At 39.5% G+C, this 68,989-nt stretch overlaps 1 pseudogene; it reads right to left on the minus strand.

Moving 5' to 3' along the window:
* Window positions 1–32,788: 32,788 nt before the first annotated feature.
* LOC129656468 (bridging integrator 3-like) lies at window positions 32,789–37,007 on the minus strand (annotated as a pseudogene).
* Window positions 37,008–68,989: the final 31,982 nt, after the last annotated feature.

Below are 68,989 nucleotides of genomic sequence, written 5' to 3' on the forward strand. Positions count from 1 at the left end.
GTTTTTCATGTTGAAGCTGGAGTATAAGAGCTCATCGTATTACTTTTTTTACTCTATAAAAATGTTATAAAAGATTTTTAAAAGTTATTTCTAATTCAAAGACCAAAAACAGTTCTGCATCATTGCTAACAATCTTCTAAGTGGGCTTCTTTTTCCAATCTTCTTTCCTACAATCTATTCTAAATATGACAACCAGGGTGATCTTTTAAAATGTTGGCAATTTAGCTTCCTATTTGACCCAAAGACCTTCAGCAGCCTGCAAGGCTCTAGGTGATCAATATACCTCTGTCACTTTTTACTGTTCTGATGTCACTGCTGCTCTTCCCCTTTGCTAACTCTCCAGTCATAATGTCCTCCTTGCCATTATATGAACAAGTCAAGCACATTCCCACCTCAGGGCCTTTCCACCTGCTTTCCCTCTGTTGCTCCAGATTCATTCATGTGAATTCTATTTCCTCCAGCTGTTATTCAAATATTCCCTTATCAGTGACACTCTCTCTGAATACTCTACTGAAATTAACATCTCTCCCATGTCTCTATCCTCTTCCCCTTCTTTTACTTCATATCCCCAGCCTTAACATGTAGCTATTTATTTATTATCTATCTTTCAGAATCTAAACTCCTTATGGGTCCCTCTCAGTTTTCATTTTTACCATATTTCCAGTGCCCGGAACCATGCTGAAAGAAGTCGTTTTTAAATAAAGACTGAATAAATGAATGCTATTCAGACATTAAGGAAATGTTTAAGAACTATAGTGTATTTATGATGGAATATAAACTAGTCAAAACCAAGATGATTTTTAATAATATACAGAGATGTTCAGGCTATAATGTTAAGTGGAAAAAAGCAGGACACAAAATTTTTACCTTTGGAAAAAATTATAAGTTAAAAATATCAGGGAGAAAATTCAGGTCCCTCTGACTGGCAGCATTTGGGTGATTATTTTGTATACTTTCCAAGTTTTTGTCAAAGACTTCTATAATAAGTACATGAACTTTAAGAAAATAAAGTAGCAAATAAATTATAGATCTACGTTTTCACTTCTGGGGCAATATCTTATATGATCATATATTCTATAAAAATATTCATGATATATGTCACTAGATTCTCCTGGACAACATGAAGACAAGGACAATAATTTTGTACTAAGATGGTTAGCTAATGTCACTGGAAAGAACAAATACACACAGAGTACTTGATAGGCTCCAGGTCCTAAGGTAGATAACTTGGGAGTTTAAAGTATAGGCAGGGATGATGCCCATCTTATTTACTGTGAAATATCTAGAACACACACAGCAAATTGCACAAAGTGTGTGCTAGATAGATAATTATTAAATACATGAGGAAAAATGACTTGGGGCTACCACGTTCAAGTAACTTAGACCAGCAGTCCTCAATCTTTTTGGCACCAGGGACTAGTTTCATGGAAGACAATTTTTTCACAGATTGTGGGTGAGGATGGTTTGGGGATGATTCAAGCACAATATGTTTTTTGTGTTCTTTATTTCGATTATTATTATATCAGCTCTACCTCAGACCATCAGGCATTAGATCTTGGAGTTTGGGGACCCCTAATTTAGATCAAATGAAAATTAAAATTCATAGCACTAAACTTTGCTTCTTTTTTACAAAATATATCACACTGACAATTACTTGTTTATGCATGCCTTTCTTCCTATTCTGTGGAGAAGGAAATGGCAACCCACTCCAGTGTTCTTGCCTGGAGAATCCCAGGGACGGGGGAGCCTGGTGGGCTGCCGTCTATGGGATCGCACAGAGTCAGACACGACTGCAGCGACTTAGCAGCAGCAGCTTCCTATTCTGTAAAGCTTGTGGTGGCAGAGGCCGTATCTATTTCGTTGAAATCTATTCTCATTTCCTAGCCCAGGGCCTGCTACATAATTGGGGCCCCAATAAATATTTGTGGCACTATTGAGAGATGGTTAGGCCCAAAATTCCCAGCTAAGTAGGATGTATTAAAAGGCATAAAAGATACAAAGAGGTTTAGAGAATTTAAGGAAAAAGAATTTATATCTTGTTTAAAGGAATCTGCATAATACAAGGAAAAGAACTGGCATTGAGCATGACCTTAAAGAACAGATCAAAAATTTAAAGGTGCGATGAGAAAACAGGCAAGTCTCATTTTAAGCAAAAGAGAATGATCAGATGTGCTACTGTGAGTTTTTGCTATTTGATGCCTTTTAAAAAGTTAATCCTATTTAAAGAAAAGTTTAACTGTGGCGACCCACAGCTGGTACCTTAAGTACCAGATGCTGGTTTTGTTTTATAGTTAACAGTGGCAACACCACTTAATTGTATATTTACAAGCAAACACATGTTGTTTCATGAAAACTACTTGATAATTACACAGCGACTACTGGAACCCCTGATAATTACACAGTTACATGTGTTACTGCTACCAAGTTATCTCCTGATCGCTGAGTAATTAACTTGTCAACTCAGCAAATGGGGCTGGAGGCATCTGAAACACTTGTTCCTTTTCCTACAGATGTGTGTGGGCTCATTCAGCACTTGTTGAATTTGATACCATCCTCCTCTCAGTCACTTGACAGTTAGCGTAGTGGCTGAAACAATCTTTGCCTCCCTAACCTACCTAAACCTTTTCAGACTTCCAGTGATTTCAACACATTTTCCCTTGCTGCTAATTTTGGGCATATTCATCCATCAGTCCAGTCATTTATCCATCCATTAATCCATCCAGCCAGCCATCAGCCCCTCCATCCATTCATGCATGCATGCATCCATCTATCAGCCCATCCATCCAACATTCCAGAAACGCATATTGAGCCTGCCCTATGTATTAGGTCTTGTCTGGGAGTCATTGTTACTGCTTCAGAAACAGCGTGATAGCCCAAAGAGCATGAATCAGGTTTCAAATTCAGGAACTGTTATTCTTCATGGCTGTGATATTGTGCCACTTTCCTAATCTATAAAATGGGTCTAAGAATGCTTAATAGGGTGGTTATTAGCATGACAGATAATGAAAAGGACTGGCATAAAATAAGCACTCAATAAACTTTAACATCCAACCATGGCCCATTTCTTACTATCAAGCCCCAGTTAGTGTTAACTATTTCAAGTCTTCATCAAAATAGATCCCATAATAGCCTCTACCTGGGATTATGAATATGGTGAAAATTAAAATAGCTACATTAAATTTCTTTAATTCTCAAAATTCAGATTATTCACTAAATCAAAATGCCTTTATCAAAATATATTGCAATTAATTTTTCTAAGTGGCATCCCAAATACCTGAAATGATAGAGACAAGTAAGAAACACAAGTCTTATTTACTATTTTAGTAAAAACCAATGACCAAATCAAAAACATGAGCCATAATCACACAAAGCATATCCACTTAGAAGGTAGAATTCAGGGGTCCTCAGGGGTGGGGTCCTGGTTATTTGAGACTTCTTAGGGCCCTCACTTCTGTTCCCTGCTTTAGAATTCCCTGTCTCAAAGCTTCAATTCACAAGGAAGTGGCTCTCTATCTGGAGAACAGGGCCTCAGAACATGCAGAGACACAGATAAAATAGAAGGTGAAAATACCACCTACTTCTGGGATTAAATATTACTGAGGCTGAGGCAGATTAATGACTTGTCCGTGTTAATGAAAGTAGGAGGTAGCAGCACTGTAGTTCACACTCATCATTCTGACTTCTATGCTATGCTAAGTCACTTCAGTCGTGTCCGACTCTGTGTGACCCCATAGACGGTAGCCCACCAGGCTCCCCTGTCCCTGGGATTCTCCAGGCAAGAACACTGGAGTGGGTTGCCATTTCCTTCTCCAATGCATGAAGTGAAAAGTGAAAGTGAAGTCGCTCAGTCTTGTCCGACTCTTAGCAACCCCATGGACTGCAGCCTAACAGGCTCCTCTGTCCATGGGATTTTCCAGGCAAGAGTACTGGAGTGGGGTGCCATTGCCTTCTCCGCAGAACATGCAGAGACACAGATAAAATAGAAGGTGAAAATACCACCTACTTCTGGGATTAAATATTACTGAGGCTGAGACAGCTTAATGACTTGTCCATGTTAATGAAAGTAGGAGGTAGCACTGTAGTTCACACTCATCATTCTGACTCCTAACCCATGTTTTTTGTAGAACTTCACCCTGCCTAAAGTCAATATGTACGGTGCCTTGAAAAACTTTTATCCACTGCTTCATTATTTGCTTACATTTATTAAATGCCTACTACATGCTGATAAAATGGCATGCCCTGAGAAAGAAAATTATGAATAACTAGCCTCTAGTCATTGCCTGCTAGGCAGCAGACACAGATTTTCCATACATAGCTCATTGGATCATCTTGACAAAATTGTAGGAAAGATACTTCTTATCCTCACTAGATGCAGGAAGAAACGAAGGTATAGAATGCCTGTATAACCTGCCTGAGGTCACGTGCCATTAAGTGGTACAAGTGAGATCTGAAGCAAAGCTGACTCTCTCTGAAGTCCACCCCAATAGCCTCCAGGCCAGGTCCACTTTGTTTTGCTGAGATAGCTACAAGGCCCAGCACAGGACTGGAACAAGGGCATGTGCTTAGACCCTGCACATGAAAAGCTCACAGTCTAACACTGAAGAGATACAGAAAAAAATACCATTCAATGTACTAGGTGTTACACTGTGTGCTTGTGATGGAGCCAGGATCCCAAATGCCTGCTTAGTCACTTCAAGCTCCTGAGAAAATACAACATAAAAGATGCCAACCATATGCATCCTGGTTATTCCTTGCCATGGCTTTCATCTGAATCCTCACCTACTCTAGGGAGCTGGAATAGGTTCCATATGGAATAAGGGAATCAAATGTAAATTTCAGGGAGGAACTCTAAGACAGAGCCCAGATAAAGCCCAAGTAATTAGAACTTAGTTTCCCATTTTCAGTCTCTCGTGGTAGCCACCTGGTCCCTCCTAGCCCTCTTGGAAACTCCCTAGGAAAAGATCTATCCAGCCTAAATTTTACATTCCAGCCACAGAGGAGGCTTCCCTGGTGGCTCAACTGGTAAAGAATCTACCTCCAGTGTGGGAGACCTGGGTTCAATCCCTTGGTTGGGAAGATCCCCTGGAGAAGGGAAAGGTTACCCACTCCAGTATTCTGGCCTGGAGAATTCCATGGACTGTTTAAGCTCATGGAGTTGCAAAGAGTCGGACATGACTAAGCAACTTTCACAGAGGAGGAGAGAGTGTCACCAGGCAAGTAATTATTTTGACCCTTTTGTTCCTCCAACAGAAGGTCCTTCACACATGACCGAACTCTCCTTCTGGCTATAGAAAGGGCGAAAACTCTGTGTCAGTACAACACAGAAGGGGTTCCCTGGTAGCTCAGTGGTAAAGAATCCACCTGCCAAAGGAGGAGACACGAGTTCAATCCCTGGTCCTGGATGATCCCACATGCTGCAGAGCGGCTAAGCCCATGTGCCACAATTATTGAGCCTGTGCTCTCGAGCCCAGGAACCACAACTACTGAGTCCATGCAGCACAGCTACCGAAGACTGTGCCTAGAGTTTGTGCTCTGCAACAAGAGAATCCACAGTAATTAGAAGCCCGCACACCACAACAAGAGAATAGCCCCCACTCGCCTCAACTAGAGAAAGCCTGTGTAACAAAGACCCAGCACAGCCAGAAATAAATAAGCATTTTTTTAAAAACACACAACAGACTGCTGGCAAAGGGCAGTAGAATCTCAGAGGAACAGTATGCACACTTGTTTGAGGAGAAAGAGCAGCTTCACAGAGGAGGGAATGTTTGGGGTATGACTAGGAAATGCCAAACACATGGGATAAAAGAGAATTCCTAGGAGTGGAAATGCATGGAGGCTCAGGATGGGAATGGTTAAGAAATCGAATGTGCAACTGGGCACCTGAACAGGGAGAAGGAGGCAAGTGATAAGAGCGATGACTTGAGGAGTCACTGGAATAGATAAGGAATTTAGCCTACTGAGTCAAGTAGTTCTCATGTTTCATGGGAGATCTTGAAACATGGAACTGGTGTGATTTATTTAACAAGACCAGGGTCAGAAAGACAAGTCAAGAGCCTATTTCAATTTTTCAGATTGTGGGTTTATGAAGAAGCCAGAGATGAATGTGGGGGCTATTCAAATAGTAACATTCAAGGCTTATGTCAGATATAGGGAGAGAGGAGGTGAGGGTTGAAGAGCATGCCTCAAAGCCTTCAACAGAAGGGAAAGAGACACAGAGACACAAACACTAAAACTCCATAACCCTATTCTTAAAGAATTGTGGTCACAAACTTGACAAATAAATGAGTAAGCTTAAGCTTCATTCTCCTGTTCTCCTGATGGGTAGATAGTGCTAGTCACAAGTAGTAAGGCTGGAAAAGAGGGAAATTTAACTTGATTTCCAAGCATAGCTCTTCTGTCCAAGTCCTAATGATACCCCCAGTGTGGGTATAGTGTTCATTATTGGTTTGCAACCCGCCTATCTACACAGCTGAAACTCCAATACATTGGCCACTTGATGCAAAGAGCTGACTCATTTGAAAAGACCCTGATGCTGGGAAAGATTGAGGGCAGGAGGAGAAGAGGACAACAGAGGATGAGATGGCTGGATGGCATCACCGACTCAATGGACATGGATTTGGGTGGACTCTGGGAGTTGGTGATGGACAGGGAGGCCTGGCGTGCTGTGGTTCGTGGGGTTGCAAAGAGTCGGACACGACTGAGCGACTAAACTGAACTGATCTACACTGAATTTCCTACTAGTGGCTTTTGACTTAAATATCTGCTCTGAGCACCAGAAGCTTAACTTTCAGACTGAATCTACATGGCCAAGATAGTTATCAAGAAAAATGCAGGAATATAATTTGTAACTCAAAGCATGAAATAAAAATATTATTGATAATGACTGAACCTATCCTCTGAAACTGCAATAGTTTAAATCATAGCTTATATTTGCTTAGAGCTTTCTTTGTTCTTTGCTCTGTACTAAGGGATTTATACACAGAATGCTAATGTGACCTGTGATATAGCATAAATTTCTATTCTCCTTCCAAATTTTCTCCCTATATTTCTCCACAGCATTACCAAATACCATGGGAACAAAAATAGGTCCATTGCTTATTTGGCCCAAAATGCAATAGAACTTTTAAAGTTGGAATGGGAGGCAGTGAGGTATAATGGAAAATGTTTGGGGCTTTGAAGTTAGAGAGAATTGGCTTTGGTTCAGTTCAGTTCAATTCAGTGCAACAGAGAGATACTGAATCTCTACCATAGGAGTTTTCATAAATGTGTGTGACTTTAAAGAAAGCACTGAGCTTGGAAGTGGGTATACAATAAAGAGGGAAGACATAGCACCTGCTCTTAAGAAGCTTACAAGTTACTGGGAAGAAGAGTCACATAAACAGATACTTTCAAAATAAAGTGGACAATATTAAGATCAAGGAAAAGAGAAAACTATGGGAACAACACAAGGAAGAAACACTTAGCACAGCTGAAGTGTTTCCTAATGTAGGTCTTAAAAGATAGGGAAGACATCCCAGCCAGAAATGGTGAGAGTCCAAATCTAGGCATTGATTACATTATGAGTGAAGACATGGGAAGGTAACATATATTAAAAATTATAAACAAAATAAAGTGAAAAGCAGGGCATATTGACTGTGTGAAACTGGCAAATTCCTTTACCTTTCTGAGCTCCAGTTTTCTCATCATAAAAAGATTATCAACAATGTCTGTCACTGTTGCTGCTGCTGCTGCTAAGTCACTTCAGTCGTGTCCGACTCTATGACTCCATAGACAACAGCCCACCAGGCTCCTCTGTCCCTGGGATTCTCCAGGCAAGAATACTGGAGTGGACTGCCATTTCCTTCTCCAATGCATGCATGCATGCTACATCACTTCAGTCGTGTCCGACTCTGTGCGACCCTATGGACAGCAGCCCACCAGGCTCCTCTGTCCGCAGGATTCTCTAGTCCAGAATACTGTAGTGGGTTGCCATTTCCTTCTCCAATGCATGTATGCATGCTATGTCACTTCAGTCGTGTCCGACTCTGTGAGACCTTATGGACAGCAGCCCACCAGGCTCCTCTGTCTGCAGGATTCTCTAGTCAAGAATACTGGAATGGGTTGCCCATCTCCTTCTCCAGTCTCTGTCTCTAGCTGGTTGCAAAGATTAAAATGAAAACCAATAAAGTACTCAGAACACTGTTCATGTCAGAATTTCAAAGAAAGATAATTCATAAAACATTTCTTCTATAGGATGTTAATAGTTTTCTGTTAAGTTCCATAGTCGGTTATGATTTGGAAATATGGAGTGGACTAAGAACAAACTTAGAGCAGATTTCTTTAGAACTGGAGGCTTTAATATGCTAATTTTCATTGTGGACCTTTAAGGAAATGGGAAAATATACTCTAAAAGCCTTTCCAAAACTTTCTTTTTTTGTAACTAGGCATCCTAAAGATTCATGTTTCAAAATCACACTTGGAAATACTGGCCAAGACTTGCAGAACACACAGGATGCCCTGCACAGCTTCAATCCATCCTACCTTTAGGGAAACTGTGTTTCATTAGTTCATCACTACATTTGAAAGCCAGAATCTTTGTATCCTATGACAAGCCGAAGTCTGTGTCACAATGACCCACAGTAATGAGGGGTTCTATGTGAGTAAAAACATTGAAGAGTTTCAGCCTGAGTACAGCTGGTTTGTGAGAAGAGCTGGGCTTTAATCTTTGGTCTCTTAAATATTTGAACTACTATATGAATGATAACCTTTTTCTTTATAAGCAAGCAGTCAGCCTGATACGGTAACTCTAAGCTCTACAGTGATGGGGAAAATCACTTTGATTCTCTGGGCCCATTTCCAATGCTGAAAAATAAAATATGTTACGTTACTGACCAGATTGAGTATTCTCTAGGTTGATATAACATATGATATCAGTCCTTCTCTGAGATTCTACAATGGTATCATATCTTATATCAATCTAGAGAATACTTAGTCTCAAACCACTAAATTTGGTAAGGCAGAAAGCCATGGCTTATTGAACAGAATTCCATACTTCTAGGTAGATTCCACACTCAATGATACCTGTTCAGTAACATAATGGTTCCCAGAAAGAATGAATGTGCCAAGAGAAAAGAGAATAGGATCTCCATCTAGGTGAAGGCTTCTTGGCAGAAAGCAAAGGCCTCCCAGGTGGCACTAGTGGTACAGACCTAGCAGGTGGGTGCAGGAGATGTAAGATGTGAGTTCACTCCCTGGGTTGGGAAGATCCCCTGGAGGAGGGCATGGCAACCCACTCCAGTATCCTTGCCTGGAGAATCACTTGGACAGAAGAGCCTGGTGGGCTATAGTCCATAGGGTTGCAAGGGGTAGGACACAACTGAAGTGACTTAGCATGCATGCATGCACCCAACATCTCCATTCTTACAAATGATGAAAATGTGAAACTCTGAAGGAGTCAATAATTACTCGAGGCCACACACATAATAAGTCCAGGAGTTGGACTTCTTGCCTATACTTGACTCCAAAGCCATGTTCCTTTGACTAAGATGTTTCCAGTCTGAGGACATCAGAGAGTTGCTACAGATGACACTAGAGCCCAGGGGTGTTAAGCTCTGGTCCTGGTGAGAGGCTGCTCCTTGTTCCACGTTGTGCTCTCTGTCACGAGTGAGCATCTCAGAAGTGCTGACTACTACTGGAAGGAAGTTATAAACTGTCAAGCAGGGAAAAAGATGTTAGGATATGGGTTTCTCAACTCTTTCATGAGATATATTGTGAACACTGTGCTTCCTATGCATGTCACCTGAGAGCGTCTCTCTTTTTCTCTCTCGCATACACACAGCTCATCCCACCTCCTGCCCTGTCTCACTCTCTTCTCCCTCCCTTCTCTGTCCCTCCCTCTCTGTCTATATCTCTCATGCATGCACTGAAACACACACCTTCTGCTTGCTTTCTGGGGACACTGGAAAACCTTTGCTAAATATATTTTGCGTGACCACACAGTTCAGCTTAGCTTACATTTTATCCACATTCGCTCTCATTTGTTGAACACCTATCATGATTTTCTGCTCTGCACGCCCAATCAAATGTAACTGTCACAACCCTCCTCTGAAACATGTTTATAAATTGCATTTTGGAGATGAGGAAACTGCAGCACAGCAAGTTTCAAAATTAGTGGTCGCATAGCTAGTTAGGATAAAGGGCTGGAGGAAAGACTACTCCCAGATGCAGATCCAGGTCTTCCGAGTGCAAAGCCCAGGATCTGGTCAAGGTGATTGGCTATCTCAGTGGGCTCTGTTGGTGTGGTGCTGGGTAGGCAATTCTATCAAGACAGCTTTCTGGTGAAGAAAGGTAATTAAAAAAAAATTACTGATGGCTCATTAAAGTGTTAGTTGTTCAGTCGTGTCTGACTCTTCATGACCCCATGGACTTCGGCCCACGAGGCTCCTCTATCCATGGAACTTTCTAGGCATGAATACTGGAGTGGGTTGCCATTCCCTTCTCCAGGAATCTTCCCAGCCCAGGGATCGAAACCAGGCCTCCTGGATCGCAGGTGGATTCATTACCATCAGAGACACCAGGGATCCCCCATTGCCTTAAACTTAACACTCCCGGCAGTTGGGAAAGTGTATAGCAAAGAGAGTTCTCATTCCTTCTTTTTGGAGCAGAAGAAAGAGATCTAATGAATGTCATTTCATTCTTATTCACCTGAATTATGTGAGGAAAACAGGAGGCATTTCTTGCTGCCAAAGACAAGGTCCAGAGGCCTCCCTCCAGTGCAGCAACACTGACACCCAGTGGCCAAGCCAGCCCTGCCCAGGCCCTCCCTGCATCTCTGCCCTTGGTGGCAGGTCCACTAGCTCTCTCACAACTCTGGAAGGCGGTGCCATGGAGAACAGAATGGTGGCGAGAGAACCAACCACTGGGTTAGGACAGCTGCCAGTAGAGTCCGTTTTTGCTCTCATCAGAAGGCATATACTGCTGCAGGTAACCAACTGCGAAGCTAGTTTGTGGCATGGGAGAATAGAAAATTAGACTTTTTCCACCTACTTTCTGTATTTCACTATTTAACTGTTTATATATCCCTTAACTGTGCTCCAAATAGAGGCAACTTAAAAAGATGCATTGATGTTTAGTTAGGTAATCCATTTTATAATTTGGTGAGCATGATGAAGCAAAGGTAAACAACAAGAAAAACAAACACACAGGTCTAGAAATGAAAACTATACAACGTGCATTGAAAAAAAAAATGCAGTTGTGGGGTATGAATGGACCATATCATCTGGGTGTTCTGAAAATCAGTGGAAGGATGAAGGCCTCACTGGTTATAGTCTATGAGATAAAAACAAACCATAAGTCAAAGACACAACTATTTATTCCTAAAACAGACAGCAAGGGGGAAAAAAAAAAGACAACTCTCCTGATATCCTTACAGAGAGGGCAATAAGTAAAGGGCATGAAAAAGGTCAGTCCACAGATGAGCATTACTGGGCCAGATGATCTTTTCTGTGGCTCAGCAACTCAGAAAATACTAACTCTCTCACTCATCCCTCCACTTTTGCATCCTTAAAATAACATAAGACTTTTGTTTTTCATTATTGGGTTTGATCGTGTATGTGTGTTTAGAATACTTTGTGCTTCCCCTTTAAATGATTGCTGCCAATTAGTTTTGTTTGTCTAAAATGCAATAAGATTCCATTTTAAGAAGTCAATGCAGGGCTTTTACTGAGAACACAATAAATTAATCATTAAATCAATTGTAGTGATTGGACGTTGCAAGACATGAAAAATTGCAGTGCAAGAAATGTTTCCACCGAGGGGTAGGAAGAGACTTCAGCATCCTAGGGGAAGGTGGGTCAGTACTCTGATAGTCCTGCCTCATTCCTTCCCTGGGATCTTAGCTTCATTTATCAACTCTAAAATGAATGTGGAAACCATTTCATCTCAAATGTCTACCCTAAATAATAGCTTCCATTTATTAAGTACTCACTAGGCACTCCACACTACACTGAGGGCTTGTCTGCATTATGTCACACAATCCTAAGTAAACGTGAGAAAGGCATTCCTATCCCCTATTTGTGGACGTGAAAACTGAGGCTAATAGACACAGACCCTTGCTCCAGGTGACCCACTTAATGAGAAGCAATGCTAGGATTTGAACCCAGTTCTAAGTAAACCCAAAGTCTGTGCTCTTAGCACTCAATCACACCTTAAATTAACAAAGAATATCAAGGCAGGATGGGAGCTACACTGTGTTTTTCTACATATTGCTTGGGCTCCTTGTCTTCCTGAGAGTGTATCAACAAAGGTATGGGGAGATGGAATGTTGGTGCCAAGGCAGGTTTTATTTGGAGGAAATAGTATTGGTTACCAATGGCAAGACTATGAGCAGAGGTCCAGGTGAAGTATTGAGGTGCCCAGCAGACCCCAGTGTGGCGCACCAGGATGAAAGCTGCTAGAGACAACCACCAGGGAAGGGAAGGGCAGGGCAGAACTGTCCACTCAGAGTGCTACAAAGAGCCCTGGGCACTTACCACCATGACTGGGGGTGGGGGAGATGTGGGGCGGAGTATACAGACATCATTTCCAACCTTAAAGTTTACATCGTGCACCATGAGCATGCACCTTGAAATCTCTAAGCCTCAGTTTCCTCAGCTATAAAATGGAACAGTCAGACTTCCATCATAAATGTTGTCATGAGATTTAAATGTGATGTATCTGTTAAGTCCTAAAGAGTTCATCTGGTAACAAATAAGTGGCTAGAAAAGGATTCCCCTTTTCCCCTTCCCTTAATCTCCCATAGCAGAGCCCCTATAAGGAACCTATGAACTAGATTTAGCAGCACAGTGTTTTTCTCCCAGACTCTTCCAATAGTTCCAGTCAATTTATCTCTTTATGCTCTAAATAGTAGGGACTATCCTGGTGGTCCAGTGGCTAAGACTCCATGCTCCCAATGCAGGGGGCCTGGGTTTGATGCCTGCTCAGGGATCTAGTGACTGATGGTGAAAGTAAAGTCCAATGCTATAAAGAACAATAATAGGATCCTGGAATGTTAGGTCCATGAATCAAGGTAAATTGGAAGTGATCAAACAGGAGATGGCAAGAGTGAATATTGACATTTTAGCAATCAGTGAAGTAAAATGGACAGAAATGGATGAATTTAATTCAGAGGACAGTTATATCTACTACATCTACTATTGACCATTTTATCTAATATTGTGATCATTATATCTACTATTATATCTACTTCCATTAGAAGAAATGGATTAGCCTTCATAGTCAACAAAAGAGTCCAAAATGCAGACTTGGATGCACTCTCAAAAATGACAGAATGATCTCAGTTAATTTCCAAGGCAAACCATTCAAAATCACAGTAATCTAAGTCTATGCCCCAACCACTAATGCTAAAGAAGCTGAAGTTGAGCAATTCTATGACCTACAAGATATTCTAGAACTAACACCAAAAAAAAAAAAAAAAAATGTCCTTTTCATCGTAGGGGATTGGAATGCAAAGGTAGGAAGTCAATAGATACCTGGAGTAACAGGCAAATTTGGCCTTGGAGTACAAAATGAAGTAGGGCAAAGCTAACAGAGTTTTGCCAAGAGAATGCACTAGTTATAGCAAACACCCTCTCCCAACAACCCAAGAGATGACGCCACAAACGGACATCATCAGATGGTCAATACCAATATCAGATTGATTATATTCTTTGTAGCTGAAGATGGAGAAGTTCTATATAGTCAGCAAAAACAAGACCAGGAGCTGACTGTGGCTAAGATCATGAACTCATTATTGCAAAATTCAGACTTAAATTGAAGAAAGTAGGAACCACTAGGCTATTTGGGTATGACCTGAATCAAATCTCTTATGATTACACAGTGGAAGTGACAAATAGTTTCAAGGGATTATATCTGACAGATAAGTGCCTGAAGAACTATGGACAGGTTCATGACATTGTACAAGAAGCAGTGATCAAAAATATGGGCTGGTGCACTGGGACGACCCAGAGGGATGGAATGGGGAGGGAGGAGGGAGGAGGGTTCGGGATGGGGAACACATGTGTAACTGTGGCGGATTCATTTTGATGTTTGGCAAAACTAATACAATTATGTAAAGTTTAAAAATAAAATAAAATAAAAAAATATCCCCAAGAAAAAGAAATGCAAAAGGCAAAATGGTTGTCTGAGGAGGCCTTACACAGCTGAGAAAGGAAGAGAAGCTAAAGGCGAAGGAGAAAAGGAAAGATATACCCATTTGCATACAGAGTTCCAAAGAATAGCAAGGGGAGATAAGAAAGTCTTTCTGTGAGATCAATACAAAGAAATAGAGGAAAACAATAGAATAAGAAAGATTAGAGATCTCTCCAAGAAAACTAGAGATACAAAGGGAACACTTCATGCAAAGATGGGCACAATAAAGGATAGAAATGGAATGGACTTAACAGAATCAGAAGATATTAAGAAGAGTTGGCAAGAATATACAGAAGAACTAAACAAAAAAAGATCTTAATGACCTGGATAACCACAATGCTGTGATCACTCACATAGAGTCAGACATCTTGGGGTTCAAAGTCAAGTGGGCCTTAGGAAGCATCACTAGGAACATAGTGAAGGTGATGGAATTCCAGCTGAGCTATTTCAAATCCTAAAAGATGATGTTATGAAAGTGATGCACTCAATAGGCCAGCAAATTTGGAGAACTCAGCAGTGGCCACAGGATTAGAAAAAGTCATTTTCATTCCAATCCCAAAGAAAGGCAATTGCAAAGAATGTTGAAACTACCACATAATGGCATTCATTTCACATACTAGCAAGGTAATACTCAAAATCCCCTAAGCTAGGCTTAAACAACACGTGAACTGAGAACTTCCAGATGTACAAGCTGAATTTAGAAGAGGCAGAGGAACCAGAGATCAAATTGCCAACATCTGCTGGATCATAAGCAAAGCAAAAGAATTCTAGAAAAACATCTACTTCTGCTTCATTGACTACACTGAAGCCTTTGACTGTGTGGATCACAACAAACTGGGAAATTCTTCAAGAGATGGGAATACCAGGTCATCTTACCTGCCTCCTGCAAAACCTGTGTGCAGGTCAAGAAGCAACAGTTAGAACAAGACATGGAACAATGGACTGGTTCCAAATTGGGAAAGGAGTACTTCAAGGCTGTATATTGTCACCCTGCTTATTTAACTTATATGCAGAGGACATCATGCGAAATGCCAGGCTGGATGAAGCACAAGCTGGAATCAAGATTGCTGGGAGAAATATCAATAACCTCAGATATGCAGACACCACCCTTATGGCAGAAAGTGAAGAAGAACTAAAGAGCCTCTTGATGAAAGTGAAAGAGGATAGTGAAAAAGTGGCTTAAAACTCAGCATTCAAAAAGATCAAAAGCAACTCAGCAATCAAAAAGATTGAAGATCATGGCATCTGATCACATCACTTCATGGCAAATAGATGGGGAAACAATGGAAACAGTGCCCAGCTTTATTTTGGGGGCTCCAAAATCACTGCAGATGGTGACTGCAGCCATGAAATTAAAAGACACTTGCTCCCTGGAGCAGGGGGTGGGGGTGGGGTGGCGGGAGCAGAAACTATGACAACCTATACAGTGTATTAAAAAGCAGAGACATTAGTTTGTCTGTGAAGGAAGGTCCATCTATGGTTTTTCCAGTAGTCATGTATGGATGGGAGAGTTGGACCATAAAGAAGGCTGAGTGCTGAACAATTGATGCTTTCAAAGTGTGGTGTTGGAAAAGATTCTTTAGAGTCCCTTGGCTGCAAGGAGATCAAACCAGTCAATCCTAAAGGAAATCAGTCCTGAATATTCATTGGAAGGACTGATGCTGAAGCTGAAGCTACAGTACTGCAGCCACCTTATGTGAGAACCGACTCATTGCTGAGAAAGATAGAAGGCAGGAGGAAAAGGAGACGACAGAGGACAAGACGATTGGATGGCATCATCAACTCAACGGACTTTAGCTTGAGCAAGCTCCGGGAGATGGTGAAGGACTGGCATGCTGGGAGGCCTGGAGTGCGGCAGTCCTCAGGGTCGCGAAGAGTTGGACAAGACAGAGCGACTGAACAACAACACAGAGAACTAGATCCTGTAGGCTAAGCCCTGGCGCAGCCAAATACATTTTTTTTTTAATATCATGCCATCAATCTATAATCCGGCTTCACCCCTCTACCCTCAAGGAAACCTACTACCCTTTGCCCATGACTCAGTGACCAGGTTATGGAAGGCTAATCTGCAAACAATCCTCACAAGTATGAGTAGGGCTGGTGATGGAGTGATCCTTATGACAGAGGTGTCCAGTTTGTTGCCTGACTCTGCTTATGTTCAAGAGATAAAGCCATCTGGTCTCAGAAAACTTGCTTTTCAAGGAAGCAAAGACAGAAAGAAACCTGTACTCATCTTTCCCACTACCTTCTCTCCTAGAAGTAGAAGCTTGCCTAGGTTTAGTGCCAGAGGTAACCTTTTCAGGACAATTCACTCAGAAAGACTGATATGAAAGGCAAAAGAGGCACTACTGCTTGACAAAATACCAGCTACAAAAAAAAAAAAAAAAAAAAAAAAAAACTCAAGTGACTTTTTATTTTGCTGAGCAAATTATTTCGACTGATACCTATTGGCCAGTTAAAAATAAAGGTGGTTATTTATTCATGCCATCACTTCTTGAAGAGGTTACAGCAACAAGGATAAAAAGAAAAGCCTTTATTATTGTTATAGTAATATTTAGAGACTGGCTGAGTATTCAGCTGAGATTTGAGCTTGAAATTCTGGTACCTGATACAGTTTAGGATTCTAGGGAGGAACAGGAAATGGCCTAACTCAGAGTATTCCTTTTGACTTCTTGAGTCCATTTATTTTATGGGTCTGACCATATGCCAAAGCCATTTGGAGTCTTCGAGAGTTTAAATAGCAATGTCCAATTAATAAGGCATAAAACCCTACAGCTTCCTCACCCCCATGCATTTAGCCAGCCCCTCTCTGATCTGACTGTCTAATGGATAGGAGACACTTGCAGGCCTGTGTCTCTGTATCCAGGCCAAGGATGGAAGTAGTCAGCATGGTCTCCAGCGTGGGTTTGTGTGTTTGGAACCATTTAAGCAGTCACGTCAAGACAAATTACAATTCCTCATGAACATGGTGTCTATGATTGGAATAGGATGAAAGTTCTGGTAGTTTTATTTCTTTCTGAGACATTTTGGAACATTTTACCAATGAATTTGTTTCCTGGCTTTTTTGGACTGCAAACTCCCCACATATTATTTTAATAATGAGGCATTCTGCTGAGGGATTAATGAGATAGCTTTGCGGTGTTCAAAGTGACAATTAAAGCCGTTGTTTTTTCTCAGCGATGCATTCATCTCTTTTGAAATGATTATTAAAAAAAAAATAGCTCATGTTTAGATTTTAGATCTCACCTCTGCTTGAACAGAGTCAAACTGGAAAGTATATAGGAAACAACTTGGTTCCAGGAATATTCGATCATATTAATGGAAGAGTCTATTAAATCTTTCCTCTTCTGTGTTTTTTTAAATTGGTTTTATGCTATTGAAGGTACTCACTACCCAATTTAGAAAGGATAAAAAACTCTTTTTTTGGCTAAAGCTCTTAGTTTTGGGGAGGGGGGATGCAGAGAGGATCTTCAATCTCTTCCCTCCATAATTTGTAGATTACACACACCCTTCTGCTTTTTAATAGATAGTTCCTCGTTAGAGGACACAACAGAATAAAATAATCATCCTCTATTATCCTTGGGAGGCAGGGCCAAGTTTCCCCCCAAAGACATTATCATATCAAACAACCACTTTAAACGCAATGCGGAATACAGGCTTTATGGGAAAGCTTTGGATTTCTCCCCCCTGCCATAGGAGTTCTAAAAGATGAGTCCTTTTGTTATGGATGGCTCTGGAGTTTCTCTAATAGGTGTACCAGATGAAAGATGACTAAAGACTTCCCAGATGGGAGAGTTGGCTAACAGCAGCACCATAAATACCTGATGGATATACAAGCCTCTTGGCATGAAATATAGTCTTTGCTCTGATTTACACTTTTAGGGGATATTTTTAAAAATGCCATATTTGCTGGTGGGGGGTATTCATAAAAAGTGTTTTAGATTTGTGGGAAGATGGGAAGAGACCCTCTATTCCTTGACATTATTGCTTTTCTTCTCCAGAATCCTTTCTTTGTCTCTAAGGACATTTTTCCTTTTCTGAACAAGTTTTTCTGTTTGTTTGTTGATTGTTTTTTTTGTTTTTGTCAGAGTGGGCAATCTCTGTTCTTCTAGATTGATTCTCAGGAGTTTGCTGAAATAAAAAGCTGTGATGTTATGGAAATAGAGATCATCTTTGAGTCCAGATATAGGATTCTTTGTATGTGTGTGTAATATATATATATATATACACACACATATATATATATATATTCTTTTTGTATAACTCTGTGCTTACTTTTGTCCCACTGTTGGCTACAGTGCTGTGTCTGGTGCTTTGTGGGCTCTTAATAAATATTTATTGTTTACCTGAGCCTCAAATTTCCCATCTGCAAAATGGGAACTAGCAATATCTATACCACAAGGATTCACCCCATATTTAACAAGAGCCTCTGTATGCCATATTCTTTGCTGAGCACTTCGTTAAAGAAACCTACTTGTACAAGAACAGGATGGAAAGGAAATGAATAAAAAACACACCATCATGTAAGAAGGTCATAACATAACAAAATCAAACAAATCTGCATTCAAATCCCAACTCAGCCACTTACTAGCTTAGTTACTTTGGGAAAATTACTTAGCCCACCTTGGCTTCCAATCATCAGTTTGTAAAATGGAATATTAATAGTTCCTACCTCATAGGGTTATTGAAAAGATTAAATAAGTTGATGCATTAAAACTCTTAAGAAATTGCCTGCATATAATAAGTACTCCATAAATCTCAATCAGCAATTTGGCTGGACTTAATGAAACTGAGTACCTAGAATGGACTCTTCAAAACTTTTCCCTGTCAAACCATTGCTCAGGTGATATTTTTATTTTAGTACACCACACTTTAAATGGATATTTGTATATCCAAAAAAATAATCCCTGAGACAGTGAAAGGTTTTGAAACCATTTCATATGAAAAATGGTTGAATAGCCTATTATCCTGGTTTAAGGGGGAAGAGTCCATCACTGCCCACATATTTGAAGAGGGATTCAAGTCCTGAGGGATTTTTAAGAGCAAAACTGGAACCATCTGGTGGGGAGGTTGATACCACTTCTATTCAAAATATCACCTCCTGATATTTAAGGATTTCTGAAAGTAGAATTTTCTCTTTCATGTAGACATTAATCTGCCAATACAGTTAAACAAATAAGCCTACCCTTGGTCTGACATGGATCTGAATATAAGGCAGAGGACAGGACCTCCTTCCACCTTAAATGTTCTGTGACTCTACGTAATGATTAGCATGCTGACTCTTCTAATATTATAAATAGAATGGCAAAAATCCAGAGAGATCTTGTCTCTCCAGCTATTTAGTGGTAAATGTGTGCTACAAATTCATTCTGCTAATTCCATTCCATTTATAGAAAGTCATCACTTTACTGTAATGTGTCCTTCCTCAGGTACAAGGCCAAGCCCTTCACATTTCTTCTTGATTCTGTTCTCCCCCATAGGCTCTCAGTGTAGCTCTTAAGCCTCTTCCTCTCAAATCTTTTGTGTCCTGCAAAAAGGAGCCAAATCTCAACCTGAAAATATGCTCTGAGATTTTCTATGTTCTTCTCTATCTAACACTTCATTTTTCATCTTTTATCTAAGTTGATAAGGTGCTCTTGCTGTGTCTGGGTACTCAACCCCCACTTACTCCTCAATCCACCAACACCCCCAACCTGGAACTGAAACAATTCCAGCAGTTTTCTCAAAGCTTTTCTATCACCAACCCCAGCAGACATCTTTCAAACCTTTGCATACTCTCCTCTTACTTTTTAAAAATCCTTCCAAAGTTTGTTTATTTTCACAATCTTTTGCAATTATGTTTTCAAATAAATCAAACAGAAAAGGAAAAAAATATGTAATGGTGTATATTTGGAAATCTCTGTAATATTCAACTGTGTTTTTTTCTTTTTCAAAATGTATCATTTTATTGTCCTCATAAGACAGTTATAAACTTATCATGTGACAGTCACATGATTTCTTTAGTTAACCTCAAAATTTCCACGAGCAATCCAGGAGCTTACAGCTGGAGTAGTCCTGAGGTTCCAAATATTAAAACTTTCTTCATAGCCACAAGTTCCTTTGATGTTTGGGTTACTGAACACAAAATCACTGGACTTCCCAGGTGGTTCAGTGGTTAAGAATCCATCTTCCAATGCAAGGGACAACACTGGTTCGATACCTCATCTGGAAAGATTCCACATGCCATGGGGCAACGAAGCCCATGAAGTACAACTGCTGAAGCCTGTGCTCTAGAGCCTGTCCTCTGCAAAAAGAGAAGTCACTGTCATGGAAAACTCATACAGCAAAACTGGAGAGTAGCCCCTGCTTGCCACAACTTAGAGAAAGCCCATGTGCAACAACAAAGACCATGAAGCCAAAAATAAATAAATAAATAAATATAAATAAATAAATATATATATATATATATATATATATATATTTTTTTTTTTTTAAAGAATCCACCCGTCAATGTAGGAAACATGAGTTCATCCCTGGTCTGGGAAGATCCCACATGCCCCGGAGCAACTAAGGCTATGCACCACAACTAGTAAGCCCATACTCTACAGCCCATGAGCTGCAACCACTGAGCCCATGTTCCCCTAGAGCCCATACTCTGCAACTAGAAAAACCACCACAATGAGAAGCCAGTGCACCGTAACTAGAGAGTAGCCCCCACTTGCTGCAACTAAAAAAAGCCCATGTGCAGCAGTGAAAACCCAGCATAGCCAAAAATAAATAAATATATTTTTTTAAAAAATCACTGATAATTGGACTTCAACCTTGTCCATTTTCTGTTCCTGAAAGTGGCAGCTATTTTTTTTTTCCTCCCAATGAGCACTTCTGATTCCATTTAGCACAACTTTTTCTTTTTCATCAGATTTAGGTGAAAGAACAGTTTGGGATGAATTTATTAATACTAGGGATTCTATCCAACAATTGAACAACAATAACAAAAAAGCAAACAACCAAATTAAAAATGACCTTCTCTTACTCTTATCTTTCCAGGGCTGTCTCTCTCTGCCCCCCACCCCTACAATTACCCATGTAGATACACTATGAGAACTGAGAGAAGAATAGATTAGCAATAGTACGGTGGCAGGACATTTTGAAGACATATAAGAGACATGATGAGTGGTTCATTTTGACTTACTTTGGGCTGAGTACAATGCTAGTGGTGGGGCCTAACAGAATTTTACAAGATCTTGAATTCCAAGATAAGAAATTGAGAATTACTTATATCTGAAACCAGAAATCTCTTCATTTTCCTTAGTAGAAAATTGTGATGGTCTTCATGACATATTAGATGACTAACTAAAGGTAGGAAAACGGCTTGGGAGGATCTAGATATTTTCTGCATCCTTCTCTGTTTCTTATCTAGTAACTTGTATTGTTTCATTTGGGGAAAGGATATTCAAAGTGAGCACTTGCTTGATTTCAGGACAGGACCTTATAAGATTGCCATGATCATGTTGAACTTGCCAAAGTACAGACATGGGATATTGATGGCCCAGGAAATGGTATGTGGTGGGTTAGAGAAAGGGCATTAAATAGCCTTGAAACACATGACAAGAATTTCAATTCTCTTTCAATCCATTGAATGATACCAATGAGGAAAGCATCACTTTGGTGCTCTGCACCTTTAGAATCTAACACTTCACTAATCTTCATTTTTACAAACAAAATATGCCTTAGGCACAGAGTCTTCTAGACCTAAGACTTTACAGCAGAAATTTAATAACACTATTTTGTTTTCATTTATTCATTTTTGTTATTACTATCTATTTAGGTCAAGTGAAATTGCTTTCCATTTATGTTGGCATTATGCATCTCCCCTTTAAAATGCATTCATCTAACTAAAATTTAAGAAGGAATGGAGTTGATTTATAGAAAAATGTCAGATAAAAATATAGGGCTATGCAGTTATGGTGAAAATGCAAGAAGGGACACCAGTGAATAGAATTTAGAAAACCATAATTAGGTAGAAAAATGTGGAATTCAGAGTCAAACAAGATTGGCTTAATAGCCAATGCACGCTGAATAATGTAAGACAATTTCGCTAAAAGCCTTAGTGTCTTCATTTGGAAAAATGAAGAAAATAATACCTTCTTAATAGGACTGTTGAGAGGAATTAAAAGAGGAAATATTTTTAAAGTGCTGAGTACAACACAGTGCATAAGACACACAATACATTTCAGCCCTCTCTTCCTTTCCTTTCCCTGCTGACCGCTGGGATTGGCTACTATTCCCTGCTCCTAGGGTCCTTCTTTTCACAGAATACCCTGTGGGCAGGCTGTTGTGCCCAACAGCCTCTGAGTGAATTCTCTCCTTGCCAGTTTCTCTACTGACAGGCTGGCATGGGGGTGTCTATCTGGCTTCTAGGAGGTGGAAACGCCAGGTGGCAGGAATTCCCAGACAAGCTCTCTTCACAGGCATCCTCCTTCCTCCTCTTGGTCAAGGAGTAGAGTCATTTGTTTCTCCTCCTCTCCCCTTCTATGTGCAAAGCAGTCAACAACCTGCCTTTCCATTGGTTCCCCTACGGAGGAACTCATGAACCCAAACTGGTGCAGTCAAAGCAGCAAGAACCAGCTGATCTCTGACTTCTTAAAGCTCCTTCACCAGACAGAAAGTCAGACCCTACTGCACCTCTTTCAAGCATGTGAAAAACACCTAGTTTCCCTTTCCAAGACACAATTTTCTTATCTGCAAGATGAAATTATTAAGGCCTTCTTTTTAGGGTCATTGTGAGCAGGTATGGCAACCCACTCGAGTACTCTTGCCTGGAAAATCTCATGGGCAGAGGATCCTGGTGGGCTGCCATCCATGGGGTCGCGAAGAGTCAGACACGACTGAGCGACTTCATTTTCACTTTTCACTGTCATGCATTGGAGAAGGAAATGGCAACCCATTCCAGTGTTCATGCCTGGAGAATCCCAGGGACGGCGGAGCCTGGAGGGCTGCCAACTATGAGGTCACACAGAGTCGGACACGACTGAAGCAACTTAGCAGCAGTAGCAGCAGCAGCAGTGCTTAGTGTCTGGTACCTGATATATTGGCCAATCCACAGTACTAGTTCTCACCAAGTGTTACCACCTTCCTGGATAGAATAATCATGTCAGAGCTGAAAAGAATTTGAAGGTTATTAAGTTCTTTCTCTCATTAGAAACAAGAATCTTCTCCAGCTTTAAAACTTCCCACTCTCCAGCTGAAGGCTCCCTTCCTTGAAAGGAAGTTAGTTTCATTGTTTGATAGGTTACAAACTTGACTCAAATACTGAATTTAAATCTGCCTTCATTTAATCTGTTGTCCTTTCTGGAGCAAGACAGGATAAAACTAAGATTTAATGACTTATCCATCAGTATGAATCTGTTTACAGGTGGCTTCTAATCTTGTTATTTCTCAAACCTCTCTGTTTCCTGGGAAGGATTTTCCCATGCTAGTGTTCTTGCCTGGAGAATCCCAGGGACGGGGGAGCCTGATGGGCTGCCATCTATGGGGTGGCACAGAGTCGAACACAACTGAAGTGACTTAACCTTGGGTTCTCAGTACCAGATAGCTTTTCTGTAACCTTCAGTTAGTCTCAGGAGACTCATTATGGTTATTCTGATGCAAAAAGAACCCTAAGACATCCAAACTACTTGCATTATTCTGGAATTTCTATCCAGCAAACAAGAGTGCTTAACAAAGTAGCATCTAAATGGGAAGATGACATCACTTGTCTTCAAAATCTAGAGTCACAGAAAGACTGAGGGAGGAGAGTACCCACATAGTGAGCAGGCGAACAACCACTGCACAGAACAGTGAATTCAGCAGAGCACACCCGACAGGATGAGAAAGGGCCAAAATCATACAAGGTAGGAGTGGGAGAGCCCTTCATCTTGCTAGCTATTTCTTTCTTACATTACTGGTGAGAAGCTGGAAGCTGTCATGGAGGAATAATATGTGCAGCCACACAACACGTGAGTGAGGTCTCCCAGTTCTTTGATGCCTAATCTACTCTTTCCCTGACACTACATCATCTCCTGCCTACCCACTAAACTCTCCTTCTCCTTTCTGATGACTGTCCTCAGCTTCAAAGTCACATTAGACCACAATCAATGGATCCCTTTTCAACTCTAAGAGTTTGCACAGGATTAGACCTCCAGCAAGGCTCCTGAAGACTTTAATCCTCAGAATCAAAGGATATAAAATCTTGAATCTGGGAAGTAGAATTTAGATAGTCTAATACAAGTTTTCATTTACAGAAGGAAAAGCAGAAAAGAGAAAAGAAAATAAGGCCTGATTTACTTTCTCAATATTACACCCCTTGTTACTGACAGAGTTGGAATGTAAGTAATCACAATAACTAAGTTTATTGAATGGTTATTGTCTGTCAGATAGAGTGTTATGATACTTACAAGCATTGCTTTATTTATTGCTCTCAACAACTGTCCAGTTTTGCCTGCATATTTCAGATGAGGACGCCAAAGCAGGTAGCACTAACCTATCTCCTGAGAGAAATGCAGTTAGTTATGCGCAAGACATTGGGGATACAGAGGTGACTAAAACCCACTAACATCCACTTGGAGTACACAGTTTGGTCATAAAGACATAAACATAAACAAGTGAGGCTCGGGCACTGTGATGAGTGCAACAGTAAGAAATAAGGATAGAGGCTGCTCAGAAAACAAAATAGTGAATTTCCCTCTTGCTGACTTTACATACAAATTTGAATCCCATTACTCTCATTCCTAGCGTTAGAATAAAGGCATTTTCCATGTGTAAGAACTGATTTTTAAATAAGATCCTCATAATGTTTTATGAAATAAACTATCAATTACTTAAACAGAAAGTAGTATTAGTTGCCCTGTGTGTCCACCTCTGCAACCCCATGGGTGGTAGCCTGCCACGATCCTCTCTCCATGGAATTCTCCATGCAAGAATATTGGAGTGGGTAGCCGTTCCCTTCCCCAGGGGATCTTCCTGACCCAGGGGATCGAATCTGGGTCTGCTGCATGCAGGCACATTCTTTACCACCTGAGCCAGAATGGGGAGATTTATATAGAATTGTCTTATACTATTCTCTATTATAAATAACGCTTCAAAAAAAAAATCTTTGAATACTAAATGTTTTCCCCCTTTTCCTTTGACCATAAAATTTAACTAGTGGCTCGATATGTTTCGGTTTCCCCAAAACCACTTCCCTCATTTTTACATACAAGCAGTGAAGTGCATGTCCAAAAGCACTGAACTGTTTGACTATGTTAAAATAATTAATAAGTAGTTGATCTGACCCTGGAACACAGGTTCATATAGTTTCCAAAGAGATGCCTGAAGTCTGTAAGAGAAGGGTTTCTCAGCCTATTGATGATACTATTGATATTTGAGCCAGATAATTCTTTCTTGTGGAAGAGGTTCCTGTAATTGTAGGATGCTTAACAGCATCCTTTGTCTCTACCAGATAAATGCCAATGACACTTCCACACATACACCAGTTACAAAAAGCAAAACTCTCTGCAGACAAATGTTTCTGGGAGGGGGGCTGGCAAAACTGCTCTCAGTTGAGAACCACTGCCCTAAGATCCTCACTGACAGCAGTGACAGTAAGAAGAACCTTTTCAATATTGAATAGACTTTGATTCACAACTATATGTGGACAAATGAATCAAGTGTAACCTACTTAGTAAGCCTCAGCAAATTCATGATAAGATACTTAAAGAGTTCTGAAGTAGGTTATCCCTCCACCCCAAAAAGAAGAAATATATTATTCTGAAAGGTTTTTAGGATTCCTGCTGGTGTCCAACAGAATATATGATGCACACAGACCATAAAATGAAGGAAAAGAACATCGAAACAGACATCATCTCTACAGTTATAAGGACTTCCAAGCTGTTAATCTCCTAGGATTTCTCTGAAAAAACAAACCATATAGAGAGCTTGTTACCTGGCACTTGTGTTTATGAGTCCTTGGGTAGTGATACAGAATCTTGGGAAGACCTGGCAGTCAATAAGAAACACGGTAAGGGAATACCTTTCAGCTAATGCATAGTTATCTAGTTTCTTAGAACAGAGAATTAAGGGGGTCAAAATATTGTAACAAGTCTACATATGTGGCCACTGATTGCATCCCTTACCATTCTGATTTCCAAAGACCATGGTTAGAGGGTGCTACTAGATCTCTCCACTCATTCATCATAAAGTAAGCAAAATTTGGCATAATGTAAGCTTCACTTGAATTGGTGTCATATGAGTATTAAAAAAGCCATAACTGGGTAGAAAAGTGGCCTGGCAGTTTTCAAGATAAACCACCACCCTATGCATAGAGTCAAGGGTTTTACTAAAGGAGGATTGAGACATTATTCTTCCTCATGCATCTGTACATCCTGTGTCTTCAGTTTGATGACTTAAATGCCTGACCGATAACACACAGACTCTTAGGTGTAGCCGGGAGGAAAGTGGCTCCAATAGTTACTAGCTGAGAGCTTACAGGCAGCTTTCTTCACTTCTCTGAGTCACAGTTTAATTAATTGAATATACATTCCCAGATCTGGGGGAATTCAACAAGATATTATATAACTCATCTTGCATAGCATCTACTACATGATAAACAATACATGTTGATTCTGTTTCCCTTTATTACTCTTCAATAGTCAGACTGTGGGCTAGCAAACATTCTTATCTTAAAGGTCATTTTGCTAAATAAACTCTTCAATTAAAATCCAGGATAGAGTTGGATTACCCTCCATGTGGGAAAGGAACACATCTCTTTTTCTGCTATATGAATGATACCTTAGTACATGGCATATATTAAGTGTTCAATAAATCTTTGCTGGAGGAGAGTATATAAAAAAATAAACTGATCAGACAATAAAGCTTTATTGTTGAGAAAGAAAAAAGTAGCATTCTTTAGCACCTACCCTGTGCTAATCATCTTTTGATATACACTCTCTAGCCATTAATTTAATTTTCTCAAATTTTATTCCTATTTTTGGAAGATGAGACCATGGCTTAAGTAACTTGGCTAAGGTCACTTTATTACTAAGTGGGTTTGGCTGAACTTCAAAGTCTTAACCCCTAGTACAGAATATGAACTTATTTGGAGATAGAGTCATTGGAGATGTAATTAGTTAAGATAAGGTCACACAGCAGTAGGGGGGGACCTTAAGCCAATGTGACTGATGTCCTTATAAGAAGAGAGGAAATTCATGCAGGATGAATATGGCCATGTGATGATAAATGCAGAGACTGGAATATCTATGATCCCAGGATTGCCAAGGATGGCTAGCAAATCCTTGGAACTGAAGCTTAGAAGTCTTCAGGATACTAGACTGCTCAAAACTCCATTCTGAGTATGCTGTACACATGATTTGCATCTTGAATTGGCATTTTTAAAAAGTGGACTTTTATTTACCTTGATATAGTAATAGTGCCTGCCACCATCATTGGACACATGTGGTGCTCAATGCCAAGTTACACAGGAGGTAATCTCTGGCATGTCTTCATTGGCACCATAAAATGTGGCCAAGAAGACAGCCTCTCAGAGCAAGAAATTCACATTAGTGACAGGAAATTCAGGTTGGGAGTACTTTTGTCACCAGTACTAGTTATTTAGTATATGGCTCTCCAGTGAGACTTGTCTGTGTTTTTTGGGCATGTTGATACACTTTGTTTTATCTGCTAAATGCCATTGGGCACAGAATAAGCCCTGGAGAAGCCACCTATTGCAAACACTATTAAATGTTGCAAAACATAGTGTGTGTGCGTGCTAAGTGGCTTCTGTCATGTCCAACTCATTGAGACCCTATGGACTGTAGCCCACCAGGCTCCTCCGTCCATGGGATTCTCCAGGCAAGAATACTGGAGTGGGTTGCTGTGCCCTCCTTCAGGGGATCTTCCTGACCCAGGGACCAAACCCAAGTTTCCTGCGTATCCTGCATTGGCAGGCAGGTTCTTTACCGCTAGCGTCACCTGAGTAGCTAAAATTAAATGCCACTTTTTCAGAGGTGAATTAATCAACAACCTGATCAAATTCAAAGCTTTTTGGTTTATAAAACTTCATAAATGGAACTAGTCCATCAATAGGCAAAGTATATTGAAAACCTGTCTAGATATTTTTATGGGGTGCATGTTATCCTGAGTGTTTTATTTGCTCCTCAAATTAATAATCTTGGTAGAGGCACACAAAGACCACCCAAATGAGAACAGTTCAGTTCAGTTCAGTCGATCAGTCGTGTCTCACTCTTTGCGACCCCATGCAGCACAGCCAGGCCTCCCTGTCCATCACCAACTCCTGGAGTACTCAAACTCATGTCTACTGAGTCAGTGATGCCATCTAACCATCTCATTTTCTGTCATCCCCTTCTCCTCCTGCCTTCAATCTTTCCCAATATCAGGGTCTTTTCAAATGCGTCATTTCTTCGCATCAGGTGGCCAAAGTATGGGAGTTCCAGCTTCAGCATCAGTCCTCCCAATGAATATTCAGGGCTGATTTCCTTTAGGATGGACTGCTTGGATCTTTTTGCAGTCCAAGGGACTCTGAAGAGTCTTCTCCAACACCACAGTTCAAAAGCATCTATCTTCGGTGCTCAGCTTTTGTTATAGTCCAACTCTCACATCCATACATGACTACTGGAAAAACCATAGCCTTGACTAGAAGGACCTTTGTGGGCAAAGTAATGTCTCTGCTGTCTAGGTTGGTTATAACTTTCCTGCCAAGGAGTAAGTGTCTTTTAATTTCATGGCTGCAATCACAATCTGCAGTGATTTTGGAGCCCCCAAAAATAAAGTCTCTTGCTGTTTCCACTGTTTCCTCATCTATTTGCCATGAAATGATGGGACCAGATGCCATGATCTTAGTTTTCTGAATGTTGAGCTTTAAGCCAACTTTTTCACTCTCCTCTTTCACTTTCATCAAGAGGCTCTTTAGTTCTTCTTCACTTTCTGCCATAAGAGTGGTGTCATCTGCATATCTGAGGTTATTGATATTTCTCCTGGCAAATTTGATTCCAGCTTCTGCTTCATCCACTCAAGCATTTCTCATGATGTACTCTGCATAGAAGTTAAATAAGCAGGGTGACAATATACAGCCTTGATGTACTCCTTTTCCTATTTGGAACCAGTTTGTTGTTCCATGTCCAGTTCTAACTGTTGCTTCCTGACCTGCATACAGATTTCTCAAGAGGCAGGTTAGGTGGTCTGGTATTCCATCTCTTTCAGAACTTTTCACATTTTTTGGTGAGCCACACAGTCAAAGGCTTTGGCATAGTCAATAAAGCAGAAATAGATGTTTTTCTGTGACTCTCTTGCTTTTTCGATGATCCAGTGGATGTTGGCACTTTGATCTCTGGTTCCTCTGTCCTTTCTGAAACCAGTTTGAACATCTGGAAGTTCATAGTTCATGTACTGTTGAAGCCTGGCTTGGAGAATTTTGAGCATTACTTTACTAGCATGTGAGATGAGTGCAATTGTGCAGTAGTTTGAGCCTTCTTTGGTATTGCCTTTCTTTGGGATTGGAATGAAAATTGACATTTTCCAGTCCTGTGGCCACTACTGAGTTTTCCAAATTTGCTGACATATTGAGTGCAACACTTTCACAGCATCATCTTTCAGGATTTGAAATAGCTCACCTGGAATTCCATCACCTCCACTAGCTTTGTTCATAGTGAAGCTTCCTAAGGCCTACTTGACTTTGCATTCCAGGATATCTGGCTCTAGGTGAGTGATCATACCATCATGATTATCTGGGTCATGAAAATGTTTTTTGTCGAGTTCTTCTGTATATTCTTGCCACCTCTTCTTAATATATTCTGCTTCTATTATGTCCATACAATTTCTGTCCTTAATTGTGCCCATCTTTGCATTAAATGTTCCCTTGGTATTTCTAATTTTCTTGAAGTGATCTCTAATCTTTCCCATTCTATTGTTTTCCTCTATTTCTTTGCACTGATCACTGAGGAAGGCTTTATCTCTCCTTGTTGTTCTTTGGAACTCTGCATTCAAATGGATATATCTTTCTTTTCTCCTTTACCTTTTGCTTCTCTTCCTTTCACAGCTATTTGTAAGGCCTCCTCAGACAACCATTTTGCTTTTTTGCATTTATTTTTCTTGGGGATGGTCTTGATCCCTTTACATCCTGTACAATGTCACAAACCTCCATCCATAGCTTATCAGACACTCTGTCTATGAGATCTAATCCCTTGAATCTATTTTTCACTTCCACTGTATAATTGTAAGGGATTTGACTTAAGTCATACCTGAATGGTATAGTGGTTTTCCCTACTTTCTTCAATTTAAGTCTCAATTTGGCAATAAGGAGTTCATGATCTGAGCCACAGTCAGCTCCTGGTCTTGTTTTTGCTGACTGTATAGAGCTTTTCCATCTTTGGCTGCAAAGAATATAATCAATCTGATTCTGGTATTGACCATCTGGTGATGCCCATGTGTAGAGTCTTCTCTTGTGTTGTGGAAGAGGGTGTTTGCTATGACCAGTGCATTCTCTTGGCAAAACTCTATTAGCGTTTGCCATGCTTCATTCTGTATTCCAAGGCCAAATTTGCCTGTTATGAGAACAAACACTGCTTATTGACAGCAAGAGAGGCTGCCACTGCCATAGCTTGTATTTTGCAGAGACCAAAACCACGGTAGGCAGAGAAGTTAAAAAGCTTTATGGTGGCAAAGCGGGAAGGTCCATCCTGATGGGAGGTTGTGAGAGTAGGGAAGGTGGAGGCAAATTGATGAGGAGATGGGCATCCTATGAATTGCTGAGCGGGAGCATATTTGGTGTTTCCCCATTGGTCCTAAGTGGGGGTTGTGGGCAAAAATGGTATGCTTTCATTTTAAGTCTAACTACTTGGAACCAACTTCTGCAAAGGTGTAGTTTGTCTTTCTGAACTGAACCCCTCCTTTGTTGTCTTCAGTCAACTCCACACAGGACGCAATGCCCCAGAGCAGATACATTAGCTTCTGGCAGGAACCCTGGGAACCCAGTTCCACGTCTGCTGTCATCCACAGCTGCACTAACCAAATGCATCTTTCATTGAACATCCTCAGACAGTTGTTCTTCCTGGCAGCTGTGAGGTGTCTAGACTTTATCCCAAAAGACCATAGCTGCCTGTTCCTTGTGCCTTTTCCCTGAAGATCAACCTCAGGACACTGCCTTCTCTTTCTGGCCCAGCCTAAAGCCAGCACAAAACCTACTCTTCTTACTCTGAGGCTGTGAATCCATCCAAGATATTTTGCATGATAGGATACTTCCATGAGGTGAATCCCAGTTACCCAGGGAAACTACCAGACTTGGGGCACTTTCTTTTTTTTTTCCAAGTCTCATTCTTGTCTTTTATTTATTTTTTTTTAATTTTATTTTATTTTTAAACTTTACGTAATTGTATTAGTTTTGCCAAATATCAAAATGAATCTGCCACAGGTATACATGTGTTCCCCATCCTGAACCCTCCTCCCTCCTCCCTCCCCATACCATCCCTCTGGGTCATCCCAGTGCACCAGCCCCAAGCATCCAGTATCGTGCATCGAACCTGGACTGGCAACTCATTTCATACATGATATTTTACATGTTTCAATGCCATTCTCCCAAATCTTTCCTCCCTCTCCCTCTCCCACAGAGTCCATAAGACTGTTCTATACATCAGTGTCTCTTTTGCTGTCTCGTACACAGGGTTATTGTTACCATCTTTCTAAATTCCATATATATGCGTTAGTTACTGTATTGGTGTTTTTTTTTTTTTTTTTTTAATTTTATTTTATTTTTAAACTTTACATAACTGTATTAGATTTGCCAAATATCAAAATGAATCCGCCACAGGTTTACATGTGTTCCCCATCCTGAAGGTGTTTTTCTTTCTGGTTTACTTCACTCTGTATAATAGGCTCCAGTTTCATCCACCTCATTAGAACTGATTCAAATGTATTCTTTTTAATGGCTGAGTAATACTCGGGCACTTTCTAACACTTGACTAAAGGCATGGGAGTGAGCTAAGCCAGCCTTTGTCATGTTAGGAGGTTGGAGGGAGGAGCTTGTTAAAGCTGGAGGACCACAGCTCTGAGAAGGAAGACTGAATTCCCAGATACATGCATTCTTGGAGAATAGGACTCTCCCAGTGGGGAAAAAGAATCTGAAGTGGAAAGGAGGCAAGGATAGGTGGACTTCCAGTATGGTTCTTTTGGAGGCAAATGTCATCTCAACCACTCAAGTGAGATGACAATGCCCATGCCCTCCGAAAGCTAGAAGCTTGCTCTGGCTCTAGGCCAGGATGTACTCTGGACAGTTTGGAAATAAGAAAGCCCTTGGAGGTTTGCTGTACTGCTTATCCATGTCTCCTGGATCTTGCTATTGGGTGGGGAGAGAGCAGCCTGCTTGAGTTTCCTGGTGCCAAATTTTTGTTCCAAAGGGCTGGTGAGGCAGAGTAGAAGCTGCTTCTGTTTCCAACCTGGCAAATGGGTTGGAGGGCCAAGGGCAGGGCCTTCCACTGTGCTGACATCTGAGCCTAAACTTGAAAAAGTCAAAAGCTCAAGAGACTGACTTGTGTCTCAGGACTCTTCTGAGGGGAACAGGGATTTAGTTATCAGCCACAACAGAGACAGAGTGCAACTGGGTTCTCTCAGTTTGGTCTCAGTCTCCCACTCCTGCTGCCCAAACTTCATCCAGGTGGCCAGGCTGGTCAAGATGTTACGTCAAGTCTCCAAAGGTCTTATGCATTTCCTGTCTGCTCTTGGATCAGGGACTCAAAGCTGGGCTAGAAGGAGTGGAATCAGCTGTTGTAGAACCTCAGTAGCTCATCCAGGAGCTGTTTGATCTTGGTTTCAAGGTCATCCCATGCAGGCTGAAGCTCTTCTGGGGCCTTGTGGAGTTTGGGGAGCACTGATCTTGTCTTCTCCTTTGGCTGATACTTCTCCACCTTGTCCTGAAGTCACCTATAGTCCTACTCTATAGGAAGCCTTCTTCCCACCACCATGTTGAGGTTCTGGGAGAGACTGTCAAACTTTTTCAGGGGTCAACCATGGTCTTTCAGATCTGATTCAACTTTCCCCACTAAAGGGATCCATCCACTTCATGACCATGTCCAGGATGGCCACCACATTCAGAAAGTCCTGGTCTTACTGGAAAGGGGATTAGAGAGTAAGTCTAAGAACACCTTCACAGCCGATTTGATAGCCAAGTCAGCACTGGGGCATCTCTTCATGTCCTTTTGCAGCCTCCTGGTCTGCTCTTCCAGTTGCTGGAACTTTCCATACATTGTTTCAAAGTCTCTCTCCACTGCTGGCCAATCTTGGAAGGAATTCACTTCAGAGTCATAAACATGGCCCTGCTGCCAGGGCCCTCAGCTGCAATTCAGTCCTCCTTTTATTTTCAAGGAGACTTGCTTTACTTAAAATGAAAAATTCTGCTAGGGATAAAGTCAACACAAACATATGTATGGTACACAAATATATGTATGGAATATTACATATACAAAGAAAGCTTGTAGGGGGTTGTATCAATGCAGAAATAAGAAGTTAGGAGCAAGGAAAAATTCTGCCCTACAAGTTTCAGAAGGAGCATGGCTCTGCCAGTGACTGGATTTCAAGCTTCTGGCCTTCAGAACTGTGACACAATAAACTTCAGTGGTTTTTTTGCTGCTGCTGCTGCTGCTAAGTTGCTTCAGTCGTGTCCGACTCTGTGCGACCCCATAGACAGCAGCCCACCAGGCTCCCCCCTCCCTGGGATTCTCCAGGCAAGAACACTGGAGTGGGTTGCCATTTCCGTCTCCAATGCATGAAAGTGAAGTCGCTCAGTCATTTCTGACTCTTAGTGACCCCGTGGACTGCAGCCTACCAGGTTCCTCCGTCCATTGGTTTTAAGCCACCTAATTTGTGGTACTTTGTGATGGCAGCACTGGAAATGAATATATATTCTCTACACAAATGATTGCCTAGCATGCTATAGCTTATCTCAAAAGGATGTTCCTCTCTGTTGCTGGAGGTGCTCAAATACAAGTAGGAAGACTACTCAGTGGTGATGTTGTTGAGGAATTTAAATTATCACTTTAAGAGCCCCATCTAGCTCAGATTTTATGATCTTAAGATATGAAGAGCTTCAGTTCAATTCAGTCACTCAGTCATGTCTGACTCTTTGTGACCCCATGGACTGCAGCACACCAGGCTTCCCTGTCCATCACCAACTCCCAGAGCTTGCTCAAACTCATGTCCATCAAGTCAGTGATGCCATCCAACCATCTCATCCTCTGTCATTCCCTTCTCCTCCTGCCTTCAATCCTTCTCAGGATCAGGGTCTTCTCCAATGAGTCAGTTCTTCTCATCAGGTGGCCAAAGTATTGAAGTTTCAGCTTCAGCATCAGTCCTTCCAATGAATATTCAGAACTAATTTCCTTTAGGATGGACTGGTTGGATCTTTTTGCAGTCCAAGGGACTCTCAAGAGTCTTCTCCAACACCACAGTTCAAAAGCATCAAGTCTTTGGTGCTCAGCTTTCTTTATAGTCCTATTCTCACATCCATACAAGACTACTGGAAAAACCATGGCTTTGACTAGACAGATCTTTGTTGGCAAAATAATGTCTCTGCTCTTTAGTATGCTGTCTAGTTTGGTCATAGCTTTTCTTCCAAAGAGCAAGAGTCTTTTAATTTCATGACTGTGGTCACCATCTGCAGTGATTTTGGAGACCAAGAAAATAGTCTGTCACTGTTTCAGTTGTTTCCCCATCTATTTGCCATGAAGTGATGGGACCAGATGTCATGATCTTCATTTTTTGAATGTTGATGTTTTAAGCCAACTTTTTCACTCTCCTCTTCACTTTCATGAAGAGGCTCTTTAAATCCTCTTTGCTTAGAGGATGATATTGGAGCTTGGAGGGGAATGATTCTGGGATTACATTACAACATTTGAAGATTTACCCTGATGAGTGTTGCTAGTACAGTTAGATTTTTCTATATTTGTTTGCCCAGTCTTATAAGCTACAGCCATCAATTAGAGAAAAAGACTTTAAAGTGCTGTTCAGGTCTTTCTTAATGATTTATTCACTTTCAAACAGTGTTCATCCTCCAGGTGCATTGTGGATTTAATTGCTTTGTCTATATCTTGCCATTTTTCAGATCTAGGAGTGAAAATGTGTGTTTCAGATGTGAAATACTGCCTTGAACTAAGAAAGCAGGAGTGATTTAAGACACCCAAGCCCCCCACCAGAGCCCTCAAAGTCTTTACCTTCTCTTAGAATTTCAGTATAGATACCTATGACTGTGAAAACTACCAAGGCTAAAAATAAAACAAATTGTATCAATTTCAAAGATCTCCTATCTATGCTCCTTGCTGGAGACAGGAATCCCTCCCCTTTTATTGTTAAAAAAAGTCCCAGTATCTTTCTTGAGATTATCCCCCACTATTGGATATTGATTTATCATTTTCATAAAATTGCAAATGGGAGCCCATTGCCCAAGACCAGTCATAAATTATGAAAATGTGTTCAGCTCCTCAATAGGGACTGATCTTATGGGGAGAATTTCCCAGAACTAAATTTAACTGCTTTGCATAGGTTTGCAAGGAGGTTTGATGTCCCTGGCCCTCTGATGAGGAAGGAAAAATAGAAAAGGACTAACATTTGTTAACAACCTACTAGGGACCAAATTCTTTATATGGTACTTAATTTAATGCTCTTAACACAATGAAGCATAATCATCGTCTGCTTTGATAGAAGATAAAATAGAGGCACAGAGCAATAGAAGACTTTCCCCAGGCTAGTGAAGGAACAGAGCCAGATTCAAACCTAACTTTGCCTCTGAAGTTAAACCTCTTTTCACGTATTGCATTGCCTTTCTAAAGTGGAACAGTAATATCTCAGCTAGGGTAGATGGGGTGGTTTTTATGAACATCAACCTAAACCTTGTGTTCTTCAAGTTCTGATTGATTTGCTCCAAGGAGCCATTAAGAAAGCACGCTGATCAGGGGCTATAAATTAACACCTTCTTCATACACAACTCTAAGCAGCTATTTAAAACCTGGGTAATATCTTCTTTAAAAAAAAATTATCAGTTGTCTGGGTATTTATGCTCTATCACTCTTGATTTTTCATCCTTGACTCCATTAATAGAATTTTCCTTAATTCCTTTTCTCTTTTTATGGCTTTGCAAGGGCCTAATTTGCAGGCAAAACTGCTAATTTTACAGTTGCTTTCTGCTTCGTCAGCATGAGCCTGAATGAGGAGTTATTAATAGAAGAATAGGATTCCCTTTTCATCCTTTTGCTCTTGACTGTTGTAGGAGGTGGGACAAAATCCATTATTTAATAACATTTGTTCTTCTTGAAAGGTCATCATTCCAGCCTTTCAGCTTCCACTAAAGTATAGCAGTATCAGCAGCCACTTTCTCTTCCTGAAAGGCTTCTGGAATTCCTCCAGGTTTTACAGTTGGCATAAAACTGTCTTTGAGATCCACCTTGGGAATGGGGTCCAGCTGGGAAATTCTCTTGGTATTTCTGAGCATTTTCCAAATAGTAATTTCTAGCCACAATTATTTTTAAGTGTTCCTGTCACCTATATTCCTAGAAAGGATGCTGAATTGGGGATATATCAGTTGAAAATTGTACTTGGTTGCTCATAGCAGATAATAGAGATAATAGTAGCATAAACAAGAAGAATTTATTTTTCACATAAAATATATATATATATATTTTAAATTTTATTATTATTATTATTTTACTTTACAATATTGTATTGGTTTTGCCATACATCAACATGCATCCGCCACTAGAATTGGTATGGTAACCTCACAATGTCATCAGGGACCCAGGGTCATTATGTCTTTCAATTTTATTGTCACTACCATGTCGCTTTATGCCCATGGTCTAAGCCACTAGACTTGTGACTCTAAATATATGATTCTAATCAGGAATCAAAACATATAGTAAAGGGCACTTTTGGGACTTTCCCAGAAGCCCTCCCAGGAGATTCCATTTATATCCTCAAGTTGTAAGGAAGACTGGGAATTACACATAGTTTTCATCTGGGCACATTGTTCTCTCCATAGTATCTAGGGTTATCTTACTAAGATAGGGTAGGACAATATTACAGAGGCATATTTTTTTTTGTAGTATGTTTGCTACATAAAACAAAAAGAATGACTAAATAAAATTGAGTCAATAAGCTCTTACTAAGCACCTATTTCATGTCTGGAAATGAAATAGAAAGATTAAATTAATTCCTTTAAGGAACAAAAGCTTAAATACCTTATATACACAAACCTCTTGCCTTCTTAGCCTAGAATGCTTTTTCCTTCCTTACTCACCTGGAAAACTTGTTTTAATTATTCAAGTCTGTTCTCCAATATCACCTTCTGTCTGATGCTTCCTTGGAAGATTCTTCCCAAGAAAAATTTATCAGTTGCCAATTGCTCAGCTCTGTCCCTACAGCACTTTATCCTTAGCTCTACTTCGTCACTTGATTCCTCAGAGGCAGTATGCTGAAGTGAGGATAACATGAGAACTAGAAAATGCTGACTTCAACTCCCAGGTCTGTCACTTACTAGCATTAAGACAGATGTTTTTGCCCTTTGAGCCACAGTTTTCCTGCTGCAGAAGAGAGAATGCTCAATTTCACCTCAGGGGCTTTTCTGAAGATTTAATGAGGTAATAAGTGCAAAGCATGGCTGCAGGCAGTCCTTAAAATATGCTAGTTTATTTTAGTATATTATATTATATGACTATTAATGATTTACACAAAAGATAAATAAACTTCTATCTTATTCAAGCCACTGTTATTTTGTGAATTTTTTTAATCACAATAAAAAGAAGCTTAACATCTCCATTAATAAAGTCTTTGGAGATATATTACTTACATGCTGCTGCTGCTGTTGCTAAGTCACTTCAGTCGTGTCCGACTCTGTGCGACCCCATAGACAGCAGCCAGGCTCCTCTGTCCCTGGGATTCTCCAGGCAAGAATACTGGAGTGGGTTGCCATTTCCTTCTCCAATGCATGAAATTGGAAAGTGAAAGGGAAGTCGCTCAGTCGTGCCTGACTCCTAGCGACCCCATGGACTGCAGCCTACCAGGCTCCTCCATCCATGGGATTACTTACATATGTTTCCTTAAGCACTCACTTAAGGATATACTTCATCCAAAGGAGAAAGATGTAAGAAGTCAATAGTTGAGAGTAAAGTTCAATATGAAAAGACTGGCCATGAATACTAACCCATGCAACCTACAATTAAATCTAAGTAATTACAGTTACAATTGCAAAATTGTATCTTGAAAATTAAAATACACAAATATGCAAATGACAAGAAATAAGCCATAATAGAAAGGTATAAAATGTCCAGGTTATAAAAGTAAAATTATATATATAATATATATATAAATAAATATATATTATATATATTCATATCATATATAAATTATACATATTGTATATAAATATATAATTATATATAATTTAAAATTATATATATAATTTTAAAAATAAAATTATATATATATACATCGGAGAAGGCAACGGTAACCCACTCCAGTACTCTTGCCTGGAAAATCCCATGGACGGAGGAGCCTGGTGGGCTGCAGTCCATGGGGTCGCTAAGAGTCGGGCACGACTGAGCGACTTCACTTTCACTTTTCACTTTCATGCACTGGAGAAGGAAATGGCAACCCACTCCAGTATTCTTGCCTGGAGAATCCCAGGGACAGAGGAGCCTAGTGGGCTGCCACCTATGGGGTCGCACAGAGTCGGACACAACTGAAGCGACTTAGTAGCAGCAGCAGCATATATCATATATATATATAGTAAAAGAGCAGAAGTTGATGAAAATGAAACTATATGATTTTTTTGTAGTGGAGACAATAAAGAGAATTCTATTGTCGAGGATGCTGTATTATTAAATGTAAGTCTGATCAAGTTACTTAAAACCATAAACATAGCTAAGAATGGAGCTAAAAGCAAACCAGACACCTTTCAAATTTCAAGATTTGATAAAAAGAACAAAGACAAAATTCTCAAACTATAGCTAAATATACTTTAAAAAAGAAAGAAAAAGCAAAGATATACTTTTAAAAATAGCAGAAAATGTAAAAGTCAGAATAAGACCATAGTAGATTTGTTAAAGCAATAATTAGTAATTACAATAAAACTGATCATTAAAATCCTTTTTAAATGCTTAGATAAATCAAAATAAGAACTGATATGCATGAAACAAAACATCCTCAAAAAGCTGATAAAAGAAGGATGATGCAGAGAAGCCAGACAATTAAAAAAAAGAAATATATTCTTATTAATATTATCATATAGACTTCAAATCAACTGAAGCTTACTAAAAATACAACATATAATGAGACTATGACTGTAATAACTTTTAAAGTATTAGAACCAAAGTGTCTGAAGAAAGATTCATGCAATTGCAAGCTAAATAGTGAAAATTTTGTCAGGCATAGAGCACTCTATGCAGTAAGTAATTTGAAATAATAAGTAGATATAAGCAAAGCTATATATATACATATATATATGTGTGTATATATATATATATATTTCTATATACAGAGAGAGTGCGTGGGCTAAATCAAACCTTATCATCAGAAAATGATCATAGAGGACCCATAGAATAGTTTTAATAATCATTATACACTAGAAAATTTTTTAAAACTCAGTGAAATTTAGAAAATAAAATTATCACATACTATATTTTCTGGCATTCATCTCACATGCTAGTAAAGTAATGCTCAAAATTCTCCAAGCCAGTCTTCAGCAATACATGAACTGTGAAATTCCAAATGTTCAAGCTGGATGGAACAACAGACTGGTTCCAAATAGGAAAAGGAGTACATCAAGGCTGTATATTGTCACCCTGCTTATTTAACTTATATGTAGAGTACATCATGAGAAATGCTGGGCTGGAAGAAGTACAAGCTGGAATCAAGATTGCTGAGAGAAATATCAATAACCTCAGATATGCAGATGACACCACCCTTACGGCAGAAAGTGAAGAAGAACTAAAGAGACTCTTGATGAAAATGAAAAAGGATAGTGAAAAAATTGGCTTCAGCTCAATATTCAAAAAACTACAATCATGGCATCTGGTTCCATCACTTCATGGCAAATAAATCGGGAAACAGTGAAAACAGTGGCTGACTTTATTTTTCTGGGCTCCAAGACTGCTGCAGATGGTGATTGCAGCCATGAAATTAAAAGACGCTTACTCCTTGGAAGGAAAGTTATGACCAACCTAGACAGCATATTGAAAAGCAGAGAGATTACTTTACTTTGTCAACAAATGTCCGTCTAGTCAAGGCTGTGGTTTTTCCAGTAGTCATGTATGGATGTGAGAGTTGGACTATAAAGAAAGCTGAGCACTGAAGAATTGATGCTTTTGAACTGTGGTGTTAGAGAAGACTCTTGAGAGTCCCTTGGACTGCAAGGAGATCCAACCAATCCATCCTAATGGAAATCAGTCCTGAATATTCATTGGAAGGACTGATGCTGAAGCTGAAACTTCAATACTTTGGCCATCTGATGCGAAGAGCTGACTCGTTTGAAAAGACTTTGATGCTGGGGTCTTTTGACTGGGGGCAGGAGGAGAAGGGGATGACAGGATGAGATGGTTGGATGGCATCACCAACTCAATGGACATGGGTTTGGGTGCACTCTGGGAGTTGGTGATGGACAGGGAGGCCTGGCATGCTGCAGTTCATGGGGTCACAAAGAGTCAGACACGACTGAGCGACTGAACTGAACTGAACTGATATTTTCCTGCAGAGATGCAATAATGCTAAAAATTAATGACAAAAAGACATGTAAAATTCATTTATAAATGCAGACATGGTCTCTTAACTTGTATGCCAAAAAGGAAGATATCTAGAAAGTATCAATACTTAGAATTATCTGTCATAATCACAAAATGAGAACACTAATATCAAAATATATTAATTTTGCCAAAGATGTACTAAGAAGAAAATTCACAAAATTTAATTAAAATATATTAAATATATATCTAAATAAGACTTTTAAAATAAACAGTATAATTCCTAAATAAATCCAAGAGGAGTTCTCTTGAAGAAATAAATGAAATAAATCAGCCATCAGTTGTTGTAAGAAAAAATAAATGGGAAAAAACAAAACATATAAATTTAGAAGTGAAACAGAGATGAATGTCTAAAAGTTACAGGGGAAATTACTATAAATAATGTTTGTATAATCTACTGCAATAAATTTTGAAATTCTGGATGAAAGTGATTGTTTTCTATGTTTATAAGTAGATTCAAGAAACAAAATGTGTGATTCTGTTCCGCAAATATAGCACACTGGAAATCCAATCAATTATCTCACTGTAAAACACCTACAAATAAGAACAAAATTTTTTAAAGGTATTTGTAAATGTAGAACTGAGATTCCAAGACCATAAGCACAATTCATAATGATGAGATATGAAAGTATATGAGCATGAATTTAGAGAGGAAAGCAAACACTTTAAAAAGTAACTCTCCTTTGTATATTTATAGACCCAAATATTTATTACAACCTACTATCTGTCCATGGGCTTCCCAGGTGGTTCAGTGGTAAAGAATCTGCCTGCCAATGCAGATCAAGACCCGGGTTTTGATCGGTGAGTCAGGAAGAACTCCTGAAGAAGGAAATGGTACTCACTTCTGGATACTTGGGAAATCCCATGGACAGAGAAGCCTGGCAGGCTACAGTCCATGGAGGCACAAAGAGTCAGGCACAACTCAGCAACTAAACAACAACACAACAACAGCAGCGCTATCTGTCCAGAGTAACATTATGAGACCTAGGGCCAGTACAAGGTGGAAAATAAAAATAAAGACACTGCAAATATCTGAGATTCCTAGATTAGTATATTATTGACAAAAATGTAAAATTTAAAAAAGGGAGAAAAGAAAACATCCCACATGGAAAATCAATTATTTTAGCATTGGAGAAAAAAATATTTCCCATATGAATTGCTGCCTGTATCAATAGTATCATCAGTTCTGAAGCCACAACCAGTTTCCCTGGTGGCTCAGATGGTAAAGAATCTGTCTACAAGGCAGGAAACCTGGGATCGATCCTTCGGTTAGGAAGATCCCCTGGAAAAGGGAATGGCAATCCACTCCAGTATTCTCTCCTAGAGAATTCTATGGACAGAGGAGCCTGGTGGGCTACAGTCCATAGGATTGCAAAGAGTCGGACATGACTGAGCTACTGATACTTTATATCTATCGGCTGCCAAGATGCCTGTGCTAAAAGCTCAAAAGTCTCCAAGCCAGGCTTTAGCAATACGTGAACCGTGAACTTCCAGATGTTAAAGCTGGTTTTAGAAAGGGCAGAGGAACCAGAGATCAAAATGCCAACCTCTGCTGGATCATGGAAAATGAAACAGAGTTCCCAAAAAAAATCTATTTCTGCTTTATTGACTATGCCAAAGCCTTTGACTGTGTGGATCACAATAAACTGTGGAAAATTCTGAAAGAGATGGGAATACCAGACAACCTGACCTGCCTCTTGAGAAACCTATAGGCAGGTCAGGAAGCAACAGTTAGAACTGGACATGGAACAACAGACTGGTTCCAAATAGGAAAAGGAGTACGTCAAGGCTGTATATTATCACTCTGCTTATTTAACTTATATGCAGAGTACATCATGAGAAACGCTGGACTGGAAGAAACAGAAGCTGGAATCAAGATTGCCGGGAGAAATATCAATAACCTCAGATATGCAGATGACACCTTCCTTATGGCAGAAAGTGAAGAGGAACTAAAAAGCCTCTTAATGAAAGTGAAAGAGGAGAGTGAAAAAGTTGGCTTAAAGCTCAACATTCAGAAAACGAAGATCATGGCATCTGGTCCCATCACTTCATGGGAAATAGATGGGGAAACAGTGGAAACAGTGTCAGACTTTGTTTTTTGGGCCCCAAAATCACTGCACATGGTGACTGCAGCCATGAAATTAAAAGATGCTTACTCCTTGGAAGAAAAGTTATGACCAACCTAGATAGCATATTCAAAAGCAGAGACATTACTTTGCCAACAAAGGTCCATTTAGTCAAGGCTATGATTTTTCCAGTGGTCATGTATGGATGCGACAGTTGGACTGTGAAGAAAGCTGAATGCCAAAGAATTGATGCTTTTGAACTGTGGTGTTGGAGAAGACTCTTGAGAGTCCCTTGGACTGCAAGGAGATGCAACCAGTCCATTCTGAAGGAGATCAGCCCTGGGATTTCTTTGGAAGGAATGATGCTAAAGCTGAAACTCCAGTACTTTAGCCACCTCATGCGAAGAGTTGACTCATTAGAAAAGACTCTGATGCTGGAAGGGATTGAGGGCAGGAGGAGAAGGGGACGACAGAGGATGAGATGGCTGGGTGGCATCACTGACTCGATGGACATGAGTTTGGGTAACCTCCGGGAGTTGGTGATGGACAAGGAGGCCTGGCGTGCTGCGATTCATGGGGTCACAAAGAGTCATACACAACTGAGGACTGAAGTGAACTGAACTGAAAAGTGGAAAGTCTCAGTCCATGAGATACATGGTGATATATATATATATATATATATATATATATACTGTGCTACTAAAAGGACAGAGGAGCCTGGGTGGCTACAGTCCATGGGATCACAAAGAGTCAGACAGGACTAAGCGACTAACTTTCTTTTCTTTCTATGGCCACAACCTAACTATTAAAAATGAATCAGAAGGCTGATAAAGAGTCAAAAAGAAATTCTAAATGTTGCGGCAGTTTAGTCGCTAAGTCAAGTCTGACTCTTGCGACCTCATAGACTGTAGCCTGCCAGGCTCCTCTGTCCATGGGATTCTCCAGGCAAGAATACTGGAGTGGGTTTCCAAATGTTGGGTAAATAATAATTGAAATTTAAAATGTAAACAATACATTAGGAATCAGGTAAGATAACAAAAGAATAAATGAATGAAAGAAGCACCTAATGAAATTACCCACAATGCAATACAAACTGAGATATAGATAATGTAAAAGAGTTTATGAAATCTGGAGAAAAATAGAGGTCAAATATATTTCAAATTATAGTTCTCCCAAAATATGATTTAAAACTTGGAGGAGAGAAAATATTTGAAGAGATAATCACTAAGAATTCTTTTCAACCTGATGATAGCAGACCAATGAATCCCATGCTGGATAAATAAATTTACACCTATGCATCTCACAGTAATACAAAAAAGTTACCAAAGAGGAAGACAAATTATTTTTTTAATCTTTATTAGAGTATAGTTGATTTACAATCTTGTGTTAGTTTCTGCTGTACAGCAAAATGAATAAGTCTTTAAAGCAAATTAAGAATTAACTTACCTTCAAGGGAACAGTGATTAGACAGACAATTAGCTTCTCAAAAACCATAACAGAAGCTAAAAATCGTGACAATAAAATGTAGTATCAAAGGCTAAGAGAAAATAACCGAAAAAGATTAGTATGCCCAGTGAAACTATTTTACAAGATCAATGGTAAATAGCTTTCAGGTAAATAAAAGTGAGTAGGTTACTACCAACAGATACTTAATAAAGAGTCTTACAAAGATGTATTTCAGGGAAGAAAAATAAAAGGCCAGTTTCACAAAGAGAGTTGTAGATAGAAGGGATAGTGAGCAAATAACATGACTAACGTGGGAAATAAAAGCAAATATAGCTTCTACAAAGCATAAATAATCATTTTCAACTTGTGGATTTAAAATAAGACTAGTTGAAACTAAAACATTATAAAAGACACCATGCAAGCCAAGAAGTAAACTGTTAGAATTAGTACATTTTAAGATGTTTATATTATTCAGGAGCAGGATAGAGGCATTAATATAATTCAAACTTTCTTAAGAACATTTAAACTTCAAGGTTGACCACAAAAATAATATAAACTAACTATATCACTTCAAAATCAGGAGAAAAATGGCATGAGATTAAAAAAAAAAAAAAGTCTGTCCAAAAGAAAGCAGGAAAAAGAATGAAATTACATAGAAGTAAAATAAGAAGCACAAAATGCTAAAAATGTAAATACATCAATAACTACAATAACTATGAACAAATTAAAATCTCTAAGTAAAAGCAAAATTTATCAGATTGGATTTTTTAAAATACCAATACTTGTTATTTATGAGTGATAGAAACATAAGGACACTGAAAAGTTGAAATGGAAACAATGCGATTTCTTAGGAAAATACTGTCCAAAAGAAATTCATATCAATTATGTCAAAGTTAAATAAAACTGTGTAAATCCAAAGCATTCTTTAAAATAGAAAATGTTACTGCGCAATGTTGGAAAGATAGTCTCTTCAACAAATGGTGCTGGGAAAACTGGACAGCTACATGTAAAAAAAAAATGAAGTTAGGTCATTCTTTGACATCATATACAAAAATAACCTCAATATGGGAAAAGACCTAAATGTGAGACCCTTAAAACTAGAAAAATATAAGCAGAACACTCTCTGACATAAATCACAGCAATATCTGTTTCAACTCATCTCCCAGAATAATGGAAATAAAAGCAAAAATAAACAAATGGGACCTACTTAAACTCAAAAGCTTTTCGTAGCAAAGGAAGCAATAAATAAAACTAAAAGACAACCCACAGATTGGGAGAAAATATTTGTAAATGATGTGACCAACAAGGGATTAGTCTCCAAAGCTGACAAATAACTGATGAGGCTTAATAGCATAAAGCAAACAACCCAATCAAAAAATGGGCAGACCTAAATAGACATGTTTTCAAAGACATACAGATAGCCAAGAGGCACGTGAAAAGATTTTCAACATCACTAATTATTGGAGAAATGCAAATCAGACCTACAATGAGATACCACCTCACACCAGGCAGAATGGCTATCATCAAAAAATCCACAAACAATAAACGCTGGAGAGGGTGTGTAGAGAAGGAAACCCTCCTACACTGTTGGTGGCAATATAAATTAGTTCAGCCACTATGGAGAACACCATGGATGTTCCTTACAAAATTAAAAACAGAGCTACCAGTTGACCCTGCAATCTCACTCCTGGGCATATATCTGGAGGAAAACATGATTTAAAAGGATATGTGCATCCCAATGTTCATTGAAACACTATTTACAATAGCCCAGACATGGAAGCACTCTAAATCTCCATTGACAGAGGAATGGATAAAGATGTGGTACATATACACAATGGAATATTAGTCAGCCATCAAAAAGAATGAAATAATGCCATTTTCTGCAACATGGATGGACTGAAAGAGTGTCATACTGAGTGAAATAAGTCAGAGGAGAAATAGAAATATCAAATGGCATCCCTTATATGTGGATTATTAAAAAAAAAAGAATGATACAAATGAACTTACAAAACAGAAAGAGGCTCACAGACTTAAAGAACAAACTTATGGTTGCCAGGGGGAAGAATAGGAGGGATGGATAGTGAGGGACTTTGGGGTGGACATGTACACACTGCTATATTTAAAAAGGATAACCAACAAGGACCTACGGCATAACACATGGAACTCTGCTCAATGTTTTGTGGTGGCCTGGATGGGAGGAGAGTTTGGAAGAGAATGAATACATGTATGGCTGAGTCCCTTTGCTGTTCACATGAAACTATCATAATATTGTTAATAGGATATACCCCAATACAAAATAAAAAGTATTAAAAAAAAAGAAAAGGTTACTACAAAATAGTAAAAGTTTTAATTCCCTGGTAATTTTAGTGATTTTATATCTATGTGTGTTTAAGATAACCTCAGGATTATATAAAGCATAAAATAAGGTGAGATTTCAGATGGAAACAGGTAAACCTATGATCTGTTAGAATATTACATAACACAATTATCTGTGAAAAATTAAGCACTGAGGTCAATAAAGATCTAGAAAATTGGAACACAATTAACAAAGTTTATCTAATGAATATCTATCTGTCTTGCATCAATGTCAGAGAATACACATCCTATTTAAACACATGTAGACTCTTTATGCGGAGAAGGCAATGGCACCCCACTCCAATACTCTTGCCTGGAAAATCCCATGGATGGAGCAGCCTGGTAGGCTGCAGTCCATGGGGTCACTAAGAGTCGGACACGACTGAGCAACTTCACTTTCACTTTTCACTTTCATGCATTGGAGAAGTAAATGGCAATCCACTCCAGTGTTCTTACCTGGAGAATCCCAGGGACAGGGGAGCCTGGTGGGCTGCCATCTATGGGGTGGCACAGAGTCGGCCACTGAAGTGACTTAGCAGCAGCAGACTTTATGAAAAACTGTCCTAGGCCATTAACTAATCTTAACCACTTTCAAAGAAGTGTCATCATATAGACCATATTCTCTGACTGTAATGTAACTAATGCAGTGAAAATTACTCACAAAAATATAATTAAATATAAAATAAGAATGCTTTAAATTTACTTTTAATATCAACCCTAGTTAAATAAAATTCTCTACCTACTCTTCATCATCCTCACAACAGAATTGACTGGAGAAAACCCAAACCCTGCTGATTGGTTTTGTTTTAAATTCATGATCATTAAACTCAAGCAGAACTTTAGGACTGCTTGATAATCATGTTAATTTCATTCATCTTCCTACTCTCTTATGTGACTATTCTACACCTTTTTCTCTTTCCCCAAACCATGACACCTGCTCCCATACTTCTGCTAAGCATGTAAAAAGTCTGGTAAACTGGAAAGTTAAACAGTTGTTACAGACAGATATGCCTTTGATATCATTTCTTTACTATAATTTTTTATTGAGGAAATATATAAATAACATAAAATGTACCATTTTAACAATTTTTACAAATTTAACATAAAGTATACAGTTTAGTGGCATTAAGTATATTCACAATGTTGTGTGACCATTACCACTATCTAGTTCTACAACTTTTTCTTCACCATAAATGGAAACCCTATATCTGTTAGTAATCATTTTCAATTTCCCACTTGCAGCTCTTTGCAACTACTAACCCCTCTCTGTCCCTACAGATTTGCCTATTCTGAAGATTTTATGTAAACAGAATCATACAATTTGTGTTCTTTCAATACTTGGCATCTTCTTTGGCTAAGCTTCATGTTTTTAACATTCACACACATTGTATCATGAGTCAGTAGTTCACTCCTTTATATGGCTGAATAATATTCCATTGTATGGACAGTCCACATTTCATTTGTCCATTCTGATGATGAACATTTGGATTGCTTCTACCTTTTGGCTATTGCTGAATAGTGCTGATAGGAAATCATTTTAGATGCATCCAAATCTGTTTGGCAAATATTGAAGAAAGCGGCAGTAACTCCACTTGTTTCCCAAGTGCCCTGGACCCCGCTCCTTGGCACAGGCTGCCAGCTCCACTCCCACACTGCCATCAGTTTCAGTTTCATCTTCTCCCAGTCCCTCTTCTTTTACCCAATATAAACCAGCAACTCACCTTGCCAGCCTCTATCTCAGGCTCTTGCTGTTTCCTTCTTTCATCATATTTATCACAATTTATGATGTGGTTGTCAACTGTGTTTAATGTCTGTCTCCTCTACTCTCTAAGGAAAGTCAACTCCATGAGGATAAGAGACCCTATCTACTGATTCACCAAGGAGTTGTTCTAATGGCACTGCCTGCCACATAGCACAGGTTTAAATAACACCTAGTAATGAAGATATTTAGCTAAATGAGTTTTTGAGATGTTGTCAGACATTTTGCTGGGCATTATTTAAACACTTGGAGAAGGAAATGGCAACCCACAGCAGTATTCTTGCATGGACAGAGGAGCCTGGTGGGCTGCTGTCCATGGGGTCACACGGAGTCAGACACGACTGATGCGACTTAACAGCAGCAGCAGCATTTAAACACTGGAAATCAAATATTGTTGTTTAAACACCTTCTTGACTGGATTAGTAAATATTGTCTGGGCATTGTGAGAAGACCTATTATTTTTTTAATGTTTTCTTACTGTGATAAAAGTCACATAATATAAAACATACTATTTTAACCATGTTTAATAGTACAATTCGGTGGCACTAAGTGAATTTACACTGTTGTGCAACTCGCACCATCATCCATCTCCCTTTCCACCTTCCTAAACTGAAACTCTGTCCCTATTAAACACTAACTCCCCATTCTCCCTCGCCTCCCACCATCCCTCAGCATCTACAAGTGTACTTCTGACTCTGTGAATGTGACCGTTCTAGGTATCTTGCATAAATGGAATCCAATACCACTGTTTTGTTTAGTTGGAGCAGATAATGGAGAACTTTTTCAGCCAGACCTCCTCTTCTTGGAGTGTCCTTTCCCCAGATATTCATCTTCCTCACTCCCTGGATCTTTGTTTCATGGTTTCTCCTTCATGAGACACACATTAACTACCCTACTTCAAATTGTGATCTGGAGGGCCACTTTTCTTGCATGTCTTACCTTCTTTTTTGGACTTATTTTTCTCCTCAATGCTTATCACCACCTGACAAATCATCTTATTTATTGCCTGCATCTCCCTACTAAAATGTACATCCAGGAGGGCAGAAATGTTCCTGTTTCGTTCACTGCTATAATAGTATCCTGCACAATTACCATGCATCAGTTCAGTTCAGTTCAGTCACTCAGTCATGTCCGACTCTTTGTAACCCCATGAATCGCAGCACGCCAGGCCTCCCTGTCCATCACCAACTCCCGGAGTTTACCCAAACTCACGTCCATCGAGTCAGTGATGCCATCCAGCCATCTCATCCTCTGTCGTCCCCTTCTCCTCCTGCCCCCAATTCCTCCCAGCATCAGGGTCTTTTCCAATGAGTCAACTCTTCGCATGAGGTTTCCAAAGTATGGGGGTTTCAACTTTATTTTTTATAATTTTTATTTTTTTAAATATAAATTTATTTATTTGGAGGCTACTTTACAATATTGTATTGGTTTTGCCATACATCAACATGAATCCGCCACGGGTGCACACGTGTTCCCCATCCTGAACCCCCCTCCCACTACCCTCCCCATGAGTTTCAGCTTTAGTATCAGTCCTTCCAATGAACACCCAGGACTGATCTCCTTTAGAATGGACTTGTTGGATCTCCTTGCAGTCCAAGGGACTCTCAAGAGTCTTCTCCAACACCACAGTTCAAAAGCATCAATTCTTCGGTGCTCAGCTTTCTTCACAGTCCAACTCTCCCATCCGTACATGACCACTGGAAAAACCATAGCCTTGACTAGACGGACCTTTGTTGGCAAAGTAATGTCTCTGTTTTTGAATATGCTATCTAGGTTGGTCATAACTTTCCTTCCAAGGAGTAAGCGTCTTTTAATTTCATGGCTGCAATCACCATCTTCAGTGATTTTGGAGCCCCAAAAAATAGTCTTACACTGTTTCCACTGTTTCCACATCTATTTCCCATACCACGCATACAAGTGTTCAATTAAAATTTGGTGAATGAATAAACAAAAAATGAATGGAAAGATTTTTTCCTAGGTATATGGGTTGACACCACTTCCAGACTTTAGATTTTTCAGTCCTATCTAGAATGTATGGGATTCTATGGATCCTGGCTTTGAGTCACTAAGTCTTAGCAGTGACCCTACTCTTGGGTTTTATTCTGGCTTCCAAGGATCAGAAGCATGATCTGCTTCCCTACCTTTTACTTAAATGTTACTCTTCTGACCTCCATTCTCCTCCCTTTTCAAAGACATATATAGTTCCAATTCCTGCAAATCATAGTATCAAGCACAGGCTTTTTCTATCTTCTCTAAATAGGTTGACCTGGACAGTCATACTGCTGCTGCTGATGCTAAGTTGCTTCAGTCGTGTCCGACTCTGTGCAACCCCAGAGACGGCAGCCCACCAGGCTCCCCAGTCCCTGGGATTCTCCAGGCAAGAACACTGGAGTGGCTTGACATTTCCTTCTCCAATGCATGAAAGTGAAAAGTGAAAGTGAAGTCACTCAGGTTGTCTACTTGAAAGTTATACAGTCATGTCCGACTCCTAGCGACCCCATGGACTGCAGTCTACCAGGCTCCTCCATCCATGGGATTTTCCAGGCAAGAGTACTGGAGTGGGGTGCCATCGCCTTCTCCAGGACAGTCATACTAGGGAGTGGGAAATAATGTTTATTTTGTGCCAGGCATTGTGTAAGTTGTGCCTCATTTAATTGTGATAATAATCCTGGAGTTAAATGGGTATTATTCTATCCCTTTACAGATGAGGAAATAAACATCTATAATTAAGCCCAAAAGCAACCAGCATATAAGAAATGATGCCCAGGATGAATTCATATGAAACTGAAAGTCACTCAGTTATGTCTGACTCATTGTGACCCCATGGACTATACAGTCCATGGACTACTTCAGGCCAGAATACTGGAGTGGGTTGAGTTTTCCTTCTCCAGGAGATCCTCCTTACCCAGGGATTGAACCCGGGTCTCCCGCATTGTAGGCAGACACTTTACCATCTGAGCCACCAGGGAAGCCCAAAGTGAAAGTTACTCAGTCATGTCTGACTCTTTGTGACCCCATGGACTATACAACCCATGGAATTCTTCAGGCCAGAAGGATGAATTCACATATGATTATAAATCTGCAGTTCAAACTATTTCCACCTTTGTATCTTGTATTGATTTTCTATTGCTGAAAAAAAAAAAAAGCCCATAGTACTTAGGAGTCTAACACAATGCCTCTTCATTATCTCACAGCTTCATAGGGAAGATATCTGGTACTGTATGGCTAGGTTCTCTACTCCAGCTAAAATTAAGATATTAGCCAGCTGTGTTCTCATCTGGAGCTCAGGGACTTCTTTCAAGTTCATTTCTGTTATGAGCAGAATTCAACTTTTTCCGGTCATAGGACTGAAGTCCCAGTCACTTGCTACCTGTTAGTACAATCTATACTCAGCTTCTAGAAACCACCCACATTTCTCATCACATGGCCTCCTCAAGACAGTGGCAGGTCATGGAATCTTTCTCATACTTGTAATCTCTCTGAGTTCTCCTTCTAATACCAGCCACGTAAAACTCTCTGCTTTTTAAGGGCTCATGTGATTACATTAGACCTATGCTCAAATAGCCTCCTTTGGCCATATGATCATATAACATAATCATGAGGGTGATATTGCATCATATCCATAGCTTCTACTCACATTCAAAGGAGAGGCATTCATTATACAGAGATAAAGATTATATCAAGATCATTCTGAGAACTATGCTTCCCATAGATATTGCAAATCTGAAATGAGCCCTAGTGTTTTATTAGCAGCCACATGGCTTCAAAGCAGGCACCAATATCCTGGTGGCTTTCCTGCAATCCACAAGATTCCTAAAACAGACAGGAGCAGATTTCTTAAAAAAAAAAAAAAAAAAAAAATCAGTCTCCTCCAATTCCATGAAATTCCATGAGATTCCTTCACTCTCTCCAAGTGTTAGCTGAGCTAGGCAAGGACTGAACCAGTAATATTGTCTAATGTAAATAATGATGAAAAAGCAAACTTCTAAATACATTCATAAGTGTAGCTGGAAACTAGGAAAATCAAGAGCCAAAATTATTTTTCCTATCTTTATGAAAGATACACTTGGTACCACACTTCCTCCTATAGTATTTATCTTATTGTTGAGTATCATGTAAACTCCAAGCTGCAAGAATGAAAGCTCTATGCTGGTGCCCCACACAATGAATCTCAAGATAGTCTGAAATGGCGAGAATCAATAGGTGCTAATCATGATTCAACACTGAGGATAAGATGGTCTCTTCAAGTCAAACAAAAGGCACTGCTATCTAGAAAGCCACTGGACTCAGCTTTCCCCTCTCTACCCTAGGCATACAACTTGATGAGACAACACATCTGCCTCAGATCTCAATAAATGTCCCTGTGGGAGCATGCAGAAAGTAGACGTTCTTACTTGAAAGAACAGAAGGATCCTGTAACACTCCAAAGTATAACAGCATGTCCTAATGGAACACTTTAACCAGTAGGAACTTTCTGTCTACCATAGGATTTCCATGTCATCTCTCAAACCTCCAAGAAAGAATTGAAAATTTACAGCTGCTGGCTTTCTAAATAGCTCTCAACTGCAGCCAGTCCCAAGATCCTGTGAGAAATCCCAAAGTTGCTTTGTTCTCAACTCTATTAGAACTTGTGAATGTTTTTAGCTTATATTGCCACTATTTTTCTTATCACTTTTGTAAGACCGTTACCTTTTTGATTGAGGAATCTGTACCGTACTGTATATTTTTATATAATTCAATATCTAGCACATAATGATTAATAAAATGTCTAGTGATGTACCACCACTAAATCACTTTCTGTTGTACTTTTTTTTTCTTGAAGTCTCTGTAAGGCTAGATATTTACAAGTTAGTGGTTTGAATTAGGGTACTGATTATTAATGCAAGCTAATATGAGCCATGCCATGTAGGGCCACCCAAGATAGATGGGTCATGGTGGAGAGTTCTGACAAAATGTGGTCCAGTGGAGAAGGGAATGGCAAAAAACTTCAGTATTCTTGCCTTGAGAATCTCATGAATAGTATGAAAAGGCAAAAAGATATGACACTGCAATATGAACTCCCCAGGTTGATAGGTGCCAATATGCTACTGGAGAAGAGTGAAGAAATAACTCCAAAAAGAATGAAGAGATGGAACCAAAGTGAAAGCAACACCCAGTTATGGATGTGACTGGTGATGGAAGTAAAGTGCAATGCTGTAAAGAACAATATTGCATAGGAACCTGGAACATTAGGTCCATAAATTAAAGTAAATTAGAAGTGGTCAAACAGGACATGGCAAAAGTGAACATTGACATTTTAGGAATCAGTGAACTAAAATGGACTGGAATGGGTAAATTTAACTCAGATGACCATTATATCTACTACTGTGGGCAAGAATCCCTTAGAAGAAATGAAGTAGCCCTCATAGTCAACAAAAGAGTCCAAAATGCAGTACTTGGAAACAATCTCAAAAATGACAGAATGATCTCTGTTTATTTTCAAGGCAACCCGTTCAATATCACAGTAATCCAAGTCTATGCATCAACCAGTAATGCTTAAGAAGCTGAAGTTGAACAGTTCTATGAAGACCTACAAGACCTTCTAGAACTAACACCCAAAAAAGATGTCCTTTTCATCATAGGGAATGGAATTCAAAAGTAGAAAGTCAAGAGATACCTGGAGTAACAGGCAAATTTGGCCTTGAAGTACAAAATGAAGCAGGGGAAAGACTAGCAGAGTTTTGCCAAGAGAACACACTGGTCATAGCAAACACCCTCTTCCAACAACACAAGAGAGGACTCTACACATGGACCTCACCAGGTGGTCAATGCTGAAATCAGACTGATTATATTCTTTGCAGCCAAAGATGGAGAAGCTCTATACAGTCAGCAAAAACAAGACCAGGAACTGACTGTGGCTCAGATCATGAACTCCTTATTACAAAATTCAGACGTAAATTGAAGAAAGTAGGGAAAACCACTAGACAATTTAGGTATGGCCTAAAGCAAATCCCTTAGGATTATAGAGTGGACGTGAGAAATAGATCCAAGGGATTAGATCTGACAGACAAGAGTGTGAGAAGAACTATGAACAGAGATTCATAATATTGTACAGGAGGCAGTGATAAAGACCATGCCAAGAAAAAGAAATGCAAAAAGGCAAAACGGTTGCCTTAGGAGGCTTTACAAATAGATGAGAAAAGAGAATTTAAAGGCAAAGGAGAAAAGGAAAGATATACCCATTTGAATACAAAATTCCAAAGAATATCAAGAAGAGACAAAAAAAAGTCTTCCTACATGATAAATGCAAAGAATTAGAGGAAAACAATAGAATGGGAGAGACTAGAGATCTCTTCAAGAAAATTAGAGATACCAAGGGAACATTTTATGCAAAGATGGGCACAACAAAGGACAGAAATGGTATGGACCTAACAGAAGCAGAAGATATTAAGAAGAAGTGACAAGAATACACAGAAGAACTATACAAAAAAGATCTTCATGACCCAGATAACCATGATGGTGTGATCACTCACCTAGAGCCAGATGTTCTGGAATGCAAAGTCAAGTGGGCTTAGGAAGCATCACTATGAAAAAAGCTAGTGGAGGGGATGGAATTCCAGTTAAGCTATTTCAAATCTTTAAAGATGAGGCTGTGAAAGTACTGAACTCAACATGCCATCAAATTTGGAAAACTCAGCAGTGGCCACAGGACTGGAAAAGGTCAGTTTTCATTCCAATCCCAAAGAAAGGCAATGCCAAAGAAAGTTCAAACTACCACACAATTTCACTCATATCACATGCTTGCAAAGCAATGCTCAAAATTCTCCAAGACAGTCTCTAAGACTGTCTTCAACAGTACATGAACCATCAACTTCCAGATGTTCAAGCTGGTTTAGAAAAGGCAGAGGAACCAGAGATCAAATTGCCAACATCCATTGGATCATAAAAAAAAGCAAGAGAGTTCCAAACAAACATTTACTTCTGCTTTATTGATTACACCAAAGCTTTTGACTGTGTGGGTCACAACAAACTGGAAAATTCTTCAAGATATGGGAGTACCAGACCACCTTACCTGCTTCCTGAGAAATTTTATGCAGGTCAAAAATTAACAGTTAGAACTGGACATGGAACAGCAGACTGGTTCCAAATTGGGAAAGGAGTACATCAAGGCTTCATATTGTCACCTGCTTATTTAACTTGTATGCAGAGCACATCATATGAAATGCTGGGCTGGATGAAACACAAGCTGGAATCAAGACTGCCAGGAGAAATATCAGTAACCTCAGATAGGCAGATGACACCACCTTTATGGCAGAAAGTGAAGAAGAACTAAAGATCCTCTTGATGTAATTGAAAGAGGAGAATGAAAAAGCTGGCTTAAAACTCAATATTCAAAAAACTACGATCATGGCATCTGGTCCTATTACTTCATGACAAATAGATGGGGAAACAATAAAAGATGTGACAGACTATTTTCTTGGGCTCCAAAATCACTGCAGATGGTGACTGCAGCCATGAAATTAAAAGACATTTGCTCCTTGGAAGAAAAGCTATGACAAACTTAGACAGCATATTAAAAAACAGAGGTATTACTTTGTCAACAAAGTTCCCTCTAGTCAAATTATGGTTTTTCCAGTAGCCATATATGGATGTGAGAGTTGGACTATAAAGAAAGCTGAGCACCAAAGAATTGATGCTTTTGAACTGTGGTGTTGGAGAAGACTCTTGAGTGTTCCCTAGACTGCAAGGAGATCAAACCAGCCAATCCTAAAGTAAATCAGTCTTGAATATTCATTGGAAGGACTGATGCTGAAGCTGAAACTCCAATATTTTGACCACCTGATGCAAAGAAGTGACTTATTTGAAAAGACCCTGATGCTGGAAAGATAGAAGGCAGGAGGAGAAGGGGATGACAGAGGATGAGATGGTTGAATGGCATCAATGACTCTATGGACATGAGATTGAGCAAGCTCTGGGAGTTGGTGATGGACAGCGAAGCCTGGCATACTGCAGTCCTTGGGAGCACAAAGAGCTGGATACGACTAAGTGACTGAACTGAACCAGATAGATATAAATTCTATATCTGCTGGGAGCCAGTTGTTGTGTGAGCTTACTGCAAGCATCTGAGGTGGATTTACAATAATCTGGTGAAAGCAACACAACCACAGGAATTGATTAGCAAAGTTCAAACAGGGACTGGTGAATCCAGCCAGAAAAACACTGAACTCCAAAGGAAAGTTTAATATGGACACTGACAGCCTCTTGCACCACTCAGATCTCTTTATTTTATCCTGCCCTAAGAAGCTCCAGGACTATAATATACATCTTTAAGAAAAAACAAAAAAAAACACATGAAGGTGTTCTCACTCCTTCTCTGAGAGGAATGTCCAATATTTCACATTCAATATGGTGGCCACTTGGGATACCCTTGAACATGAAAGCAATAGAATTTGAACAACAAGCTACAACCTACTCCTATAGTTTGTCTGAAGGGCAAAATTAACATTCAACTCCGTTATCAATTTTCCATCCTGGATTCCCCTCACTCTTGTCTAGCATGTTAGTTGGTCTGGGTTATCTGCCTAGTGGGGCGACTCAAACTTTAATACCTAAGAGATAGCAACTAAGTGCTCTGTCCTCGTTCAAGTACGTTTGCTGTAGTTGACCATTACCAGGCATGGAAATATGAAGAGATACCCCAGTGATTCCTCTGGGTTAGCATAGCAGTCATGCTTTCTCCTGATAGTGACAGGAAGATTAAATTGCCACAGCTAGTACAGTAATGCTCCTCTTAGAGTCCTGGTCTAATGACATATGAGGAGTCCAAAGTGACTCAGTAGTAGTTACAGCATCCAGTTAAGTAGAGCCCTACTTTATCCCCTGGAAAAATGTTTGTCCCTGCCGCAGAATTAGGTTCTGTAACCTGACAGAGAATAAGATTAGAGAAATGGAAGCACAGATTCTGCAAGTGGATCAGAGGGCATGAGAGTTGGGATGGCCACTTTCACTTTCACCCTTTGTTTTCCAGAGCCATATATTATAGTTAAATAGGACAAAGTACCACCAGTTCAAAGTATAAGTCACATCTTGAAAGACAATATCCCACCTGGGGTTTCCTGGCTCCTTGGTTGGATCCCTGGGTCAGGAAGATCTCCTGGAGAAAGTAATAGCAACCTACTCCCGTATTCTTGCCTGGGAAATCCCATGGACAGAGGATCCTGGTGGGCTACAGTCCATAGAGTCACCAAGAGTCAGACACACCTGAGGAAACAGCACGCATGCGTCCCACCCTGCAAGCATTGCCCCGCCACCAGTGCCTTAGCTGAGCATTCACAGGCTGTTCCACTTTTTTGTTAGGCTCACTGTTGCTAGGTGATAGAGTACATAATAAGACCATAAAACCATAAGCACAAGCCCACTATCACGCATCACACTTCCTTTGCTATAAAGTGGGTCTCTTCATCAGAGGTAATGTATTGGACTCAAACCAGTAGATGAGACTTCTATAAGCTTTCAGAAGGCACTGATGGAAACAACTCCATAGGAAGAGAAGTCAAACTACTATCTGGAATATGTGTTCATTCCAGTAAAACATAAATAACAAAAGACTTCTGATATTATGATCTGCTAACAAATTTGCTTGGTCTCCTTGGGGAATTGTTCCTTGATATTTTCTGTTAGCAGATTTTCATTTAGCAGTGACGATGATTAGAGCAGCCTTGATGAGGAGGAGCTTAAATTGTTGAGCTGGTGCTTAACCTACATATCTGACACCATGGTCTACCTTTTAATTGCACAAACTCTGGGTTATTAAGGAAAGAAAATAGCTGACATCCTAAGCATAGAGCATCTGTTCTCCTGCATGGGATGCTGTCTGGTGGCACTGAATGTGAAACATAGAGATCTGGGCATCCCAACAACTATTCTCCCCTGTTTTTCCTGATATACATTAGACAAATCCTGGGGCTTCCCAGGTGGCACTAGTGGTATAAAGAACTCGCCTGCCAATGCAGGAGACTTAAAAGATGCAGGTTTGATTCCTGGGTTGGGAAGATCCCCTGGAGGAGGGCATGGCAACCTGCTCCAGTATTCTTGCCTGGAGAATCCCATGGACAGAGCAGCCTGGAGGGCTATAGTCCATATGGTCATGCAGGTCAGACATGACTGAAGTGACTGAGCACACACACACAGGATTTCTTTGGCTTAAGGATTTTTCTTTTCAGTTAGGCTTGTACTTTTCTATCAGGGCTGTGCTGAGACCTACCTCTGATTATTAGCCAAGAGTTAAGGACAGGTGGTACAGGTGACTCTTGAGGTAGTCTCTTTATAATGTACCTGCTTAAGGCTAAATAAATACATGGTCTTTAAGGAAAGGCGGAATATTGAAAAGATGAAGGTGCTGCTCAAGAGAATTTGTGGATTCAAGAATCTCAGATTTGTTTGTTCAAATGTTACCACTGCAGGTCTCATGATTTTACTCTTTTTCTATAAAGGCCAGTCTTTGGCATAGCAGACCTCCTGAGATTATGCACCAATCCCTTTTATAGCTCAAATACCTTATAATCCATTCCTGGGCCTGATTTTCATCATGAGTGTGCCCTGAAACTGCAGGAGAGAAGACTGACCATTAGAGATTTAATAGAAACCTTTCAGTTTTTGCATTCTTCCTTAAGTTGAAATGGATTCTTCTTTACTTTCCATTTTTTAAAAACTAGGTCTATAATGCTACAGGGAGGCCTGGCATGCTGCAATTCATGGGGTCGCAAAGGGTTGGACATGACTGAGCGACTGAACTGAACTGAACTGATAATGCTACCTAAAGCACCTCATTTCACAGCTTTTATTAAAGAAACAAACTCACATCAATTGTAATGATGTTCCCACATCAATTAAGGGATACAACTCATTGGTCTCCCAACACCTTGCCCTCCAACTGCACAACCCCAATTTCCTGCACGTAAAAACTTAAGTGATTGCAATGCATAGTAGCTTACTTCCAGCCACAGGTTGTACTGCTTCTAGACAAGCGGGCAATCCAATGTTACACTCTTGTTCTCTAGAATCATTTCTTGGTTTAGCCAAGTTTCTATAAAGCAGTGCTTGAGTCAAGGATTGAAGTGGTGACACTTTGTTTAGAAGAAGAAAACCTGGTGAAATGAAGATGAGAAAGAAAAGGAGGAATGAAGCAAAAAAATATGAGAAGCAATGCAATATATTTTAGGACACTGGCCTCTTTTTCTCAATAAGCCAGGAAGACTTAACTGCAGCTTGTTGTCAGATATGTTTGCTTGACCTGCAGGACTTCTTTGGAAGGTTTACAAGGAAATTTTTCAACTTAAAGAAATCCCCAAAAGATAAATGAGGTAGAGTTATCTGACTAGTTCCCATCTACTTCTCATTTGTCATTGCTCTTGGTTTGCCTATTGGACTAGATCAACTTTTATAGTAAATATGAGTCACAGGATCCTGTTTGAAAAAATATATAATGCTGAAAGTGACCAAATTTTTAGAAGCCATATATAACAGTAAGAGTTCATGAAATAAAACAGGCACATCAAGCTGACACTTAAATAGTTATTGTGAGTAATTAATATTATTTGGAAAATAAAGAACCAATAGAACTATTCATAGAGAATGCTTGGGAATTTTCTTCTGATTGATATAAAAACATGTTTAGATATCCATGATTATTTTAAAAACCAAGAAATATAAATTATAATATACTTTATGTAATTCTACCCTAAAAATAAGTTTCTTCTACAATTAAACAGCAATGGCATGAAAATAAACATATAAAAATTTATTTAAATAGTTGGTGTATATTTTTTATCTTTAAAACAAGGAAAGCACTTGATGCAAAATGGTGGCAAGGGGACAGCCTAAGGAGTACTCACTCTTGAGGGACCTCTGAGTTTATACTAAAATTTATTTTATTTTTACCTAGAAGTATGGCCAAAAAAGCATATAGCTCCCCCTTTCATACTATTGTTACAAATGTTATCTAAAGACTACTGGATTGTATATTCTGCAAGAGAATGGATCATATGTTTTACTCACCCAATGGATATAGTATATCAAACTTGATAAGCATTTAATATTTATTGGATATTGCAATAAGTCAATTAATCAGTCAAAAAAAAACTTTATATGCTTTTTAATCTGTCATTTCTCATTGTTCTCAGTTCACCTCATTTGAAGTTTTGATTCTATGTCAAATACAAATTAAAGTTACTCAACTGTATTTGAATAGGCCTCCCCAATTTTTCTCATAACTCTTCCTCAGTGCAGTGAATATAAATATTAAAAACTGCATAAATTCATGGCTAAAAGATGAGCTTTCAGAATGCTGTGAGTTTTCTATTAATTTTTGAGTTTGATATTGAAACTTCAACTAAAAAAATCTTAATTTATCTACTTAAAAAAGCAATTGTAATATATAGTAGAATTATATGTAACCTTGTTCTATATTTTTCAAGTCTCCTGTAATTGTGTATCATACTTTCATAATTTAAAAAATAAAAAAGAATGCTATGAATTTAATACATGACTTGGGTATAGTTGAACTTTTATGGTCATCTGGGTAACTTGGGTACCTTCGAGGGATTTTTGAAAGTGTGTCATATCAATTTTCATAGATTTCCAGGATATGTTTATTTTCATTCTAAATGTACAAATAGACAAAACCCAGATTGTCTTTCTGTAGGCTTATATGACAAGTCACTCACCCTGGAGTCACTATTTACCTGGGCCAAATTTCCCTGCTGAAAGCAGCTTATTTCCCTGCCTTTATCTTTTTTGATATGCCTCAATCCTTGGTTAATCTCCATAGAAAAATAAGCCTGAACTTTGATACTTATCATGGCCTCTAGTCTAGAGCATGGACGCATGCATGATTCTCTGTGTCATGAATAGAACCAGAAACGAAATGAACAGATAATTGGCATGGGCTCAGAATAAAGTATGTACTAAAAAGGGCATTATTTTTCTCCCTCAAAATGTAGGAGTGTCATTCTATTAGGTACTTCAGAAACTTCTTAACTATCCCATATTTCCATAAGTACTAGTGTTCGGGCAAAATGAAATAGAAACAGAAACAATCTGAAATAGAAGGAGAATCACCAATTCTCCATCCTGGCAATATTCTTGTCCCATTAAACTGTTTCAAGACTGAACATTTTTAATATATGAGTTGACTTTGTCAATTCCAACCAACCTAAAATACACTGGGAGTATTGTTTATAGGAAGAATGGTCAGGGACATTCTTAGAGAACTTCATGGGAATAGAAAATGACTTCGTGTTCGACAAAAATAACAAAGAGATAAAGAAAAACAAGATATTAGCTATCAATGAAAAGAAGTAAGTGCTTCTCACCTCTGGTGGCATCAGACATAAAGTTCCTATTATTTGTGCCTCAGGTGGCAATTGATGTTAGGCAAATAACAGCTAGTAGAGTCAATAGCTTTTTGGAAAGTGTAAATGGATCACAGCTCATTTTCAGTTAAATGGGAAAATGGTGGTTCAAAAGGGGGCACAGTTGAGTTTTGTTTTATCAAAAGCTGAATTCATATAGTAGGGTCTTGAGTAAGCTGGGAGTCTGAGTCTCAAGATTCCCATGCCTGCTCAAGAAAAGGAGTAGAGAATCAGTTGTTTGGGTCAGTTGAATGACTCTTGGAAAATGAAGTTTTCCAGCAATTATCAAGCCTGGACTCCATTTATTCATTTTTCATTTAATTGGTGTTATAAAGTATGATATGCTGATTAAATTCCTTAACATTATCTTAGAGGTACGATCATTTACCCAGATTACAGATAGTCTCAGAAGTGACTATCCTGCTCACATTCCATGAAGCTAAACAACCTGGTGATGTCAAAGAAGATCACACAGGTTAAACATTTTTTTAATTAATTGTAATTGGGAGTATAGCCGCTTTACAACATTGTGTTATAAACTCTCCTTTTTAAGGTATAGACAGATCAGACTTTTTAAAGACCTTTCCTTTTCTCCTGTACTTTTTTGTCCAATTGATTGCTTTAACACTGGATTTTTTTCTCTCTATGTTATCGGAGAAATGATAAATATTCTTTCTCTCATGGACTGAGTAACCTTCAGGGACTCTCAAACTGCTGGTCTTCCTGTCTATGTCTCTGGAAGACAGTATAATATAACTATAAGGAACATAGGCCCAAAGACTGGCTATAAAAGCTACTGATCATAAGTGTCACTAACTCGTGTTGTGACCTTGAACAAATCATTTTCCTTTTCTAGGTCACGATTTTCTCATCTGTCAAATGAAGGCACTCAATGAATAATTTGCAAGCACAATTTACAGCTTATTCATTCTTTAATTCCAAGAGAAGGCAATGGCAACCCACTCCAGTACTCTTGCCTGGAAAATCCCATGGACCGAGGAGCCTGGTAGGCTGCAGTCCACGGAGTCACAAAGAGTCGGACATGACTGAGTGACTTCACTTTCACTTTTCACTTTCATGCATTGGAGGAGGAAATGGCAACCCACTCCAATGTTCTTGCCTGGAGAATCCCAGGGACAGGGGAGCTTGGTGGGCAGCCGTCTATGGGGTCGCATAGAGTCAGACACGACTGAAGCGACTTAGCAGCAGCAGCAGCAGCATTCCTTAATTCAAAGCATAATTTGGGGTCTAGACTTCCCTACCACTTTTAGGCATTTCATTTACTCCAAGAAAGATTAGAGTTCCTGGGTGTTAAATACATTAGTATATTTGATGTCATGAATGTGGAAAAAGTCATTGTTAACTTTGTTAAAATTTGTGAACTTTTCCAAGTTTACTTTGGATAACTTTGAGGAATTCTGAAAGAACTTATTTGCATAGCCAACTTTAGTGGCCTGAGTGATTTGAAACATGTCTCTCAGGTGGACAAATCAATTCATTCTCATAAATAGGTCAGTCCCTTCTGGTTCTCTTTGGGAATAGCCTTTCTGCCTAAAAATATTTTAAGAAGGAAATGGGAGCTATTCAACGCCTTGTGTCTTTCACATTCTGCCTCCTAGGTCCAATGGACCTTTAACAAGTACCAATCTTAGAGAAAATCAGGGGGTAACTAAGGCATTTGCAAAAGAGTATCCATTTTAACTCAGTAATTAGTGATTCTCAATCTTTTATTATCCTCACTATGGCTGATTGAATGTGAATTCTTCACACATATAGTTACCTATTGGTTTTTCTTTTTTGTTCTACAGACCCTAAGATATAAAACATAGAGCTATATGAAAGGATCCCTCAGGAAGTTTAACTCTTCCTATATTGAGGAAAATGCTTTGAAGTTGGCAAAAGACCAAATGCTAGAATCCTTTAGAATACTGTTTAAAGGAGAGAACTGACATGGTATCAGACACAGCAAGCTCTCAGTTCATATCTACAACTGAGTATGTTGTCAATAAATGTTTTCTCTTAGTAGTAGTAGTATTATATTATTCTCCTAAATAATATCAATACCCCAGAACTGGCATTCTACTTGATGTAACCCTTTTCTCCAGACGTCCTCACCAGTACTCTAAAGGTGGAACTGAATATGTATGATGTATTGAATATCATCTGTTTCTCCTCCATATCCACAATTCTGTATCACATGATCCAGGAGACCAGTCCATATGAATAAATGAATGGAATAACCTGCTTTCTAACTTCCACTTGAGTTTGATCAATGGGTAATACTAACAAGAAGTCAGAAGACAAGAGTAAGGAGGCTGTTTATTGCCCTGCTCCCTCCCATTATGATCGGTTAGTTGTCATCAACTAAAGGCTTCATCCCCTATCGGGCAGTTGTCTTCACACAAGTTATGTCTGTCCCTAGTAAGTAACTGGTGTCCATCAAGCTAGTGCTTTCTTGTTACCAACCAGAGAATACTGTACTATTCTTTTCGCTATACTGAACCCAACCACATCTTGGTAAATAGTCTCTTTGTCACATTTTCTTCAAATTATCCTGTTATACCCCACTTTATACCCCACTTTAATTATCAGTTAAAGTGGGGTATGACTTCCCTGGCAGGACTCTATAGTATGTACTGTTTGTAGGCTATCAGTTCCGTGAGGACAGGGATCTCTGTTTTGGGTTATTCATTGTTGTATAGCCAGCACCTTAGCATAGTGCCTGGCATGTATTACACATTCAATATAACAATATTTATTGAATGAATTACTGTTCTCTACATAAGGCTTTAGAACAAATTTTATGGAGGCAAAAACTTTGGGTGGACTCCAGGAGTTGGTGATGAACAGGGAGGCCTGGTGTGTTGCAGTTCATGGGATTGCAAAGAGTTGGACACGACTGAGCGACTGAACTGAGCTGAAGGCTTTCACAATTTTGGAGGCTCACTTTAAGAAAAAGAATATATAAATATGCCAGTGTTGCAATGCTTACAAAAATATATGTCCTTATTGCTAAGGCCCCTCAAGACCTTGAATTAGCCCTATGCAAATTAAGGGCCCTGAAACTTAAGTTTCTCTAGCTTCTCTAGCTTCAACCTGCCTCTTCTTGAATCTCAACTCAGAGTTGCAATTCATAGAAATGTGAAAGAACAGCATGATGTAATGGAAAGTGCATAATATTAGGAGTCAGATACACAGATGGGAATTCCAACTCCAATGTTTATGTTACCTTCCAAGAGGCTTGGTCTACTCCATCTGTAATAGAGGGATAATATTCTTTCAAAGAACTGTTGCGAGGATTATCTGATACAACTATGTAAAAGTTCTGGCTTACAAGAAGTGCTTAAAGACTGGTCAGTCTTGCCCTGAGCAAGGTATTTTCCCAGCAGCCTCTGTTCAAGCCTTCCCTGGGCCTCAATTCAGTTGTCCAGTTGTGTCTGACTCTTTGTACCCCATGGACTGCAGCATGCCAGGCTTCCCTGTCCATCCCCAACTCCCAGAGCTTGCTCAAACTCATGTCCATCAAGTTGGTGATGTCATCCAACCATCTCATCCTCTGTTGCCCCCTTCTCCTCCTGTCTTCAGTCTTTCCCAGCATCAGGGTCTTTTTCAATGAGTCAGTTCTTCGCATCAGGTGGCCAAAGTATTGTAGCTTCAGCTTCAGCATCAGTCCTTCCAATGACTATTCAAGACTGGTTTCCTTTAGAATTGACTGGTTTGATCCCTGGGCCTGCTTCCTATCTATTATGATATAATTGGATCTTCCTGGTGAGTCCTCTGAGAGTCAATACAAGCAGATGCTTCTTCAGGACCAGACTATGACCCTATTCACACTGCTCTGGAGTCAATATTTGCACAATGGAAAGTCTAACATCTAGCACAGTTTGCCTCCAGCCAAACATATAGCCCTGTTTGCCAGGGATTCCTCATGTCACTGGCTATAACTCAGCCAGATCTCTGAGGAGCCATTTAAATGCTCTAAGCAAACTTTTCCATTGCTTTCTCAGAGGACAAATTCTCCCCATATTTAATTTTCTAAGTGAACCTCAAAGGCATGTCAGATGCCTTCTACATAAACATTTTATTATAGGTTTCAGCACGCTACATTTTCGAGCCTGGATTATCTTTTTTTAAAATTCTATGTGCTCTGTTACTAATATTCTCCTCTTTGAGTTACTCAAATATGGATTACACCCAAATCCTTGCTTAAACAATGCAAAATTCATGAAGATAGGGATGGTAACATTTTACTTATCACTGTATTCTCAGAATATAGTGCCTGGCATGTAACAGATACTCCATAAATATGTTTGAATTAATAAATGAATGATTGAGTATGTCATGGGGAAAAGAAAGTAGGATATGACCTAGGGGATGTGAGTTATAAGGGTAAACTAAGAAATCAAGTATTAACAATACTGTACATTGTATATCTACAAGATATCTTATGAGACACTGAGTTATTCATTACCAGAGGTGCTTAAGTAGAAACTGGTGATCATTTTTCAAGAATTCTATAAAGAAAATTTTTGCCTTAAATTGAAGGTGGATATTGATTACCTCTAATTTCAGTACCAACTCAGAATTTATGATTTTCCTAAATTTATACTGCCTAAGTGTTAAGTAGAAGTTTGTGATAATTTAGGGGCCTAATGGACCTTGGAGCTAATTCTAGTTCCAATATACTAACTTTGGTACCTTGACCAAGTCAACTTCCCTGAGCCTTAGTCTCTGTATCTGTAGGATGAATATATCATACTGATATTTCACAGGATTCAGTTCAGTTCAGTCACTCAGTCATGTCTGACTCTTTGTGACCACGTGAATCACAGCACACCAGGCTTCCCTGTCCATCACCAACTCCCGAAGTTTACCCAAACTCATGTCCATAGAGTTGGTGATGCCATTCAGCCATCTCATCCTCTGCCATCCCCTTCTCCTCCTGCCCCCAATCCCTCCCAGCATCAGGGTCTTTTCCAATGAGTCAACTCTTGGCATGAGGTGGCCAAAGTATTGGAGTTTCAGCTTCAGCATCAGTCCTTCAAATGAACACTCAGGACTGATCTCCTTTAGGATGGACTGGTTGGATCTCTTTGCAGTCCAAGGGACTCTCAAGAGTCTTCTCCAACACCACAGTTCAAAGGCATCAATTCTTCGGCGCTCAGCCTTCTTCACAGTCCAACTCTCACATCCATACATGACTACTGGAAAAACCATAGCCTTGACTAGATGAATCTTTGTTGGCAAAGTAATGTCTCTGCTTTTCAATATGCTATCTAGGTTGGTCATAACTTTCCTTCCAAGGAGTAAGCGTCTTTTAATTTCATGGCTGCAATCACGATCTGCAGTGATTTTGGAGCCCAAAAAAATAAAGTCTGACACTGTTTCCACTGTTTCTCCATCTATTTGCCATGAAGTGATGGGACCAGATGCCATGATCTTCATTTTCTGGATGTTGAGCTTAAGTCAACTTTTTCACTCTCCTGTTTCATGTTCATCAAGAGGCTTTTTAATTCCTCTTCAGTTTCTGCCATAAGGGTGGTGTCATCTGCATATCTGAGGTTATTGATATTTCTCCTGGCAATCTTGGTTCCAGCTTGTACTTCTTCCAGCCCAGCGTTTCTCATGATGTACTCTGCATATAAGTTAAATAAGCAGGGTGACAATATACAGCCTTGATGTAGGAACCAGTCTGTTGTTCCATGTCCAGTTCCAACTGTCGCTTCCTGACCCGCATACAGGTTTCTCAAGAGGCGGGTCAGGTGGTCTGGTATTCCCCTCTCTTTCAGAATTTTCCACAGTTTATTGTGATCCACACAGTCAAAGGCTTTGGCAGAGTCAATAAAGCAGAAATAGATGTTTTTCTGGAACTCTCTTGCTTTATCAATGATCCAGCGGATGTTGCCAATTTGATCTCTGGTTCCTCTGCCTTTTCTGAAACCATCTTGAACATCTGGAAGTTCACGGTTCACATATTGCTGAAGCCTGCCTTGGAGAATTTTGAGCATTATTTTACTAGCGTGTGAGATGAGTGCAATTGTGCGGTAGTTTGAGCATTCTTTGGCATTGCCTTTCTTTGGGATTGGAATGAAAACTGACCTTTTCCAGTCCTGTGGCCACTGCTGAGTTTTCCAAATTTGCTGGCATATTGAGTGCAGCACTTTCACAGCATCATCTTTCAGGATTTGAAAGAGCTCAACTGGAATTCCATCACCTCCACTAGCTTTGTTCATAGTGATGCTTTCTAAGGCCCACTTGACTTCACATTCCAGGATGTCTGGCTCTAGGTCAGTGATCACACCATCGTGATTATCTGGGTTGTGAAGATCTTTTTTGTACAGTTCTTCTGTGTATTCTTGCCATCTCTTCTTAATATCTTATGCTTCTGTTAAGTCCATACCATTTCTGTCCTTTATTGAGCCCATCTTTGCATGAAATATTCCTTTGGTATCTCTAATTTTCTTGAAGAGATCTCTAGTCTTTCCCATTCTGTTGTTTTCCTCTATTTCTTTGCATTGATCGCTGAAGAAGGCTTTCTTATCTCTCCTTGCTCTTCTTTGGAACTCTGCATTCCGATGGGTATATGTTTCCTTTTCACCTTTGCTTTTCAGTTCCCTTCTTTTCTCAGCTATTTGTAAGGCCTCCTCAGACAGCCATTTTGCTTTTTTGCATTTCTTTTCCATGGGGATGGTCTTGATCCGTGTCTCTTGTACAATGTCACTAACCTCCGTCCATAGTTCATCAGGCACTCTATCTATCAGATCTAGTCCCTTAAATCTATTTCTCACTTCCACTGTTTAGTCATAAGTGATTTGATTTAGGTCATACCTGAATGGTCTAGTGTTTTCCCTACTTTCTTCAATTTAAGTCTGAATTTGGCAATAAGGAGCTCATGATCTGAGCCACAGTCAGCTCCCGCTCTTGTTTTTGCTGACTGTTTCGAGCTTCTCCATCTTTGGCCGCAAAGAATATAATCAATCTGATTTCAGTGTTGACCATCTGGTGATGTCAATGTGTAGAGTCTTC

Source organism: Bubalus kerabau, chromosome 6 (genome assembly GCF_029407905.1).
Source record: "Bubalus kerabau isolate K-KA32 ecotype Philippines breed swamp buffalo chromosome 6, PCC_UOA_SB_1v2, whole genome shotgun sequence".
NCBI classification, from domain to species: Eukaryota; Metazoa; Chordata; class Mammalia; order Artiodactyla; family Bovidae; genus Bubalus; species Bubalus kerabau.